Source organism: Medicago truncatula, chromosome 5 (assembly GCF_003473485.1).
Source record: "Medicago truncatula cultivar Jemalong A17 chromosome 5, MtrunA17r5.0-ANR, whole genome shotgun sequence".
Lineage (NCBI taxonomy): Eukaryota > Viridiplantae > Streptophyta > Magnoliopsida > Fabales > Fabaceae > Medicago > Medicago truncatula.
In genome coordinates, this window is record NC_053046.1 from 25,683,081 (window position 1) to 25,755,169 (window position 72,089).

The window sequence follows — 72,089 nt, forward strand, 5'->3', positions numbered from 1 at the left end:
TTGAGTAGATCCACAATACTATGTAAAGTGTTAAATTTTAGAATCATTAACACTGACATATAAGAAGACATATGAGAATTGCATTTTGGTTTAATTGACATGTTTTTTGTAAATTTTTTATATTCCTGCATATTTGTTGTGAACTAGGCTTATGCCCCAAGTTCTAAATAGTTTGAGTTATGCTGGAATGAAAACAACATTCAAAACTTGTTAGAGTTACGATCAGGTTTGGAAATAAGAAGAATTGTGGCTTGATGCCACCCTTAAGTCCTCAAGACTCAATCATCGATAATTTATAGTATTAAAGATCAACTTTGGGTTGCTGGTTAAGAGTTATTAGTTCCATTTTCTTTTGGGAGCCTTGTATTATGAAAGAAACAAAAATGAATGAATTATTCTCATTAAGTGTAAATGAAGCAAGGTTACATCTTATATAGAGAACAAAGGGACTACTGCAACTATCATGTACTGACTGTATTCTAACATTCATTCTAATACAGTCACTGATTAGATAACTTAGAGAGCAAGTTATCTCTATAACTAAGTTGTATCATCACTAATCACTTCACTATGCAATAGCCTCCCACAAGGTGGAGGTTGGTAGATATCTACCAATCCCAACTTGGATAGTAATGTATGAAAAGGCTGAGGTAGGAGAGACTTAGTGAAGAAATCTGCAATTTGATTTTGAGAAGTGATAGGAAGCAGTTTCATCACACGAGCTTGGAGTTTCTCTCTAACCAAATGACAGTCTATCTCAAGGTGCTTTGTTCTCTCATGAAAAGCAGGATTGGCTGCAATATAAAGGGCACTCTAATTATCACAATAGATGACTGGTGGCTTGATGCAAGTAAGTTGTAAGTCTTGAATGAGATAGAGAAGCCACAACAGTTCACAAGTAGCTGCTGCAAGAGCTCTATACTCAGCCTGAGAAGAGGATCTTGAGACAGTCAACTGTTTCTTAGTGCGCCAAGAGATGAGTGATTTTCCCAAGAAGAAGCATTGGCCTCAAATTGATCTTCTAGAATCCAAACATCCTGCCCCATCAGCATCTGAGAACCCAAAAGTTGAATAATGGAATCTCTGGGAATGAATAAACCTTTGCCTAGACAACTTTTGAGATACCTGAGCACTCTCATAGAAGCAGTGTAATGTATTTGTGTAAGTTTAGTTAAAAATTGGCTCAGTTGTTGTGTTATAAAGGTAATATCAGGTCTTGTTGTGCTCAGATAGAGTAGTCTACCAATCAATCTCCTATAAGAAGAGATATCTTCATAAAGAGGACTGGAATCACTATGCAATTTGATAGAAGAATCTGAAGGAGTGGAGGCTGGCTTTGAATTGACAAGACCTGAATCAGCAAGCAAATCCAAACAATACTTTCTTTGGCATAGTGAGATTCCTTGTTTAGAATGAGCTACCTCTAAACCAAGGAAATATTTTAATTGGCCAAGATCTTTGATTTTGAAAGAATTGTGAAGAATGTCTTTGATGTTCTGAAATTCATAAAGTGAGTTTCCTGCAAGAATGATATCATCCACATACACAAGAAGTATTGTGAATGAAGAAGATCATGATTTGGTGAATAATGAATTATTTGAATTAGCTTGCTTGAAGCCTTGAGCCACAAGTAAAAAAGTCAACTTTTCATACCACTTCCTGCTTGCTTGCTTTAATCCATAGAGGGATTTAATCAGTTTGCAGACCTGATTTGGTTTAGAGGATTTGACGCCTGGTGGAAGTTTCATGTACACATTTTCTTGTAACTCACCATGAAGAAATGCATTATTGACATCAATTTGGTGAATGAACCAATGATGAATAGATGCCAAAGCTATAATGAGTCTAACAGTTGTAAGCTTTGCTACAGGTGAATATGTGTCAAAGTAATCTAAACCCTCAATTTGATTGTATCCCTTAGCAACTAAACGTGCATTGAATCTTTCTATGGAGCCATCTGCATGGTGTTTGATCTTATAAACCCATCTGCAACCTATTGGTTTGATGTTAGAAGGTAGTTCAACCAGCTTCCAAGTGCCAGTTTGTTCAAGAACAGTAAGTTCAGTCTCCATGGCCTTGTTCCAACAGTCAAACTTACTAGCCCTAGCATAAGATTTAGGCTCAGTATGAGTGGTGAGAGACAATGCAAAGTGAATGTGATGATTAGAAAATTTATTATAAGACAAATAATGGGAAATGGGATAAGGAACAACATGTATATTATTATTAGAAGATAAGGAGGAGATTCAAGAGGAGGAGAAGGAGAAGAAGGAGGTTCAAGAGAAACAGAAGTTGAATCAGAAGACTGAAGTGAAGAAAATGGAAAATATTCCAAATTATTCTTCTCAGATGAAGAAGGATAAGGAAGAATATTGTTATACCCTGATTTTAGACCTAAAAATACTCGTTCAAATTTCTTTTCTAAGACTGATATTTGTCAATTCTCTGTTATTTTACTCTGAATCTTTACTCTCTTTTCATCTGCATATTTTACTGTATCTGTCTCAAAGTACGTTCAAACTCGATTTTCTTGCGTAAAATTATTCAAAGTGTCTTTCTTGCATTACAAGTCATTTGAAAAACTCTCTGAATCATTGCATTACTTTCCTCGCATTTTATTTCAAAAATCATACAAAAAGAGTATTTTGGTTATTTCCTGCATTGGAACCCATTTTAGTCCCTGTGTTTGTCTCTGAGTCTTTTAAACTTGTCTGTACAAATCATTGTTGAATCTCTATTTAAAATCATTTCAAAAATTGCATTTGAGTCAGTTTGAGTCAGTTTAGTCCCTAGGGGCATTTTGGTCTTTTCCTGTCAAAATTTCGACAGGGAGGTATTTTAAAATACCTCATGTCAGTATTTGGTTCGTTTTAGTCCTTTTGTTGATTTTATTTTTTGTTTCACTTTACGTTTTATCAAATTTACTTTTTAGTCCAATTTTATTTTTAATTACATTTTAGCCCAAAACATTTAAAAATTTCATTTCAGTCCATTTTTTTTATTGCAGTCAAGTCCTTCAAGTTTTTTATTTTGCAGAAAGGTCCCAAGTGCTTTTTAGTCCAAAAATTCGATCCAATCCAGTCCAGAACAGGTGTCATTATCTCATTGGTCCCAAATACACATGGCAGGCTATAAATAACACACAGTGTCAGAAATTCCACACGGATCCATACATTTCAGGCCACATCACAAACAGAATCACGTTTTCTCTCTTTTCTGTTAGATCAAAACCCAGAAAATCACAAAGAACAAAAAGAACATTCATGAACCCTAGAATTCCAGAATCACAATTCATCAACAATTTCCACTAAATTTGTTCAGTTCTCAGTGATTCTTCAAAGAATCATCATCATTGAACTGAAATCTCTACAATTCAAGTGCGAATCCGTCACCGTTTGGCGACAAATCCAAGCACGATCGCAGAGAATCCATGAGAAGAAAAGAGAAAGACGACGAAGAAGATTGAACCGGCGAAGAAGAAGAAGGAACAACACCGATCTATTTTCGGTTTTCACACAAAAGATCAACAAACCACACCAAGATTCAAGTTTCCAAAGATTCCAGTTCGAGATCTCCAATCAAAATCTCAGGTAAACGCGCAAACTTCATCTCTTTCATGCTTAAGAACAATAACAAGAACGAATCAGCGTAGATCTTTAAGGTTCCAAAAAGTTTCATTAAAAAAACTGAAAACCTAAAAGAAAACATTTTCAAAACCGTAAAAGTTTTAGATCTACGTCGATTCAAACTTTATTTGTGAAAACCAGTGCCAAAATCATGCTTAGAATAGAGAGACGAATCGATTGGGGTAAAAATTTTAGGTTTCTGGAGGTTTAGGTCAGAATCTGGGTTTGCTCGCCGGAGAAGATGAAGATTCCGACGAACCTTGAAGGTTCCGGCCGATCTTCATCTTCCTCAGCCGTTTCTTTCAGAAGCCGGCAAAGGCGAGAAGAGAGAAGCAAGAACCTAGTGAGAGAAGTGAGGTTTAGAGAGAGAAAGAAGAAGAGGAAATGAATTGGACCGGTGCCTGAACCTATTTATAAGCACCTGAACCGGTCCGGTTCGTCTTTCCTTCATCCTGAGCGTTGGATCTAGGGTTTCCCTCCCTGGATCAATCCAACGCTCCCTGTGCATCCGGATCCAGTAGTATTGGGTTGGGCCTGTTTCCTTTGGGTTTAGGTGTTTTCTTGCTATGCGCACCCCCTGTTTTTTGCTATGTGAACCCCCTGTTTGTTCTTATTTTCTCATAAAAATTCCTAAAAATTTCTATGTGTTTCTTGATATGTTTCTGATACTTTTGTAATGCTTTTTACATGTTAAAAAAATGATAAAAATATAGGTGTTATTTTCTTGATTAATTTGTTCTTTTTGGCTTAATTTTGTGATATTCTTGCCATATTTTTCTTCATAAATTTTGGCATATATTGTGAGTGATTGATATGCAATCTCATGTTGATTAAGCCTCTGATCATATGTGTATTTTGCTGTTTGTGGATGTGAATTTTCTTTTCTTTTTCTTGTTTGATAAATAATGTGTGTTTTTATCAAGAAATGAAGTGTAAAATATCTCTATGAATGTGTTATAATGCTTTGCTTGTGTGTGTTCTTGTGATCCTCACATTGTAGCTTAAAATCAAACCTCTTTTAAAAATGGCTATGATGAGGGAATTATAGATCATGTGCATGTCCAAGTGTTATACCAAATTCTAAGTATATTTTGTCATTTTTAGTTCATTTCATTGTTCTTTTCTTTTTGCTATCCTATTTCAATATTGCTTTCTTTCTTCTTGCCATTTTATGCCTTATGATACTAATCATTTCATTTCATATTTCAATTTCTCATAGTTTAGGCATTATTTTTCTATTCATTTCTATACCAAATGGGCTTGTAATAATTTTAGGTAGATTAGTTTCCTTTTGATTTCTTGCAAGACCATAGCATGTAAATTAGGGCAAAGTGTAAAGGACAATGGACTCTAATGATGTACACCGACACAAGCACCGACACGCACACACGTTGCATGTTTACCATTTAGATGTATGCTTAGGAAACGCGATCTTTAGACAAATGCCAATTTCCCAAAAAAATAAATAAATTCCATCACTCAAATTTTTCCAAACAAGCCTTGGAGTCAAAACTCCATTGAATTTTTTCCTTTATTTTCTTAATCAAATCCAAATGAATCCTAATTCCTACTTAGACTTTTTTAATAACAATTGAACCAACCATTCACCATTTTCTTCTCTTATGCCTTTAAGGCCTCTTTCTCTTCTTCAAACCTATTTTTCCAAAACTTAAAATCAATCGAAACACACCAAAAACTTTTTTTGAAAGAGAACTACATGGAGTTTGATCCCTTAAATGGGTATGTAGGCATGAGGTCAAAACCTCTCCAAGTCCACTAAAATAAAACCTCAAACACTTTCTCCCCCCATTCTTAACATAAATAAATTTCTTTTTCCATAAATAGCATTAAAAAATAAAGCGTAGACATAAAACTAAGAAAACGGCTCCTATAGAGTACTATAGTCATCGCGGGTGCCTAACACCTTCCCGTAGTGAAAACGACCCCCGAACTTAGAATTTCTAAGGGTTTTCTCAATTTTACCCTTCCCAAGAAAAAATAGAGAATATCAAAGATTGAAAGGTTCAAGCCTAATTAATGACTTGATACCTCAAAATCGTGATAACAGAAATGGCGACTTCACTGGGGACTTTTTTTAAGCGGGTCACGCCTAGTTTTCCATAGTTTATATTTACGCTTTGTTTTATTGCTTACATATGTGAATACTTGTTTATTTTCATTTGACGTGTGGGGTGAGAATATCAGAAGTCCTATACCCGGGCTGAGTAAACTTAGGAATAGGTAGAGATATAATCGACAATTCGATCCGAGGGTTGCCTCGTGTATTGGGTTATGCGATCAATCTCACATAGCTGAGGCATTTTGAAGGTGATATTGTCGGCGTGTGTTGTCATGCTTAGGCACTTTGCTTTCAATTGTTCGACGATGCTATGGACCGTAGTTACCAAACCCATCCCTGGCCCTTTTTAGGACGTAGTGCGGTGGCTAAACCGAGTGTTGTCTCGAGTTTTAGTCGTCACGCGATACTACACTCAAACTAGACCTTCTTGCGAATAAACATGGAACGGACGTTGTCCCGTGCTACCATGATATACGTAAGAGAGGTTGCAGTTTGGGAACTTCATTAGAACCTTGGTTACTATTATCCTAAGCCCTAGTTTACCGGGCACCGTGTCCGCCCGTGGCTCCTCGACTTTAATCTCAACCCTCCATGTTTTCTCTGTAATTGAAAAAACAATCATGCATACATGCATTCATGCATAAATTTTTTTTTCTCATGCATTCATCGAAGGATTGGACAAATTAAAAACTTTGTAAACATTACGGGTATGAAGAAGACTAAATCCTACAAGTTCAAGGAGGTTGATTTGGTTAGTTTGAGAGATTTGGCACTCAAGGTTAAGAATCAAACAGGTTTCCGACTCCGATATGGTGGTTTGCTTACTATTCTCCGGACTAATGTTGAAGAGAAGCTAGTGCACACTCTAGTGCAATTCTATGACCCAAATTTCCGTTGCTTCACTTTCCCGGATTTCCAGTTGGTCCCTACTCTTGAGGCTTATTCCTACTTGCTAGATTCACCTATAGCTGAGAAGACACCCTTCACCGGTCCCGGGACTTCTCTTACTCCTTTGGTTATTGCTAAGGATCTCTATCTCAAGACTTCCGACGTCTCCAATCATCTTATTACCAAGTCTCACATCCGAGGGTTCACTTCGAAGTATCTACTTGAGCAGGCTAATCTCAAAACCACTTGTCAGGACACACTCGAGGCTATTCTTGCATTGCTTATCTATGGGCTCATTCTCTTTCCGAATCTCGACAACTTTGTGGATATGAATGCTATTGAGATCTTCCATTCCAAGAATCCGGTTCCTACCTTGCTAGCTGACACATACCATGCTATCCATGATCGAACCCTCAAAGGTCGTGGGTACATCTTTTGCTGCGTACCTCTCCTATATAGGTGGTTTATTTCTCACCTTCTGAGTTCTTTCCATGACAACTCAGAGAATTGGTCTTACTCACAGCGGATTATGGCCCTCACTCCTAATGAGGTGGTCTGGCTCACTCCCGCCGCTCAGGTTAAGGAAATCATTACCGGTTGTGGGGATTTTCTCAATGTACCTCTTCTTGGTACCCGTGGAGGAATCAACTACAATCCTAAACTTGCTATGAGACAGTTTGGGTTCCCAATGAAGGCAAAGCCCATTAATCTTGCTACATCTCCGGAATTCTTCTACTATTCGAATTCCCCCACCGGACAAAGGGAGGCCTTCATAGAGGCATGGTCCAAAGTCCGTAAGAAGAGTGTGAAGCATTTGGGTATGAGATCCGGTATTGCTCATGAGGCCTACACTCAGTGGGTAATAGATCGAGCTGAAGAGATTGGTATGCTGTACCCTGCTATGAGATATGTGTCTGCATCTGCTCCATCTATACCTTTACCTCTACCTCCCACAACTCAGGAGATGTATCAGGAGCATCTGGCCATGGAGAGTCGTGAGAAGCAGATTTGGAAAGCCCGATACAATGAAGCTGAGAATCTAATCATGACTTTGGATGGTAAGGATGAGCAGAAGACTCATGAGAACCTGATGTTGAAAAAGGAATTGGTCAAGGTCCGAAGGGAACTCGAAGAAAAAGATGAGTTGCTTATGCGGGACTCCAAGAGAGCTAGAGGACGACGCGACTTCTATGCTAGATACTGCGGTTCGGATTCGGAGTCTGAGTCTGAGGATCATCCCACCACTTCCTATGCTTGAGAGTTTTATTGGCTTATATTTCAAAGTCTTCCCTTGGCTTAGTACTTCAAAGGGATTCACCTTGTAAAAACTTTGTTTTGCTTTGCTTGTTTAAATATTGTTTACAAAGTTCCTAATTTGTCTAAAAAACCCTTCGATGACCAAAAAAAAAAAGAAGCTTGTTACATTTGCATTTGTACATATCATGCATCATATGCATCATTCATAAAGTCACAAAAGGTTTCCAAGTGCTCACTGCCTCCTGGTTCTTCTGCCACAGATTGAAAGGTGGCTCGTGCTCGGAAAGTCTACGAACCTGACAGAATACATCGGACTAGACTATACATAAAGAAGAATTTGGTAGCTATGGAAGAGGAAAATGCTCAGCTCCGTACCGAGTTAGCTTCTCTGAGGGAAGAATTGGCTAAGGCCAATGATACCATGACTGCTCTGCTAGCCGCCCAAGAACAATCAGCCACAGCTATCCCTATAACTACAAGTGTGATCCCAACTGCATCTACTGATGCTCGCTTCGTTATGCCAACTGGGTTTCCGTATGGACTTCCACCGTTTTTCACTCCTAGTACTACGGCAGGCACTTCTGGTACCGCTAACAATGGTCCGATTCCTGCAACAAACGCTGTCTCCATCAATACTACTTTGCCTCAGACAACGGCAACTGTCACTGAGCCTCTTGTGCATGCCATATCTCAAGGTGTTAACATCAACGCACATCACGGAAACATCCCCGTGATCAAAACCATGGAAGAAAGGATGGAGGAACTTGCTAAAGAACTCCGTCATGAAATCAAAGCTAACCGAGGGAATGGGGACTCTTTTAGGACTCATGATCTCTGCTTGGTACCAAAGGTGGATGTCCCCAAGAAGTTCAAAATCCCGGATTTCGACCGATACAATGGGCTGACTTGTCCCCAGAACCACATCATCAAGTATGTCCGAAAGATGGGTAACTACAAAGACAATGATTCACTCATTATTCACTGCTTCCAAGATAGCTTAATGGAAGATGCTGCAGAATGGTATACTAGCTTGAGCAAAGATGACGTTCATACCTTTGATGAATTAGCCGCTGCTTTCAAAAGCCACTATGGGTTTAATACCAGATTGAAGCCAAACAGGGAATTTCTCAGATCTCTCTCCCAAAAGAAAGATGAAAGCTTCCGCGAGTATGCACAGAGATGGAGGGGGGCAGCTACCCGCATTACTCCCGCTCTTGATGAAGAAGAGATGACTCAGACATTCCTGAAGACTCTGAAAAAGGATTATGTCGAAAGAAAGATCATTGCTGCTCCAAATAACTTCTATGAGATGGTCACCATGGGGACTCGTCTGGAAGAAGCTGTCAGAGAAGGAATTATTGTATTCGAGAAAGTTGAATCCTCCGTGAATGCATCAAAGAGGTATGGTAACGGACATCATAAGAAGAAAGAAACAGAAGTAGGGATGGTATCTGCCGGAGCCGATCAATCCATGGCTACTGTTGCTCCTATTAATGCTGCCCAAATGCCTCCGTCGTACCCATATGCGCCGTACTCTCAGCATCCTTTCTTTCCAACATTCTATCATCAGTATCCTTTGCCATCGGGTCAACCTCAGGTACCCGTCAATGCCATCGTTCAGCAAATGCAACAACAGCCACCGGTTCAACAACAACAACAACATCAACAAGCTAGACCTACCTTTCCTCCGATACCAATCATGTATGCCGAGTTGCTTCCGACTCTACTTCTCAGAGGGCACTGCACAACCAGACAGGGCAAGCCTCCACCTGATCCGTTGCCTCCCAGGTTCCGGTCCGACCTCAAATGTGATTTCCATCAAGGTGCTCTGGGTCATGATGTCGAAAGATGCTATGCTCTGAAGTACATCGTGAAGAAGCTCATTGATCAAGGAAAGTTAACTTTTGAGAACAATGTCCCTCATGTCCTCGACAATCCTCTTCCGAATCATGCTGCTGTGAACGTGATTGAGGTATATGAGGAAGCTCCCAGACTTGATGTCCGTAATGTTGCAACTCCTCTGGTGCCTCTACACATCAAGCTATGCAAAGCTTCTCTGTTTAACCATGATCATGCCAACTGCCCAGGATGCCTTCGTAATCCTTTGGGGTGCTACTTCGTTCAAAATGACATCCAAAGCTTGATGAATGACAATTATTTAACTGTTAGTGATGTTTGTGTAATTGTGCCAGTCTTCCATGATCCGCCCGTCAAGAGCACGTCTTTGAAAGAAAATGTTGAGCCTCTAGTGATAAGGTTGCCCGGACCAGTACCTTATACTTCAGAAAAGGCTATCCCTTACAAGTACAATGCTACCATGATTGAGAACGGAGTAGAAGTGCCTCTGGCGTCCTTGGCCATGGTGAGCAACATCGCCGAAGGAACTTCAGCAGCCCTGAGAAGCGGAAGGGTTCGTCCACCGTTGTTTCAAAAGAAAGCAAATGCGCCTACCACCCCATCCATTGACAAAGCAACCCCGACCGATGTTTCTCCTGTTACTAGAGATGCGAGCCAACCAAGCCAGTCTATAGATGAGTCCAATCTGGACGAGATTTTGAAGTTAATCAAAAGAAGTGATTACAAGATCGTGGATCAGCTGTTACAAACTCCGTCGAAGATATCCATCTTGTCTCTACTTCTGAGTTCCGCAGCTCACAGAAATACCCTTTTGAAAGTATTGGAGCAAGCCTATGTGGATCACGAGGTCACTGTGGATCACTTTGGTAGCATAGTGGGGAATATTACCGCCTGCAGCAATCTGTGGTTCAGTGAAGATGAATTGCCTGAAGCAGGAAAGCATCATAATCTGGCCTTGCATATCTCCGTGAATTGCAAGTCTGACATGCTATCAAATGTGTTGGTGGACACTGGCTCATCTTTGAACGTGATGCCTAAGTCGACGCTGGATCAGCTGAGTTATCGGGGAACTCCCTTGAGGAGGAGCACTTTTCTGGTTAAAGCCTTCGATGGAACCCGTAAGAGCGTTCTCGGGGAGATAGACTTGCCAATAACTATTGGTCCCGAAACCTTTCTGATCACGTTCCAGGTCATGGACATCAATGCCTCTTATAGCTGTCTCTTAGGAAGACCGTGGATACATGACGCTGGGGCGGTGACCTCTACCCTGCACCAGAAGTTAAAGTTTGCAAAGAGTGGAAAGCTCGTTACAATTCATGGAGAGGAAGCATACCTGGTTAGCCAGCTATCATCTTTCTCTTGCATAGAAGCAGGGTCTGCAGAAGGAACCGCTTTTCAAGGTTTAACTGTCGAAGGTACGGAGCCCAAAAGGGATTGAGCTGCTATGGCTTCTTTGAAGGATGCACATAGGGCCGTCCAAGAAGGTCAAGCCGCCGGCTGGGGCAGATTAATACAACTCCGTGAGAACAAGCATAAGGAAGGTCTTGGCTTTTCCCCAACTTCAGGAGTCTCCACAGGAACCTTCTATAGCGCTAGTTTTGTTAATGCAATCACTGAAGAAGCAACTGGATTTGGCCCTAGGCCTGTATTTGTTATACCAGGAGGCATTGCGAGAGATTGGGATGCCATCGACATTCCCTCAATCATGCATGTTTCTGAGTAATATGTCTTGTTGCTTAAGTGTTTTGTTTTTCAAAATAACAATCCTCTCGCTCTGCCCGAAGCGAGAGTGATATTTTCTGTAAGGGCATGTTTGTTTCGGCATCGCCGTTATTAATAAAAATTGTCGTTTCTTTCACGGCTTTTATTTTTAGTGCCTTTTTCCTTGGAAATAATGGTAATGCCAGAAAAAACCAAAACATCTGTATTTTCTTATTAATTTCAAAAAAAAAAATCTGCATAAAAACCTCTTTCTAAAATCATCCAACCATTTTACGCAGATTGAGCCATAATAAATCCGTTGGGCACAGTAACCCTACATTTCCTCCGAATTTTGAATTCCCGGTGTATGAAGCCGAAGATGAGGAAGGTGATGACATACCGTATGAGATCACTCGACTGCTTGAGCAAGAAAAGAAAGCCATTCAGCCTCACCAGGAAGAGATTGAGCTCATCAACATAGGTACCGAGGAGAACAAGCGAGAAATCAAGATCGGTGCTGCTCTAGAGGAAGGGGTTAAAAGGAAGATCATCCAGCTCCTCCGAGAATACCCGGATATTTTTGCATGGTCGTATGAAGATATGCCAGGTCTAGATCCTAAGATTGTGGAGCATCGGATCCCCACAAAACCTGAATGTCCTCCCGTCAGGCAGAAATTGAGAAGGACCCATCCAGATATGGCTCTCAAGATTAAGAGTGAGGTTCAAAAGCAGATTGATGCGGGTTTTCTCATGACAGTTGAGTATCCTGAATGGGTTGCCAATATTGTACCTGTGCCAAAGAAGGATGGTAAAGTCCGGATGTGTGTTGACTTCAGAGACCTGAACAAAGCCAGTCCAAAAGACAACTTTCCATTACCTCATATTGATGTGCTTGTTGACAATACTGCTCAGTCCAAGGTGTTCTCCTTCATGGATGGCTTCTCCGGTTACAATCAGATCAAAATGTCCCCTGAGGATAGAGAAAATACGTCTTTTATCACTCCATGGGGTACTTTCTGCTACAAAGTGATGCCGTTCGGCCTAATAAATGCTGGTGCTACCTACCAAAGAGGGATGACTACTCTGTTTCATGACATGATTCACAAAGAAGTCGAAGTGTATGTGGACGACATGATTGTAAAGTCAACAGATGAGGAGCAACATGTTGAATACTTGACAAAGATGTTCGAAAGGTTGAGAAAGTACAAGCTTCGATTGAACCCTAACAAATGTACGTTCGGCGTCAGATCCGGAAAGTTACTAGGCTTCATTGTCAGCCAAAAGGGCATTGAAGTTGACCCTGATAAAGTCCGAGCCATCCGAGAAATGCCAGCTCCGCAGACCGAGAAACAAGTCAGAGGTTTCCTCGGACGATTGAATTACATCTCCCGATTCATATCTCACATGACCGCAACCTGCGGGCCGATCTTCAAGCTACTCAGAAAGAATCAGCCTATTGTATGGAACGATGAATGCCAAGAAGCTTATGATAGCATCAAAAATTACCTGCTGGAACCACCTATCCTTGTCCCACCCGTGGAAGGAAGGCCTTTGATTATGTATTTGGCAGTATTTGATGAATCCCGTGGAAGGAAGGCCTCTTGATGATTATCAACCAATTGAGTTCAATTTCCCAGACGAAGAGATCATGTATTTGAAATCAAAAGACTGCTAAGAACCGTTGATTGGTGAAGGTCCAGATCCCAATAGCAAGTGGGGTTTAGTCTTTGATGGTGCTGTCAATGCTGATGGTAAAGGAATCGGGGCAGTCATTGCAGGGGCATCACATTCCTTTTACCGCCCGGATTCTGTTCGAATGTACAAACAATATGGCTGAGTATGAAGCATGTATCTTTGGGATCGAGGAAGCAATTGACATGAGAATCAAACACCTCGACATCTATGGAGATTCTGCACTCGTCATCAACCAGATAAAGGGTGAATGGGAGACCCACCATGCCAAGCTGATTCCTTACCGTGATTACGCGAGACGTTTGCTGACGTATTTTACAAAGGTTGAGTTGCACCATATCCCTCGTGATGAGAACCAAATGGCTGATGCTCTTGCTACTCTATCCTCCATGTTTCGAGTAAACCATTGGAATGATGTGCCAATAATCAAAGTGCAACGCCTTGAAAGACCTTCACATGTGTTCGCTATTGGGGATGTGATCGATCAGGCTGGTGAAAATGTGGTTGACAATGAACCCTGGTACCACGACATCAAACAGTTCTTGCTAAGTCGTGAGTATCCGCCGGATGCTTCCAACAAAGACAAGAAGACCCTGAGAAGATTGGCCAGTAAATTCTTGCTAGATGGAAACATTTTGTACAAGAGAAACTACGACATGGTATTGTTAAGATGTGTTGATGAACGCGAAGCAGAGCAGTTAATGCATGATGTACATAACAGTACCTTCGGGACCCATGCTACAGGGCATACTATGTCAAGGACGTTGTTACGAGCAGGTTACTACTGGATGACCATGGAGCATGATTGCTACCAGCACGCCAGAAAGTGCCACAAATGTCAAATCTATGCTGATAAGATTCATGTGCCTCCGCACGCTCTCAATGTTATTTCATCCCCATGGTCGTTCTCAATGTGGGGCATCGACATGATTGGAAGAATTGAACCGAAGGCTTCAAACGGTCATCGTTTCATCTTAGTGGCAATTGACTACTTCACCAAATGGGTCGAAGCTGCATCTTATACCAATGTGACCAAGCAAGTGGTAGCTAAGTTCATCAAGAACAACATCATCTGTCGATATGGTGTTCCCAGCAAGATCATTACCGACAATGGTACTAACCTGAACAACAATGTGGTGCAAGCTCTTTGTGAAGAATTCAAAATTGAGCATCATAACTCTTCTCCTTATAGACCTCAGATGAATGGTGCAGTTGAGGCCGCCAACAAGAATATCAAGAGGATTGTCCAGAAAATGGTAACCACTTACAAGGACTGGCATGAGATGTTATCCTATGCTCTGCATGGCTACCGTACTACAGTGCGCAGTTCAACCGGGGCAACCCCTTTCTCTCTTGTATATGGTATGGAAGCAGTTCTTCCTTTGGAAGTGGAGATCCCATCTCTCCATGTGATCATGGAAGCAAAGTTATCCGAGGCCGAATGGTGCCAAAGCCGGTATGATCAGTTGAATTTGGTTGAGGAAAAACGTATGGACGCCATGGCTCGTGGACAGTCATATCAAGCAAGAATGAAGACTGCCTTTGACAAGAAAGTCCATCCTCGAAAATTCAAGGAAGGTGATTTTGTATTGAAAAGGAGGATAAGCCAGCAACCCGACCCAAGGGGCAAGTGGACGCCTAACTATGAAGGTCCTTATGTTGTCAAGAAGGCCTTCTCCGGTGGTGCTTTAATTCTTACACGCATGGATGGTGTAGAACTTCCAAATCCTGTGAATGCTGATATAGTCAAGAAATACTTTGCCTAGAAATATGAAAAGAACAGCGTGGTAGGTCGAAAACCCGAAAGGGCGGCCTAGGCAAAAATGCGCTTCCCGGTGGATCGAAAAACCCGAAAGGGCGGTCCAGGCAAAAATAAGGGACAAAAAAAATATATGAAAAAGCTCGCTGAGATTGTACGCAACTCAGGCAAGAATGAGCGTCTCGATGAGCCGAAAACCCGGAAGGGCGGTTCATGCAAAAATGAGATTGAAACAAAAGGCAAGTAACTATATCTGGCCAACCACCGTTCCCTTGGGGCATCTGCAGCTGTTAATGACCATCTTCATCAAAAGCTCCTATGCTTCCGAATTCAAAGTTTCTAGGAAATGTAATGATTGCTGTGTTCAATGTACCACCAACCAATAAAATTACCATTTTCCAAGCTTTGTAAATTCATGGAGTCACGCCTTCGGCTGACCACCACTCTTATACATCAATTTGAGCTTGTGCTTTTGTTTAAAACTCTATTTTCTTTTTACTTTCAAAGCTATGTACAAAAAAAACATTTTCTTTCTATTTTAATAATGACAAATGCTTGAAACAAACATCTTGAAAATTGAAAAAGTTTTGAAAGCAAACCTGAGCAACAGGGTACATTCAAACGAAACATGCATGAGCGAGTGTATGTTGGTGTCTATTTCAATATATGTTGCAAGCAGATTCTTCTCCAGGATAGTCTGTGGTCAATGGCAAGAATGAAAAAACCAAAATGAAAATGCATGAAAATGAATAGGCTCACTAAGTTGAAAACCCGGAAGGGCGGCTTAGGCAAAAATGAGCACCCCGCTGGACCGACAACCCGAAAGGGCAGTTCAGGCAAAAATGGGGCAATGAAAAGAATTTATTTCCCCGGTGGATCGAAAACCCGAAAGGGCGATCCAGGCAAAATGGGATGTAAAAAAAAATGAATGATGAAAAATTGAGAAAATGACATGCAAAAAGCATTGACCACAGATGCGACATCCACGGTACACCCGGCACTGAAATGCCCGGCAATGACGGCATTATCCCCAGTAGAGTCTTCCGAGATTCTATCCCCAAGCAAGTTGCATAGCTACCTGCCCTCAGCCATGGTTCCGATACGTCTCCCAACGACGTTATCTCCAAAGAGGATTTCCAGGAATGTGTAATATAGCACGAGCCATTACGTGCCCAATACTCCAATGTCTTGTCTGTCTCTGCGAAACTGTGTCTACAAACTGCCAACAGTCATACATTACAAGCATTCGTACATACATAATCATGCATATTACGTGCCCATGCATTTGATGAAACTGTTATATCATCCATGCATATTGCATTTTCAATGTCAACATCAGTCTCAATTCAATACTCATGTCAGGTTCTCTGTCAAAACCTTGTGAGCCAATAATATTGGTCAATTTCTACCTTTCAAATCAAATCGACGTCAAGTCAATTTCAACCTATATTTTGTCAAAAAACTAATCCCCTGTGAATTTGTTTCTGTTCGGTCAAGTGGCTAGTTCAAGTCCAAGAACAGCTTGTACCTGTCTATCTGTTTCTGTTCGGTCAAGTGGCTAGCTCAATCCAAGAGCAGCTTGCACCTGTCTGTTTGTTTTTGTCTCCGGTGGAGTAACCAGTTCGCATCCAAGAACAAGCTCGCACCTGTCTATTTGCCTTTGTTTTCGGTCGAGTGACCAGTTCGAATCCAAGAACAACTCGTGCCTATTTACTTTTCCATGACCCCAGTCGAGTAACCAGTTCAAATCCAAGAACAACTCGTACCTGTCTATGTGTTTATGATTTTAGTCGAGTGACCAGTTCGAATCCAAGAACAACTCGCACCTGTCTGTCTGCCTTTATTCCCGGTCAAGTGCCCAGCTCAATCCAAGAGCAGCTTGTACCCGTCAATTTGTTTCTAGTTCCCTACCTATTCTGTTATCTGTTATCTTGCCAATGTCTACCAATCCCGCAATGGATACGACATCTCTTGTTAGTTCCAACTCTCGTTTGTCTCGCATTCATAATCCAAATGTTGCATGGCATTCATGATATTTGAAAATGTGCAAGCGTATTTTTACGTCCAAACACAGTGCAAATGTTAATATTTAAGTATCTTCGTCCCGTCAAGCCAAAGACTCCGTCTCTTGACCCTCCGGACAAAGAAACTTAAATAGGGGCAGCTGTTATACCCTGATTTTAGACCTAAAAATACTCGTTCAAATTTCTTTTCTAAGACTGATATTTGTCAATTCTCTGTTATTTTACTCTGAATCTTTACTCTCTTTTCATCTGCATATTTTACTGTATCTGTCTCAAAGTACGTTCAAACTCGATTTTCTTGCATAAAATTATTCAAAGTGTCTTTCTTGCATTACAAGTCATTTGAAAAACTCTCTGAATCATTGCATTACTTTCCTCGCATTTTATTTCAAAAATCATACAAAAAGAGTATTTTGGTTATTTCCTACATTGGAACCCATTTTAGTCCCTGTGTTTGTCTCTGAGTCTTTTAAACTTGTCTGTACAAATCATTGTTGAATCTCTATTTAAAATCATTTCAAAAATTGCATTTGAGTCATTTTAGTCCCTAGGGGCATTTTGGTCTTTTCCTGTCAAAATTTCGACAGGGAGGTATTTTAAAATACCTCATGTCAGTATTTGGTTCGTTTTAGTCCTTTTGTTGATTTTATTTTTTGTTTCACTTTACGTTTTATCAAATTTACTTTTTAGTCCAATTTTATTTTTAATTACATTTTAGCCCAAAACATTTAAAAATTTCATTTCAGTCCATTTTTTTTATTGCAGTCAAGTCCTTCAAGTTTTTTATTTTGCAGAAAGGTCCCAAGTGCTTTTTAGTCCAAAAATTCGATCCAATCCAGTCCAGAACAGGTGTCATTATCTCAGTGGTCCCAAATACACATGGCAGGCTATAAATAACACACAGTGTCAGAAATTCCACACGGATCCATACATTTCAGGCCACATCACAAACAGAATCACGTTTTCTCTCTCTTTTCTGTTAGATCAAAACCCAGAAAATCACAAAGAACAAAAAGAACATTCATGAACCCTAGAATTCCAGAATCACAATTCATCAACAATTTCCACTAAATTTGTTCAGTTCTCAGTGATTCTTCAAAGAATCATCATCATTGAACTGAAATCTCTACAATTCAAGTGCGAATCCGTCACCGTTTGGCGACAAATCCAAGCACGATCGCAGAGAATCCGTGAGAAGAAAAGAGAAAGAAGACGAAGAAGATTGAACCGGCGAAGAAGAAGAAGGAACAACACCGATCTATTTTCGGTTTTCACACAAAAGATCAACAAACCACACCAAGATTCAAGTTTCCAAAGATTCCAGTTCGAGATCTCCAATCAAAATCTCAGGTAAACGCGCAAACTTCATCTCTTTCATGCTTAAGAACAATAACAAGAACGAATCAGCGTAGATCTTTAAGGTTCCAAAAAGTTTCATTCAAAAAACAGAAAACCTAAAAGAAAACATTTTCAAAACCGTAAAAGTTTTAGATCTACGTCGATTCAAACTTTATTTGTGAAAACCAGTGCCAAAATCATGCTTAGAATAGAGAGACGAATCGATTGGGGTAAAAATTTTAGGTTTCTGGAGGTTTAGGTCAGAATCTGGGTTTGCTCGCCGGAGAAGATGAAGATTCCGACGAACCTTGAAGGTTCCGGCCGATCTTCATCTTCCTCAGCCGTTTCTTTCAGAAGCCGGCAAAGGCGAGAAGAGAGAAGCAAGAACCTAGTGAGAGAAGTGAGGTTTAGAGAGAGAAAGAAGAAGAGGAAATGAATTGGACCGGTGCCTGAACCTATTTATAAGCACCTGAACCGGTCTGGTTCGTCTTTCCTTCATCCTGAGCGTTGGATCTAGGGTTTCCCTCCCTGGATCAATCCAACGCTCCCTGTGCATCCGGATCCAGTAGTATTGGGTTGGGCCTGTTTCCTTTGGGTTTAGGTGTTTTCTTGCTATGCGCACCCCTTGTTTTTTGCTATGTGAACCCCCTGTTTGTTCTTATTTTCTCATAAAAATTCCTAAAAATTTCTATGTGTTTCTTGATATGTTTCTGATACTTTTGTAATGCTTTTTACATGTTAAAAAAATGATAAAAATATAGGTGTTATTTTCTTGATTAATTTGTTCTTTTTGGCTTAATTTTGTGAATTTCTTGCCATATTTTTCTTCATAAATTTTGGCATATATTGTGAGTGATTGATATGCAATCTCATGTTGAATAAGCCTCTGATCATATGTGTATTTTGCTGTTTGTGGATGTGAATTTTCTTTTCTTTTTCTTGTTTGATAAATAATGTGTGTTTTTATCAAGAAATGAAGTGTAAAATATCTCTATGAATGTGTTATAATGCTTTGCTTGTGTGTGTTCTTGTGATCCTCACATTGTAGCTTAAAATCAAACCTCTTTTAAAAATGGCTATGATGAGGGAATTATAGATCATGTGCATGTCCAAGTGTTATACCAAATTCTAAGTATATTTTGTCATTTTTAGTTCATTTCATTGTTCTTTTCTTTTTGCTATCCTATTTCAATATTGCTTTCTTTCTTCTTGCCATTTTATGCCTTATGATACTAATCATTTCATTTCATATTTCAATTTCTCATAGTTTAGGCATTATTTTTCTATTCATTTCTATACCAAATGGGCTTGTAATAATTTTAGGTAGATTAGTTTCCTTTTGATTTCTTGCAAGACCATAGCATGTAAATTAGGGCAAAGTGTAAAGGACAATGGAATTTAATGATGTACACCGACACAAGCACTGACACGCACACACGTTGCATGTTTACCGTTTAGATGTATGCTTAGGAAACGCGATCTTTAGACAAATGCCAATTTTCCAAAAAAATAAATAAATTCCATCACTCAAATTTTTCCAAACAAGCCTTGGAGTAAAAACTCCATTGAATTTTTTCCTTTATTTTCTTAATCAAATCCAAATGAATCCTAATTCCTACTTAGACTTTTTTAATAACAATTGAACCAACCATTCACCATTTTCTTCTCTTATGCCTTTAAGGCCTCTTTCTCTTCTTCAAACCTATTTTTCCAAAACTTAAAATCAATCGAAACACACCAAAAACTTTTTTTGAAAGAGAACTACATGGAGTTTGATCCCTTAAATGGGTATGTAGACATGAGGTCGAAACCTCTCCAAGTCCACTAAAATAAAACCTCAAACACTTTCTCCCCCCATTCTTAACATAAAAAAATTCTTTTTCCATAAATAGCATTAAAAAATAAAGCGTAGACATAAAACTAAGAAAACGGCTCCTATAGAGTACTATAGTCATCGCGGGTGCCTAACACCTTCCCGTAGTGAAAACGACCCCCGAACTTAGAATTTCTAAGGGTTTTCTCAATTTTACCCTTCCCAAGAAAAAATAGAGAATATCAAAGATTGAAAGGTTCAAGCCTAATTAATGACTTGATACCCCAAAATCGTGATAACAAATATGATCATGAAAAATTACATTTCTAGAGATGAAAATTTCTCTAGAATGTAAATCAAAATGGAAAAAACCCTTGAAACCTGACTTGTAGCCTAAGAAACAACACTTTCTGGCTCTAGGGTCAAGTTTAGATCTGTGGGACAATATAGTTGAAGCATAACACAGTGAACCAAAAACTTTAAAAAGTTTAAGGTCGGGTAAAGAGTCATACATGAGTTGATAGGGTGTTTTGTGACCAAGTAAAAGGGTAGAAACTCTGTTAATGAGGAAAACAGCATGACTGACAGCATAACACCAAAATTGTTTTGGACGTTTAGATTGAAACAATAAAGCTCTTGCCACATTAATAATATGTTGGTCTCTTCTTTCAACTCTGGCATTTTGTTGAGGTGTTTCAACACAAGATCTATGATGGATAATACCTTTAGAGGCATACAATTCAGTGAGAAGGAATTCAGGACCATTGTCTGATCTGACAGTTTTGGGGGTGACATTATATTTAGTATGAAGCATATTGATAAAATTTTTAACATGTGTGGAGACTTCAGATTTATTTTTAAGGAGTATGATCCAAACAAATCTACTAAAATCATCTACAATGGTGAGAAAATATTTATGATTGTGAGCAGAAGGAAAAGCTAAAGGACCCCAAATATCAAAATGGAGTAATTCAAATTTAGTAGAAGAAATTGAAAGACTAGAAGTAAAGGGAAGTTTCTTTTGTTTGGCAAAGTGACAAATGTCACAAACATCTTTATTATTGCAGGAAATAGAAGGATACAAGGATTGCATATGAGATAATCTTTGATGGGAAAGATGTCCCATTCTATAATGCCATAAAGCTGAATTAGGAATTGCATTGAAATGTGACTGAGAAACATTATTACAAGAAACAAACAATTTTTTATGGAAACTATGAGAAGGAGACTTTAATGAATCAGCACACACCACAAATCTGTATAAGCACTTCTGATTTTCACCCAAACCAATCATCCTCTTGGTACTCAAATCCTGAATAATACAACTATCAGTTGAAAAATTGACAAAACAAGACAAAGATTTGCACATTTTGGATACTGATATGAGATTAAGGTAGAAAGTTGGACAATATAAAACATTGGTAAGATATAATGATGGGGAAAAAGAGACATTACCAGCATATTGAACTAAAATAGTGGTTTTGTTAGGTAAGTTAACATTTGTAGGTTTGATTTTGTAAAAAGAGGTAAAAACAAAGTAATGAGGAACATATATGATCATTGACACCTGAATCTAGAATCCAATGATGAGGAGCAGAATCAATAGCACAAGAAACAACATTGAATATACATGTTTGATGAGAATTAGGAGCAGGAGGAATAGTTGAAGTATGAACATGATTGGAAACAGGACTAGTTGGTGGGGAAACTGAGGAAAGCAAATTAGCCCGTTGAAGCAAAGCCACAAGATGATCATACTTCTCCTGAGTTAAACTGAACTTGGAATCTGGTGCTACCACATCATTGGGACCAATGGAGTTGTTTGTATCAGAAGCCTCAGAACTAGCTTTTTAGGCAGATGAATTACCCTTGTTGAAGTTCGGGTGACCATGTTTCTAATAACAAAACTCTATAGTATGGTTAAATCTGTTACAAAACGTACAAAACCTATATTTGCCCTTGTTAGCTCAATTACTAGGGGCACCTTTACCATGAGGATGAAACTTCCTTGCATCAGAAGCATTTACAGAAATGCTAGAATCAACAATAATAGGAGGTTTGGAAAACACAACATTCTGACTTTCTTCTTGAACAACCAAAGAGTAAACCTTATTGATAGGGGGTAAAGGATCCATAAGAAGGATTTGAGTTTTCACAACAGAAAATGTATCATTCAAACCAGTGAGAAACTGAAGAATCTGATCTTCAGTTCTATAGTACTTAGCAAGGCATATAGATTCACATCTACAGGGATGAACACAAGTGTAATTTGGAATTGGTCTATGTGAATTCAATTCATCCCATAGAGTACGAAGCTCAATGAAGTAATCAAGTACAAATTTAGTACCTTGCTTGAGATTATTGATGGTGGATCTCAGAGAAAGAATACGAACACAATCAACTTTTGAGAAACGATCCTTCAGATCATCCCAAGCAAATAAAGCAGTGTCATGAAAGACAATAGTTTGAGCAATGGATTCAGTAACAAAATTTACAATCCAAGAGTGAAACAGATGGTTACAACGTTCCCAAGCTTGACGATTAAGATCATCAATGTCAGGAACTGAAATTCAACCATCAATGAAGACAAGCTTGTTCATCGCGCCCAAAGCTCGTTGCATGGAACGATGCCATGCAAGATAATTCGAGCCATTGAGTTTGGGAGTGATAACCAAAGAACTAGGTCCATCACTAGGATGAATATTGTAAGGAGAATCTGAATCAGAGTTAGAAGGTGCAGAAATTCCACGAGCCATGAAAACAGAGTATGAAAAAAAAGGGAGGAAAATGCGAACGAATTGAACGAAAAGTAATCGCAATTCGAAGCAGTAACAAAAAAAGGAGATGAAGATGATGAATCTTCAACAAGAAAAAGAGAGAAGAAAGCTTCAAAACGAAGCTTGAAGAAGAAACAACAATGGCGGAAAACGGTTACAACCGGATCATAACAAACTCCTCAAGGAGAGAGAGTCACTAATACTATATTATGAAAGAAACAAAAATGAATGAATTATTCTCATTAAGTGTAAATGAAGCAAGGTTACATCTTATATAGAGAACAAAGGGACTACTGCAACTATCATGCACTGACTGTATTCTAACATTCATTCCAATACAGTCACTGACTAGATAACTTGGAGAGCAAGTTATCTCTATAACTAAGTTGTATCATCACTAATCACTTCACTATGCAATACCTTCTACTTTTATTGTCGAAATATATCTCAAGGTTTACCTATTTTGGGTGTTTGATTTTGTGAGTAAGTTAGATGTGATGATTTTTTTTATAAAGGTGGATTGTCTCTGATCGTCATTTTTATAAAAGGTTTTAAATAGATAGATTTTAATCATAGGACGATTATGACTATTTTAACTGTAAGTGTTAGTTGTTTTAATAAAAGACATACTCTGATTGTTTAAAATAGAGGGTGTTACACTTTGTTTAAATTTCATTGCCAACATATTATTGTGGAAAGCGATAATTGATAGGTCAATGAAATTATAAAAAGAATATTAAAAAAATACAATTATTTAACGCTAGCACCATAACTAGATAACAACTTTGGAATATTCTAGCAAAGATATATTCCATAGATTTTTTACTAATGTAAAAACTTATTCTTCTCATAATGGCTTAATGGTTCTCTCTTGATTATTTTACTTTTGGTACTTTTGGTATATACGGTATGGTATATCTACATTCTCCGTGAAGGCACTTATATACGCGAGTCTTACTTATTGGACAATCTTCAAATGTTATACATTTTTTCAATGCTGTAACAAAAAATAAAATAAAATAAATTACTTAAACAATATAAAAAAAATTGTATACTAACTATAGATAAAAGAAGAAAATTTGAAAATGATGAAAATAAATCTTACCGTCAACGTTCTTTGCAACAAGAAATAGGGTAATAAATAAAATGATACTATAGACAAATTTGAGAGTTTTAGTCATATTCTTTTTTATCTTTTTGCTTGTAACAAATAGATTAAGATTTGATCAATTTATAGTGTATAAAGTGAGTGTTGTTCCAAATAAAATTAATATTTTTATCGGTGAAAGAGGTCATAAAACCCTCTCTATAGTTAGAATAATTATTGAATGTCTCTTAAGTATAGTAATGTGTTGGTTTTTGTCCCTTTAGCTCACTTAATAGAGGGGTGACGTAAAAGCCTTTGTAATTAATAAATTTACTTTTTTGTTTTTAAAAAATTGAACCTTTAATGATAGAAATGACACATTTTAGAAATATTAATAATGCATGATCCTCGTTCCAACACAATATTTATGCACAAGTTAAACGTATTTTAGAATTTATTATATATAAAATAATTTGATCAAAGAGAATGAGTGTAAAATTTTGTAGTATGATTTCCTCAATATTATAATTTATTCATATAAATTCTTCGATTCACATATACAAAATAGATTAGGATACATGACCTCACAAAACTTTTTCTGATAGATGCTTATTGTAACATCCTAATTCTCAACGTTGATTTAATAAATAATGCGAATAAATTTAAACAATAAGGATATTACACATACTCATCAATCATTCATTCGAATAATAAATAATACGTTATATTTCATAATGCGGAAAATACTTCAAAAATATTTCATAAAATGAAGGAGTCTGATTCTCAATTGTCATTGTGGAAAATATCATAATTAAGATTCCTAAAATTAAACATTCAGCGTTTGACCCCAACCCCATTGTTACAGATCAGAGTGCGTGATTATTCGACTACATAAACAATTAGATAATAGTTACGGAAGTATATCTCCGTCACCACCTTCTAAACATCCCGCAAACTAGAGCTCCTCATCCTGAGTGTCTGTACCCCAAGAGTACAGACACCATAATACACAACAACAACAACAACAAAGGGGTGAGAATATTCATTGTAACATATATTGGGATACATGAATAATATATAAATAGGCATAACATCATTTGATCATCATTTACAACATATTCACAATTCTTCATCAGTTATACAACATCATTAACACATCATCATTATCATAATTTTTCAGTTTTAACACATTAAAAAAAATGCACATATCACGCACAATACATCACATTGACACATATCACATATACCACATATATCACATATACTTCATATACACCTAGCATCTTCATTACCTTAAACCACTTCACCATTCTACTTGTTAATTTTGGCTCTACACCTTACCCTTTTCCCCATGTCTTTTAGGTTCGTTAAGCTTACGATTCTATCTTCGTATATAGTTTCATCATTACTATCTTATATTGTCTTATGTCACTATTACTAGTTCATGTTTTAGACTCACCTTTACTTTGAGGTAATCACTTCTATTTATGCGTAAACACACTTTCTCATTTAGATATATAGTTTAGGGATCCTTACGTTTACATTACACACTAATGGATAATCTTAAACTCATAATTGCTTTTATAGTTGTTGAAGAGTCCACTAGAAGGGTTGTGCTGAAATTTCATGAAAAACGCAACATGACCCACGTGCGACATTTTAATCATAACTCAATTTAGGAATGTCTAAATGAGTTCAAATCAAAGCTAAACGAAAGATAACTCTCATATAAACAAACAAATTTCATGAAGGAACCTAAATCAAATTTGATACGGAGAGGGGTGAAAATGTTAGTTTTCCTAAATCTAGGCAGAGTGCACGACTGTGCTGACCTCTGTGTAGTATTTTGATCATAACTCAAGTTTTTGACGTCCTATTGGAGTCACTCCAAAGACACATGAAATAGAACATTCATCTCTACAACTTCCATGTTTACATAGAAACCTAGTTCAGAACAGAAAAGAGTCGAAAAGTTGGTTTTCCTAAAAAGAGCACAACCCTGCTGACCCAAGTGTAGTAATTTGATCATATCTAGAGTTCAAGAAGTTGTAATGAGGTCAAACCAACTCCTAATTAAATTTAACATTCATATCTACAACTTTCATGAAGACACCAAAACCTAATTAGGAATAGAAAATACCCAGATTTTATTTTTGTTTTTCGGTTACAGAAATCGAAAAGAGCACGATCTTGTTGACCCATGTGTAATATTTTGATCATATCTAGAGCAATAGACGTTTGAATGAGGTCAAAACAACGCCCTGTTAAAGCTAACTTGCATATCTACAACTTTAATGAAGACACCAAAGCCTAATTCTGAACAGAAAAGTCCCAGTTTTTATTTTTGTTTCTGTTACCGAAATATGCGATTTAGCCTTGAAGGGCTTTTCCTAACTCCGTTTTCAACCCTAAACTCGCCAAACCCAATTCTAATCTTTACTCCATGATTACCCTATCATGCAAACACAAATTCTTTGTTAACCTACCGAATTATCCACTTTTTTAAAGACTAAAACTCAATTCAAAAACTTAAACTAGTTTTCCTCAATTCCCATCTTTCAATTCGTTCATCGTTATTCTCTCATCAAAATTCTCATCATAACAACAACAACTTATTAAAATTTAAGACAACCCTCCCATGATATATAGATTTTTTTAATAAAAATGAAATTGCAAAGACATCACCAATCAAACGAATAATATATTGTAGGAACTTAATGAATATATTTATAATAAATATATGACAAGAGACAAAATAAAGAGAGGTCAATCTCGTATGTTGAAAGATGATACCACAAGCAGCAAGACTAAGGGAACCCTTCGTTGCACCATATGTTCTACATTTAATTCATCTACAAGCAAGTTGACTGCTATAACCAAATAAACTTGGAATTTGTAACACCTAAACGTATCGCTGGAAAATTAACAAAAATTATTTTTTCTTAAGATGGAAACCATGATTAACATAGAAATTTCATTCAAAACCTTGGAAGCTTCCATATAACATCAAAGGCATCAACAACATCAACAAATTCCCAAGTACCATGTTTAGAGTGTATGTCTTCCATTTAAATAGAAAGTTTGGAACATGAACGCTTCCCCTATGACATGCTTCCACTATGATAGGAAATTTTTTACAAATGCATGATTACAAAGATTCCTTGGATTCTCAATCTTCTATGCTAAGCAATCACACAAGATTCAATCTTCAAGACCTCTTAAAATTGGACAACCACATGATCTTTGAATCTCAAGCTTGCATGCAATCCCTTGAATTTTTACACAGAGAATTAATCTTTGATATGCCCTTGAACCTTGAATTGATGAGAAACAACCTCTTTAATTTTCTTTGGAGGTGAAAAGAGTCGTCTTTCCCTTTAGGTCCTTGATCCACCACTAAGACCCTTGAAAGAAACCAATCTTACAAGACTTATAGCACCCTAACAATCTAGACCTCACACTCTGCAAAAGTTCATAGAAAAAGGGTTTAATGTGAAGAAGATGTAGAGATAAAGCGTTTTGAGTTTTCATAGTCTATTTGCAAATTAATTCAATGAATGAGAGAATGAGTGGATGGAAGTATATATATATATAGGTGAGTGAGATACGAGTAAGTTTGGCCCACAATAACACTGAAAAAATGGGTTTTAATCGAATAAAAAAAGTCTTGAATCGATTCGATAGTGTAAAATATGAAGGTTTAAATGTGTCATTGGTCCCTGCACTTTCATCAGATTTTGACATTGGTCCCTACACTTTTTTTTGTTTGGCATTGGTCCCTGCACTTTGTAAAAATATTGGTATTGGTCCCTCTGTTAACTCTCTGTTAAAAAAAAAAAACACAAAACCAACGGAGTGCCATGTGGCCCAATCATTTCACGCCACGTGGCACCAATATCAATATTTTTACAAAGTGCAAGGACCAATACCAATATTTTTACAAAGTGCATGGACCAATACCAATAGTTTTGTGTTTTTTTTTTTTAACAAAAAGTTAATAGAGGGACCGATACCAATATTTTTATAAAGTGCAGGGACCAATTCCAAACAAAAAAAAGTGTAGGGACCAATGCCAAAATCTGATGAAAGTGCAAGGACTAAAGGCATATTTAAACCAAATATGAAATATGGGTTATCACGAAGATTAGAGAAACTTTAAATTGATTCAAATGAATAGATTCTTAAAAATCTTGAATTGAATCAATAATTCCATATGAAGATTGAATAGATTAACAAAAATATGAATCGATTCAAAATCAATTTCCATCAGCCAAACACCTGGGAGCGTGAATAATTTGATTAAAAATATACATGAATTTAATCAAAACGTTAAAAAAAAAAACAATTAACAAATTTACATGAGTCAAACACCCAATATCTTGAATAATTAGATTCAACATATGTAATGAAATATATGAATCAAATCAAATCACTAAAAATAGATTTTTGGACATATTGAACATAAAACTTAACTCCAAACTACGTAATCTTTCTAACAACACACTTTTCTGGAGAATATGATCTAAACTGACGACATCACTCAAAACATAAATTACTACTTAATCAAAAGATATAAACAAATTTCATTTTTCTATGTAGAACAGCCACAACATTTTATTTTGACATAGCTTCAAGGGGCAGTTGGAACAAGTTTTGAGGCCTCTTTGGTATATAGTTCATTCTAAATTTTGCTAATAAAATCTAGATTACAGCTATTAGTAACTGTACTAGGCAACACTGTTACCAAATTTAAAGACTAGATTTTCACTAAAGGGAACTTGTAAAACCACTCATACTATTCAAGTAAAGAGGAATCTACCGTATTATCATGTAAACTCACACAACATGCTCTTTAAGGATGCTAAAAGCAACTGCTACCAGAAATGGAAAAGTGTAACAAGCTCCATCCACTCCACGCTAATAACCACTAATATTGCAATAGTTATATCTGTTCTACCTAAAGATCAGAGTAAATGAATCATCAAAGTAGAAAATGCATATTAGAAATTTCCAACATTATAAGCTTTCAAACGACGGTGAACAAAACCAATCCAAGTACATTCCTTAAATAAAAAAAAAAAAAACCAAATGCATGTCCCTAAATACTTTAATAACATCTTCAAGTCAATCCATAAATGAAGATATAAACCCTAGAAGATGGTCACACTAGTGCAAAATTGACAAAATAATTATTTATATTATACCTATTTTATTAAAAAAAATGGTGTGAAATATATAACTAAGGTGGCAATTTTGTAAATATATTGAAAATTTTGTTTTAGTGTGTAAGTTTTTAAACCTGATTTTAAGAATAAGGCTTAAATATGCAAACCGTCCCTTTAATTTGAGCGCATTTTGATTTTTGTTCCTGTAAAAAAATAAATTTAATTACATCCCTGTAAAAAAAAAATTGTTTTAAAAATGTCTCTGCCTCCACTTCATTGGTGATTTGGCAAGGTTTTGGGCCACGTGGTATAAGTTGCACAGTCAGGAACTGCCACATGGCCCAAAACCTAGCCAAATCACCAATGAAGTGGGGTCAGGGACATTTTTAAAACAAAAAAAAAAATTACAGGGATGTAATTAATTTTTTTTTACAGGGACGAAAATAAAAATGCGTTCAAATTACAGGGACGGTTTGCATATTTAAACTTAAGAATAAATTGGTGTCAAATATGAAATGAAAATAAAGTGGTAAACTTGTGAATATTATTCTTTACCTAATTTTTCAAATATGGTGTGAAATAAAGAATAGTGGCAAACTTATAAATATCACTTTTGGGTAATTAAGATGGAATTTTTAATTTTTAACTAGCAACAAACCCGTGATCCGCACGGGTTGGACGTCGAGGTAGTCAGTGGCGGAGCCAGGAAAAAAATTTAGGATGAGCCATAAATAATGATGGAGCTTAATTTTCTTATAAGTACATTTTATCATTGGTTGGTTCGAATAACTATGAACTTGTTATTTGTTGAATATAGTTCAAACCAGTATTTTAAAATCTGAACTGATTATCAACTCAAACAAAGTACAAGATAATTGATTGAACAATTAGGTCATCGATTGAACCTCACAACTGAATTGAATGACTCGACTTCTATAAACAGATGTATAAGTATTAAATCAAATTGAATCAAACGACTGAGTTAAAAAAAAAAAAAAGTTAAAATAAATCTCATGACACATAGTAATGTAAAAAAGATCATTACATAAGAAAATATACTTATAATCAAGTAGAGTAATGAAATATATTTTAATTTAATTAAGAATATAGTATGTTTTTACCTAAAAAATACTGTTTATACAATTAAATATTTTTATGATATCATGTTTTTTAAGGATATTTTAAAGTTTATATTATATGGTATGTGTTTTAAAAGATAGTTGAGGTCCTCTTTTGTATAAAAAAATATGTTACATGTTTTAAAATGGATTTTTTTTTATTTGACAAAAAAAGAGAGTTGAAGCCCCCTTTATTTAAAAAAAGAAAAAGAGTAAATAGACAATTGTACCCAAAAAATAAGAGTAAAGAATGAAAGATTGTTTTAAATTGAATAAAAGATTTATAAAGATTTATGTTTTTATTAAATAAAGATGGATTATTTTAACAATTATGAATTTTAACGTTTAAACTTTTCAACTTGGAAAAAAGAAAACAAAAAAAAATAAAATGGCTTGGGCAAGAGTTAAACCTAGTACATTAGGGTTGGCAAAAGGCATCTTAACCGCTACAACATGCAACCCAATTGATATATACACACAAACACTTATATATATAGTAAGATTATAGGATACAATATATATATATATATATATACACTAAGAATTATTTTTTGGGGGTGGGCCATGGTCCACCTTGGCCCATGAGGGGCTCCGCCCCTGGAAGTAGGGGTCATATGTCAAAGTAAATTGCAATGTTATATGCATTGAGAAAATAGAAAAAAGATCAACGATAAAGATAATGTTAATGATAAAAAGGAAAATTACATTGACCTTCTTTGAGATTTTCATAAACAACACAAGCACGTCGTTTAATTTTATCCAATTTTATTTCAGTAACCTTCGAAATACACAATTCAATTTCAGTCATATTGGTTTGATATATCTTGTTTTTGTTTTCTCTTTTGGCAATAAGTTGAATGAGGTTTTATTCTCACAATGGAGAAACAATAACAATTGTTTTTACCAGCAAATAGAATCAAACATTGACAATTAAAAAAGAGACTAAAAGATAATATGGAGATGGATGAATGTTGTGTTTGACTAATGAAAAGAAAATAATCTTCGATATATCTAAGTTTGGTTGGAGATTAACTCATCTCTAGTTGTTCAGGCTTTTAAATATCTTCTTTGATGTTATGTTCCTTAAAGAATAGATGGGATGATTGCAACATTCTGATTAGACAAATGAACATAATGATCACTCATATGTATAGAAAAAGAAACCATTGTGCTGACATAATGGCTAATGTAAGGATCTCTTTGAACACTTATATAGTTTGGTTAGATTTTTCCTCCTTTATTAGAGAGCCTTTTGTGAGGAATCTTAATTGATCGTTTGGCTAATGATCGTTTTCCTATCTCCATAGTCGTGTCATATGGACTAAGTGTGCTTTTGATTTGGCGGTGGACATAATTGATTTTGATAGAATTGATTTTGAGAGAATTGATTATACTTAAAATTGAGTTGGATATGAATTGATTTACGTTTGGATACACCCATTTAAAAGTGATTCTTATGTATTAACGATGTTAGGCCCTGTCACACATCGGAATCAGAAAGCAAGTTACATAGAAGGCAAGGGTAATATAGGTAGATAAACATGTCACACATCTTTAAAATTTAAAATCGATTCAATCCCACCGCAAAAGCTCCATATTATAGCTTCAACTAGAATCATGTTTTGGAAGTACAATCAATTTTCAATCAAACAATCCGAACATCTTAAAAAACAAAAAATCATGTTTTCAGTGCTTAAACGCACGTTTTCAATGCTCAAACGCGTTATAAACACATACTAAGGTGCCATGTTGTTAATGTTGGTTTCCTTGAAATCCACATTATCTGCTTTGTGAAAGTCCTTGGGAAAATTTGGCATCACATCTCTTGGTGAGGGGTACTATGAATCTCTTTTTCTTCTTTAGAAGATGTAAGGAGGATAATAACCATTAATCATTGGATCTAAACCCGGATTTCTTAAAAATGTACCAATGGACCAAGGATTGTATACTATATACACCCTCCGGTCACTAATATAAGCAAAAATCCACTTTTTAGATACATTCAATTAATGATGTATGTGGTCTTTATTATATGTCACATACATCCTTAAATGAATGTATCTTAAAAGTGAATTTTTGCTTATATTAGTGACCGGAGGGTGTATGTCTTTGAGATAGTAGAGTATCTAAGAAAGATTCATTTGTTTGACTTTGAGTCAAATTTTCTAAAGTTGTCCTTATGATTAAGGATATAGTAGTAAGACCCAAAAAAATAAGAAATATTTGATTTTCTTTCTTTCCAAAGTTCATATGGGTTTTGTTCAAAATCCTTCTAATAAACTTTGTCCAAAATATAGCAAGAAGTGTTGATGGCCTCATCACAAAAGTTTTTTTCAACACCAGCTTCAATCAAAATAGGTATAGCCATTTTTTGCAATGTTTTACTTTTCCTTTCAACAACTCTATTAATTAAGGGAGATGTCATTCTCGTAAAAAAAAAATAACTCTTGAACGATTCATTTTTAAATTCTCCTCCATAATCATATTGAGATATTTGCATCTTTCTCATTCTGAACCTTTGTTTAAAAAAAACTGGTATCTACTAAACTATATAGGACAATCAATGTCCATTTTTTTTACTTTTTTGCCCTTATAAGGGTATTTTCGTCAATTGGTAATTGGAAGTCTTTCCCATATATATGGAGAAGATAGAAGAGAGAAGAGGGAATGGGAGAAAGAAGAGGGAACGAGAGAAGAGGGAACACAGAGCATGTGGGTTGTTTGTTTCTGTTCTTCTTCTTCTCCGATTGCTATCAATTACCCCAACTGATCAATTGCTATCAATTATTATCCTCAGGTAATTTTTCTTCTGAAAACAAACAACTGATCAATTGAGTTTGTTTCTGTTTCTATGTTTCCTTCTCCTATTGGGTTGTTGTATTGAATGTTAGAGGGTTGAATTTTCTTGATTTCATTTTTGATCAACTGAGGTTGCTTTCTCATTTGATGTCTCAACAATTGATGATGTAGATGGGTGCTATTTCATAATTATTAAGAATGGATTGTTGTTTATGCTTGATTTCTCCTTTTGTTCCTTATATATCACAATTGTATTAGTTTGGTCTCTAAATTCTAATCGTGAGAGTTGAGTCCCTGTTTTGATCTCCTGGTAGTGTTATTTTTTCCAATCGGTTGAAATAAACTTCCAAATTCCTCTTTGATTCATGATTCTAATAAAAGTTGTGATACTTTAATTTTCAAGCTCCCTCTAATTGTTCCTTCAAAAAAAAAAAATGCTCCCTCTAATTGTGAATGCGTGTATGGACTTTTTAGACCAAGTAAGCAAGCACCATAGACCTATGTTTATAAACTCATTTATGTTGTCTAAGTGATCAGATATGATTTGAATATATATATATATAATGATAGTGAAAAACTTTTTATGCTGCTTGGTGCAGGCTAGAGAAGTTCTAACAGAGGTGCATTTCCTTCCCTTTAATCCAGTGGACAAGTGTAGCTCCTTAACATACATAGACACTGACGGTAATTGGCACCGAGTAAGCAAGGGAGCACCGGAGGAGGTAAACAAATAGACCTTTCACCGGTCATATTTGGCATCTATTGTTTCACATGACAATAAGTTTTTGAATTTCCTTTTAGATTATTGATTTGTGCAACGTTAGAGAAGATGTGAGAAGGAGAGCTATTTCCATTATTGATAAATTTGCTGAACGCAGTCTCTCTTCCCTTGCTGTTGGTAAACAAATAAGCTTTTCTTACTTCTTATTAATGATGACTTTTGATTGAATGAATCAAAATAAATTTTATGAGGAATTATGCATATTTTTTTTTTGGTATAAGTGATATAAAATAGTGATATAATATTATCTAAATATGCTTTTAGTTTCCCTCTAGAATTTGCTGGTATAAGTTAGAGAGCAGATTTTTGAGTTGTGACCATCATGTTCATTTACGAATCATATTTTTATCCAATAATTAGGAAAGGATAATTTATTTTATAATAAATAACCATCTATCTTATTCAATGGTTTATGCATTCAAAAATTTTATTAACGATTAAAACAAAATATATTTATAGGACCATCTCATGGCTCAGGATTGACTTGGCATATGAGAATTAAGATTTCTCTTGACACAACAAGGTGAACTTAAGAGAATTTCTCTTCAACATCTCAAACCTCTCTCGCACTTTTGTACTTTCATGCAATGTAGTTAAGGCTATTTCAATTACAACTTTAACCAAGTTTGCAAAGTTCAAAATTACATGTGACATACCAAAAACTATGTTCCTGTTGTTTGTTGCCATGCTTTAAAATTGTTTATTTTTTTATTGCGGACAATGGTTTTTTTGGGATGTATGCCATTGTGATTTCACTCTTGATTTCAAAGATAAGAAGTGAACATGATTTCATTCAAATGTTAAATTGTTGTAACAGTTTCTTTTGACAGATTGGTGTGTCTTTTTTATCAATGCTTCATTAGCTATCACTTGTGACAGATTTGTAACTTTTGCTTGCTCTCTTTGCAACTTGTTTTACAATATAGTGTGGATAGAACTTATAGTCTTCATCTGAGTTACCAATATCCAAAGATATTTTCACTTGCTATGTGTATTGCAAGTTTTGATATGAGGCTATTGAATTAATGGTAAAGCAACGTGGTAGTTTCTTTTGGTTCCTATGGATTATTACTAAATTTCTTCTAATTGTAGCATAAATAATGCAAATTAATTTGTTTTTTCTTGCAGTCTCGGACTGTTGTGGCAGAGAATTTACCTGACGATCATTCCCATCAAAATCTTCAGAAAATATTTGCCATAGTCGAGAGGTGGATTTACTCTCTACACTTTCTGTTTAATTATATGAATTTCACATTCTTGCAGTTTCTTACATTTTGAAAATGTTTTATGTATTGATGGATGATCTTTGAACAGCGTCAAAACAATCAGAATATGCCATCCCCAAGAACCAAATTCTTCTCGGCCGAAAGGTGATTTTCTCATCAGTAACAAGGTACAAAAAATATGTCATATACCATATTACTATGTTGTCTTGGCAGTCAAGGGTGATGCATCTCTTGAGTGATAAATGAAAGCACCCGTAGCACCTAGAGAATGTGTCCTGGTAGGTTTGCATAAAGACCTTGAACCCTGATATCTTCTCACTCTAACTTGCAATGAATAATTCCAATACCATTCGTATTAATTCATTTTTCTTTTTATTTTGTGAATTGGATCCCTGTCTTCTAATCTTTGTTCTCTCCAATCGAATACAAACTATAGGAATGTGTGGATGCAGCAGATGGAAAACCAACAGATGAAAATGTGGACTTTACCTGTCTATTGAAAATGCTGATGCTGATCTTAGAACTTTGCCTTTCAGCAATCTGAAACGAATTTCAGGAACAAAGAGTAGAAATCAGAATAAAGGTAAAATATTCATGGATGTATGCAATCTGTACAGTGTGCTTCTAACTAATTTGTGCTTCTAACTAATTGGTTGGAATTTCATATTGATTTTTAGAGATACTGTGCATAAAATGCGTAAGGTCCGTGGTTCAAACCCCGGCCACCGCCAAAATCAAGATCTTGAATTCATGCATCATGAAAGAAAACTAAATAATATGGGTTCAGATCTGGTCCAAGGACACTGGCACTAGAGCAAGGGCTTTAGGCACCCCAAAATTTGTAGGCCTCTGAATCTTTTTTCGTTTTAAATATATTTTCATAAGTCGAATTTTTTAAACATTTTTGCGTCAGAGATAGACTCTCACAAACTGATGAATCAATATTTTTTTTAATGATGATGAATCAATATTTGATTACTAAATATGGGCAATGAATATTTCCTTAAATAAAGTTACACATTTACGGTTCTTAATTTTTATATTTCTTTGTCAACAAACTTAAAAGGCTCGAATTTCAAATTCGCTTTAAGCCATCAAATTTCCCTTCATTTACACAAGATTCATAGAGAGTTAGACGATGAGATTTCGCAATTTTTTACTTGCAAAATTGCACTGAGTTGGGGAAAAGTGCATTTTTCAGGTTATTGATCACTTGGCTGCTCAATCCTATATATTATCAGGCAAATCCCCCAAGAAGGTGAGTTGCAAAAATCTCTAAACCTTTTCTAAATTGACTAATGACGCAAAGTCACCTGAGAGATTAGGTGTGTCTTCGTGTCCAACACTTCACACGCGTTGGTGTTCGACACCAACACTACACCGACACCGACACATATATTTGTTAGCATTATCAACAACTCCTCTAACTTTTCTTATGTCAATGCTATATTCTGAACTAATAGACATCATTTGCTTATCAATCAAATTGGCCACAATTTCTGCATCAAATTCTGAAAATGCAGCTCTGCACATAAATTTAAAGTTAGTTACTTACCTAGAGCAACAAAAATAATTTATGTGCATATGCAATTAGGTATATGAATGAATTTTCTCATAATCAAACCTGAAATCTAGGTGTTGCTTTCTTAGTAGTGTTATCAAATATCAGCCACAACGACACTATGGCGGGTTGTGGTGGCAGATTTTAAATTTTCTGTTATGGTAAATGGCGGCCGATATCCTGCCATTTCCGCTATAATTACGTCATACAGAACTGTAATTGCGCCATATAATGAGGTATGAATTAAAGTCTTTATGCTTGAAAAATATTGGTTATTGCATATTTGACATGAGTGCTATTCGGAAATAACTTTCCAACAAACATAAAAAAAAATGAAAACTTAAGCAACTTGGTTTTATGTTTCTTTTGAAACTGATTTGTGATTTGTGATATTTCAGCACTAAAGACCCTTTCTCATTAGTAGCAATGTTGGGCATATTGAGTTCTTGATCTTGGATAAATAGGTAATTAACCAAGCCTTAAATGATTCTGATTAGTCGATGTTCAATTTTAGTCTTCATACTTAATCTAATATGCAAAGACGTATGAATAGGGAGATGAGATACAAGTGTCCATGAACTGGCATTTGCAAGACCGGCTGGTTGGTTCCAATTTGTTAGGGACAATCACCTACAAGAGGACGACAAGCTGCTATTCGATTTAGGTGTTCCTCCTACAGTGTTGTTTGTGGAGTTGGTCCGTAAAAATGATCTTGCTTGAAGAAAAGTTCTAAACTTTTGGAAATTGTACGCTGGCATGTATATTTTGTATAATATTTCGATGACAATGTTTTGAATGTGGTTTGGATTTAGTAATCCAACCCTTTTTTGGTAACCAACCTTAAATTGGTTATACACTACATGACAACATCTATATTTCTGCTGGAGTACATTATGTACGCAATGACAATAATTGTTATGCTATCTTTAATGCCATGTCTTAGACCATGCATCACAAATATTCGGATTATGTGACCTTCGTTCACAAATATCTGTAATTTGAACATATCTCCTTTAGAGTTAATTTTTTAAAAAACATGTAATTCAACCCGTGCGAAGCACGGGTTTGTAACTAGTGAATTTGAAATAGTCATCTAAAATGAGAAGACCGTATTTCTTTCCTCCAGACTAGAAATTTTGATAGGTTGAAAGAAATCAATGGGAAGCAGTTCTAAGGGTCTGTTTGGTAACACCTAAAAAAAAGCTTAAGCTTATAGCGGATAGCTTATAAGTTCGTATGACAAAAATAGCTCTGTTTGGTAACTATCTTTCACCAGGAGCTTATAGTTTATTTCACGAGCTTATAAGCTATTTTTCAGACGCTATTCCAAGTAGTGTTTGAACTTAGAGTTTATAGCTTATTATTTTAATCAAATTCCACTTTTATCCTTTTGTTGTTTATTTTATTGCCTTTGTGTTTGGTCCTGTTGCGCAAATCTTTTTAACTGCGTATATGCCTCCCGTTGTTTTTTTCATAGAACATATTACATTTTTTTTTTTCCTCACGACAACTTTAAATAAGATTTTTCATTCCAATCAAAGAAAAATAAGTTTTTCATTCTAGTATACCTTCCGTTGTTAATAATATAGTACATATAACATTCAGTATTTTTTTTAAGAGATATTATTCATTATAAGTATCTATTATTTTTTTTACAAGAGTTGTAAGTATATTTATTATTGTTAATAAAACATTTAATAGTAATCTTCTAAACAAATTCATATAATAATATCTTCTGATAACGATATATTGTTACGTATAATTATAAAGTACAAAGACCTAATTAAAATGAATTTTAGCCAATAATTTTTTTTAATAAATTTAACTTCTTAAAAAAAATTAATAAATTTAAATTACTTTTAAAAAATAGTAAATTACTAAATACATAAATATTTTTTTTTGACCAAAAAGGAGGTGCAGCAAAGGACTGCTACCTCAAAATATTATAGATAGAGAGAAAAACACAAAGGAGGGGGACATAAAACCAAAACCTCCTAAAAATTAACAAACCTAAAATTGGGTAACCCAAGTCTATCTTGACCATAAAAGCTTTGAATGCAGGCAGGGACCTCCATCCAAATAGTAATACCCTGGATATTAAGACCCATTGAAGCGAGCTTATCACCACATCTGTTCCCTTCCCTATAGATATGAGTAATGATATAGTTCATGTGCTGGAGGATTAAGAGACAATTTTTCCATCTGTTTCTAAGGTCACAAGGAATCGAAGTGATATTTTTAGCGGCAAGCACCACTAAGGAGGAATCAGTTTCAATCCATAGGTTGTTCCAGCCTCTATGATGAGCTATCTCTATTGCCCTCATAGCAGCAGATAGCTCTGCAACGAACGCATTACCCACTCCCAAGTTCTCTGCAAAACAAGACAAGAAGACCGAGTTTGATATATATATATATATATTATGAATTAAAGATGACCTTTTATGTCATTTTACATTTATCACCTAGTTGAACGCTAATTTTACCAAACACTTCAACTAGCTTATCAGCTATCAGTCATCAGCTATAAGCTATCAGCTATCCGCTATTTTTACCAAACAGAACCTAAATGTATTTTTTTACTTTACTTGTTTGGATGTGGGCTAAATGTTATTACTTTACTTCTTCTTTTTGATGCTTTATAATTGAACTCTATTTTTTATTTTATTTTTAAAATATCTTGTGTTGAGAGAAACATCTTTTGTCGTTTAATTATAAGTTTCATTTTGGCTTATTCAAAAAAATATATGTGAATAAAATTATCACACAAAAGAAAGATCTTAGATCCGCACTTTAAAGTGTGAATGAAACTTTTTTAAGGATAAAATTTTAAAATATTTATAAAAACAAAAATATATTACTGTAAAAAAAAAATAAATAAAAAAAAAAAAAAAACTTAAATGTGTACGTACGTAGGGATGCAGAAGTCTCTTCATGATCTGATTCTAAATGGATACTTCCGAGAATCACGGTTTCTTTGCTTTTCCCAAGCCAACGAAACATCATGTATTAGTTTACGTTAACGACATCACATTGAAGACGAAATTGAATCCCATCATGGCATATCAGTTCAAATGGTTTAAATAAGAGTCGTGCTAACAAAAGCATAATGTTAAATACAGTCTCTATTCTTTGTTGTAAAATATTTATTTATAATCAAAGTTATTATATATATATATATATATATATATATATATAATAATTTTGATGCCCCTAAACAAATGGTGTTCTGGGTTGTTACCTCTCAAGCCCGCCCTCAGGGCCACCCCTGCTCAAAGAAACAAATTATCTGTCAAGAAATACAAACCAAGCAGTTAGCCGATACCCAAACAAGTCAAAGGGTTCGACCACCACTACCGACAACCATGAACAAAAATGGCATTATTAGCCCTTAACCACCGGTAGGAATGAAATTTAACCTTCTCCATAAGTTCCATAGTGGAGCTATGTGAATTATTAAACAGTCAGTTATTACGGTCATTCTACACTAGCCAAATACAAAGAAGTCAAAGTAACTGTAAAAAAGATCGACGCTCCCTTAAACCACCTAAGTTACTCGAAAATTGGACAAAATGAGTCTGAATACTTTGATGATCAACACGTGAAACGCCAATCCAATTTCGAACCTACTGCCAAAGAGAACTCGACAAATCACAATGAAGAAACAAATGATGCACAGTTTCCACCTGATCGCAACATGCCAAGCAAAAGGAGTTTGTGCTTGAAATGATTTCGCGACTGAGGAGGGCACAGAATGCCCCCCCCCCCCCCCCCCCCCCAAACATCAGGGAGCCACTGCCAATGATCAGAAACATTAACCTGCAAAATAACGTTAGAAAGTAACAACCTACACTCCGCTAACATCTCCTCCTCCCACACCCACAACCTCCTCCTCCACTGCCAAGCCTCACCCCCTCCCCCCAACCTAGAGGGAACATAGTAGCAACTGAAGACAACTTGTTCTCCGCTAAGTCAAACACTGCCTAAAACATTGACAGACAACTTGTTCTCCGCTAAGTCAAACACTGCCTAAAACATTGACAGAAAGGCACATCTCCTAACCACCTATCAAACCAAAAGAAAGTGTCAGCCTCATCTCCTACCTTACGGGACACCATCTCCGAAAACCACCCAACACCCTCATCGCCCACTCCATCCCTGATCTTAGTCACCTCCCGCCACCAAAAAGAACCACTCAGACCCCCAACCTCTCTGCCTCCTCACCATACCTAGCAGCCAACACCTATACCAAAACCCACCTCTGTCAACTAACATCCTCCATCACCATTTCCCTAAAAAAGATAAATTAAACTCCCTCAGTTGCTTAACCCCCAGACCTTCAGACTCTTTATTGAGATAAACAATATTCCAATATATCCAAGGAATTGGAAAATATTGTATGATGATAATTGTTAAATAGCTAAAGATCAGGCAAACAAGTACCCTTATGACATGGTAGGATTTGAAAATGGAAAGAATTTTTTTTTTATTAATTCTAATGTATCAAATGTATTTATCTACTTGTATTTCTAGGATAAAATTTCTTCAATGAACACAATTAATGATAGCCACCGCTACTAAAAAAAATCAGAATGGTATGGTCCAAGAAATAGAAAAGAAAGAAACAAATGTGAGTCACGAGGATCGAAATTGGAAAGGCCCACTGTACATGAAAAATTGTCTTTGTCCTCCACATTAGCACATGCATCTGATAACTCAGACCCTCTCCCACGTTTTGGTTCCCCAAAGATTGTGATTTAGAGACAACTTTTGTTTAAGAATCGTGATGATTATTTTGTTTTTTAAATCGAAAGCTTACTTTCAGATCTTATCGTAAACTGCCATATCAAAGATTTCTATCACTAGTTTTATGTTTGAAATATGATTTTTGGACGTCAAAATTTTGATGATGTATGTTAGCTTTAATAATATATCTATTAACTGAGTTAAATTTACGGAGATTCTTACAAGTAGTTTTTCTGGGTATGTTTGTTAATACTTTGATTACTTAGATATAGAATTAGTTTTGACATGTTTTTCATGTGTGAAAATGTGCTCAATTGCAAAAGTTTTTTTTTGAAAAAAACAAAATGAAATATAACTCAACAAGAGTGGCTCTTTCCGCACAAGTTGTGCTGAAAAGAACCACCCAAAAGAATTACAAAGTTATGAGTCTGTTGCTATAAAACACAACAAAAAAACCTGAGAAGAAACTACTCCCTAAGACCCATACATAATAAAGGGTTCCTCCACCAGTCATTATAACTGAAAACAGAAGTGAGTAACTTAGCTTTTAACCATAAAAATGACATAAATTTAACATGCTCTAATAACTAGGCCAAATCTTGAGTTATGTTCTTAAAAATCTTGTTATTTCTCTCCTTCCAAAGGACCCAAACAGTAGCATGTCAAATCACCTTAAGGTAGGCATAAGTAATCCTTGGTAAACCGGCATAGTGACCGAAATGATGAAAATGAGAAGCAACCAACACAGGGGAAATAAAAGAGATACCAACCCACTGATAAATGAGATACCACAAGCTACCAAAGATGTTGCATCGGAAAATAAAGTGATCCACCAACTCCGGGCAACCGCATCCACCAACACAAGCATTGTCATCTAAATGAAGAACGCTCATTCGAATCAAATTGTCTTTTGTTGGCAATCTGTTACGAAGAATTAGCCACACAAAAACCGAGACCATAAACGGTACTTGCTTCAGCCAAACCATATCAAAAAGACCCTGCTCCGTAGGTGTATTAGATGATGTGAGATACTACTAGGTGCCTCGAACAGTGTAACCATTGATGGATCGGGAATCCATCGCCACCTGTCGACAACATTTTCCTACAAAACAATGTCAGATAGCAAGGCTGCTCAATTGCAAAATTAATTCCTAGAGCTAACAATGAACGATAAAACTTTCTCTTAATGATTTCGACATGTTTGGTTTCTGCAAAGTTAATTGAGTTTGTCTTCAGAATTAATGTTTTTAATCAAACTTATTTTTCAAACTTATTTTTTAAGGAAAATTTATTTGTCAACTTATTTTTACATTATATCTAACCATAAATCACTTTATTTTTAATTCAAATTTAGTTAAAAACAAAATCACTGCTACAGGATCAATTTATCCAAAACAAAGTAAATTTCTGGCATCAGAATCAGTCGTGCATAGGGTTGAGTATGCACAAATTCAAAAAATGTTGTTTTTAGTCATTAACATCGTTTTAATAAGTCATTAATCTTTGTAAATAAATCATTATTTTAAGTAAAAAATAGATAGATTCTATCTCGTGAGCATAACTCAGTTGATAGGACAATGCATTATTATATGCAGGGGTCTGGGTTCGAATCCCGGATACCCCACTTATTCATCTTATAAGGTGAATTCTAGCCACTAGACTACTTGACAAAAAAAAGGATAGATTCTAAGATGAATGCTCTATGAAGTCTTGATCACCATAAACAATACAATAATTAAGAGTCATTAGATTAATTAAAAACACAAATTTTATTATACATTGTATACACTAAATTATACCTCTCTTCTTTTTCTTCTCCTTCTCCTCTCTTCTTCCCCTTGGCTGCCCTACTCCCTAGGGATCCAAATGTGTTAAAAAAAGAGAAACACCGACTCCTCCCTCCACCCCATTCATGACCCTACATCTTCACCATATGATTCGTTTCTTTTTTATTTTACTCTTGCTTATTTTGATTTTAGTTAAAGATCTTATTCTACCAAATTAGTAGATTGCAACATCTAATGATAAGTGGTTCACACTTTAGACTTGACGTTAGTTATGGGAAGATGATATAGGTCTTCGGAATTTCAAGAGAATTCATCTTTTATGTTTTCTAATAATCATCATTGAATTTGTTCAAAAAAGTAATAATCATCATTGAATATGAGTCTAATATGTGTTTGACATTTTATGGAATAATTGTCCATGACTATTTTGTTGTACTCCTCTATACCAAATTGTAAGAGAAAAAAATCTTTATTGAATTAAATGGATAATTCTTGATTGAACAACGGTGTCTCCTTTAAAAAAAGAGAAATGTTAACGAGTGTTCTCGAAATATTTTTTAAGGGTTTTAAATAGTAACTTTTTATTCGTACAAGGGAGTTTAATGCACAAAACAAATTGTTTGTTGAAAAAAATAGGTTTTGTTCAATATTTTCTAGTAGTTTATAATTAAATATTTAAGTATTTCATGTAAATAATTAAGAAGAAGGTAGATATTTCATTCTCTAACGGAAATTCTAACTCAACTTTAGTATGAAACAACACAAACTAAAATTGTTAATTTTATTTAAAAAAAGAAAAGAAAAGAGATGACATGAAATTCCTATGATACTTGCAAAATGTTTTTAGTTTTATTTGGAAGGGACTCAGTTGTACATATCTTTGGAGGTGACTTCATTTGTATTTGTATTGGATAGAGACATAGAGTGTCTGATTTTTTTTTTCAATGCAACATTTGTTTTGGTCACTACAGTTATAACAATAAAAGAACTTTTTATAAGAGTGACATATTATTATTTTTTTTAAAAATTGTAAAAAAAAAAAGGGTTTTGAAAAAGAATTTGTTAGACTGGCTGCTCCGTAACCCGCCCGTCTTCCTCTAAACGGTATGGAGTGTATGTTTGAGCCTACCGCTTAAAGTTGGACCGCCCCGTCCACCAATTTTTTGGTAAGTGTTCTGGACCGTTCAAAGACCTGGGCTTAATCGCTTAGGCCCAATTAACAAACTAAGCTCAAATGCTGCATTTGATAATTTACTCGCAACACACCCCTTCCCCCATGAGGGGGTACTCGGAGCAACTGAGACTTGTTCAAACGAACAGTAACGTCTCTTTTTCCATATTCCCGCGAATATCTTTCCAGCAGTTACACTTCTTACGATTTTGTAACCGCCGGACACACGTGTGCCATTACAACGGCTCTGCATTCACCCACCTTTATAAATAGGAGGCTCCCTGCAGCCTCCAAGGTAGAATATCTTTCACTCTCAAACCCTTCATTACGAACCTCTACTGACTTGAGCGTCGGAGTGTCTGCAGGTACAAACCCCAATTCGGTCCAACGCTCACTGAAGTATTCTCACCTCCGTGAACCACAACGATAAAGAAAGCACCGGCAGCCAGCTTCTGATCAGATACGATCAATAAGCTAATAGTGGGTTGGATATAAAGGGGCAGGTCAGCAGCATTGCTACCCTGCTAGTAAGGGATTTAGTTAATCCATCACTTTAGAATCCAACTTTCAAATACATCATTTTCTATTTTTGATCGTCTGATATTGTTTAGTTTTATAAGTCTTTTATTCAGAAGGACTAATATTAAATATTTTACATATTACAGTGATCACTTCAAATATAAATAAAATTTACAAGGATTATAGCAAAATATTAGGCACCAAAAGCAAACATGATAATGTTTTTTAGGATTAAAAACAAAACAAAAACATTTTTACATTGACTAAAACCAAGGATTTTAATATTTGTACGTGCCATTCATATATTTAATTCATAAAACTAATATATAAAAAAGAAATCTTATACAAGAGGATAGGGGTGTACATGGGTTGGGTAAATCCAAAAAACCCGTCAAACCCACCCAAAAAAGTCCAAAAAAGTGGGTTGGGTTGGGTGATTGGGTGGATATGGTTTTAAAAAATGAAAAACCCATAAAAAATAATGATTTTGGGTAAAACCGAACCCATACCCAATAAACCAACTTACCCAATAATTTCCAAATTTTAATTTCATTTTCACAGGGAGGAAGAAGAATAACAAATGTTTTGATCATAAATTTAGTTTAATTTCTAAAATTGACACACCACATCCTCTATATTGAAAATAAAAAAGATATTAGAGTTACAAATTATGATGTTGCAATTTATAGTTACTTTGATGCTAAATCAATTTTACGTCATCCAACTTTAATTTATTTCAAGTATTCGATGATCAAATTTTTTTATTTAATATTAAAATTTATTATTTTATGATGCTAAAATATAGTGAAAATATGTTACATAATTATTTTAAGAAAATAAAAAGTTGAAATTTTTTTATGAAAAAAATACAAGGACTCGTCGTTTAGTCATTTCATATTAACAAATAAAAATTTGGGTAACCCACTACCCAACCCAAACCAAACCGAAAATTAGTGGGTTTGCCCAAACCCACCCATTAATTTAACGGGTGGATATTTTACCTAACCCAAACCGGAATACCCTATATGGTTCGGGTCTTGGGTTTGACCAAACCCAACCCAAATCAACCCACTTACACCCCTACAAGAGGACTCTCTTCCAAAAATAAGTATCCTCTTATACAAGATCTCTTTTTCATATTTCAAGATGCATTAATTTGTTTTTCATAAATATAATCCGAATTAAATTGAGAGACTTAAGAGATCAATTTTTTTCTCTGTTCCAATTAAAGGATAAATTTAAAAATAGAACCTAGATTATTAACAAATTTTAAACGTAAAAACAAATTCTTGTGAAGCAACCAAGAGGGTCCTATGTAAAAAAACTCAAGAGGTATAAGTACCTTAGTGCTTTGAGAAATGGTAGATTCTTCATTAAAATGGTAGGAAAATGACCATTTTGGTTTTAAAATGTGTGAGATTTTAATCCATTTAAAGTTGACCTAATGATTGGCTTGAGATCTTGAAGATTTTATCGATATAATCTTAAATGTATTAAAATTGCAAACAAAGAGAAATAGTATTAAAATACTATTTTATCGATCTATTTTATTGAAGATTTTATAACTAAATAATTGATCAATAAAACACATTCAAAGATTAATTTGACGATCTAATTTAACGCCAAACAAAAAAGATTGATTTGACTATTTAAAAACAGATCAAAAAATAACAATTATTAATCATATTTTACTTACTTCTAAACCACTATATAGTTTTTTCTCGTAAAAATCGGATGATAACAAAAACAAATTAAAAATTAAGAGCACTGACGTACAGCAGAGGAAACCTCACATTTAATTCCGAGGATTGCGTATCTAAACAACACAGAAGACAAGGGTCTTCAACACTCAAAAATCACAGACTAATGTTGATTAACTTTGACTAATGTTGATTAACTTCAATATTTCTGACATTTTCTCAACATATCATTTAATATTTTGTTTCGAGGAAATCTAGTTTAAGAATTATTTATTTCTTTGAATTAAATAAATTGATAAACCTGTACTTTATTATTAAAAAAGAGAAATAGTATTTTTACAAGAAATAGTATTTTTAATAATTTTTGTGACAACTTTTTCTTTTATGTTCACATTATATTTTTACTTTAATCTTTCTATTGTTTTGGTTTTTTTTGTTAATACTTCATTTTCTTTTTTGTAAAATTTTGATTGTTTTAAAAATTGTCATGAAATGATTGTTCGAATAACACAGCTAAAAAAAAATTAACCTGTACAAAAAAGTATTAATATTTTGTCATAATAAAAATATTAAATTAATAAATCATATCAAACAAACACACATGATGGTAAGATAGTAATTTGCTTAGATTGGATCTGGTTTGCTATTTATACTCCATATCTACCCTGACACTACCCTGCTCACTCACTCCTCACTCTCACTTCACTCCATTTTTGTGAGCTATGGTTTATCCTCACAGTTTAGCATTTCTATGCTTCTCATCTCTTCTTCTAACCCTTCTATTTTCATCTGAGGTTAGTTCTTCCTCAAAAGGTGCAACAAAAATTGGTCAAGGCTATCGTCTTGTATCCATTGAAGAGACCCCTGATGGTGCCCTTGTTGGTCTCCTTCAACTTAACCAGAAAACCAAAATCTATGGCCCTGATATTCCCCTTCTTAGGTTCTATGCTAAGTAAGTCCTAAAAAACACATTTAGTTCTTTTTTTGAGATATGTATGGTTCATTGTTTTATGATGCACCGACACTGATACCAGATACCAGATACAACACTGACACGTTCATATTGATAATAATGCAAAAAAGTAATCTTTTGAGATGTGTGTAGCTCATTTTTCAATAAGAAAAACATATCTTTAATGTTATTGTCTTGTAGTTTTATGATTCACCTACACTAATGTCGGATACAACACTGACACGTCAATACTAATAATAATGCGAAAAAAGTAGTCTAATGTGTTATGGTCATATCATGTCGGTGTTGGACACTGGACAGACTTTCGATCAGAAGTGTTGGTTCTAATGGATTTTGTTTCTCTAATGTTGTTAATTGTACCTGTTTGTTTTTTGCAGGCATGAAACAGAGAACCGTTTAAGAGTACACATAACAGATGCAAACAAGCAAAGATGGGAAGTACCATACAACCTTATCCCAAGAGAACAACCACCACCATTACCACAAACCTTAGGAAAGTTCCAAAAAAACCCTATTGAAGTCTCAGAGTATTCAGGCTCAGAGCTTCTATTCAGCTACATTTCAAATCCCTTTAGTTTCTCAGTCAAAAGAAAATCAAATGGTGAAACCCTTTTCAACTCAACTTCAACTTCTTCAGACCCATTTAGTTCACTTGTTTTCAAAGACCAATATCTTGAGATTTCAACAAAATTACCTAAAGATGCATCTTTATATGGTTTGGGAGAGAATACACAACCACATGGGATTAAATTATATCCAAGTGACCCTTATACTTTATATACAACAGATATTTCAGCTATTAATCTTAATGCTGATTTATATGGATCTCATCCTATGTATATGGATCTGAGAAATAATGGTGGAAAAGCTTCTGCACATGCTGTTTTGTTGTTGAATAGTAATGGAATGGATGTGTTTTATAAAGGAACTTCTTTGACTTATAAGGTTATTGGTGGTGTTTTTGATTTTTACTTCTTCTCTGGACCAACTCCTTTGAATGTGGTTGATCAGTATACTACTTTGATTGGAAGACCAGCTGCTATGCCTTACTGGGCTTTTGGTATGATTTTTCACTTTTCACTTTACTCATTTTTTTTAGATTTGATTGTTTTTTCTTTTGCCTAGTGGCCGAAGCTCACACATCCCTACCAACTGAGTTAAGCTCACGGGGACTGATTGTTTTTTCTATATGCAAGATATTAGTGACTTTGATTTTTGTCACATTGCCCTTTTTGTTAATTGTTAGATTAAAAAAAGGAAAAAAGAAACACTTTTCCGAAAATTGGGGCTTAAATTATGTGAATGGTTAAATGATAAACTTTGGCTGCAATTGTGATAAACTATTGCTGCATTTTATCTTGAATTTAATCTTGATTTTTTTTTTTTTTAATGAATGAATTTAATCTTGATGCATTGTGAAATTTTAACTATTGATAATTATATGTTAGACTTCAAAAATTGTTACTATTAAGATTGATTAACAATATAAAAAATGTTTACAGCTACAATATAGATATATTAAATCCTTGTTCTTTCTCACTGATATATGATAGTACAATCACCGGTCATGTAAGAACTAGTTGCTGCAGGTTTGATCCTCGGTATCCCCAGTTCAAACCAAGTAATATATGATAGTAAATTTTAGTGTAACCACTTTTTTATTTTAAATTTGTCCTTTAATTTAATACAAATTAATTTACCACTACACTTTCAACTACGTCCAAAGATAATTAAACAGTTTGGTAGATGGGTCTATTAGTGTCCACCTCCCAGCTGGCACTAATAATAAAAACAAAATATCAATCATGGCATCTTGCTAAGTTTGTTCTGTATTTTTTAAGATTCATGTAAGGAACCGTGATAGCATTTTTAACATTTTGTGCTACATTTTTTAAAATATTAAACATACCAAAAATATAAAGATTTTTTTCAAAACCAAAGATACAAACCTTTTCAGATCTATGATTGTGTAATTTAGTGACTTTCTTGATTTTTTAATATGAGAGCATTTTCATAGTATGCAAAACACATTTAAAATCCAATGACTCAGTTATTTTTTGGTATCTGTATATTAATGTATGATGGGGGTGCTTTGATTCTTTTATAAAAGGGTTAACAGGCTTTTACCCCTGCAATATAGGTTACTTTTGATTTTTCCCTTGTAAACAATAAAAAAATAATACAGTCAGCGCGCCACGTCATCAGAAAACGGTGACTCAGCATGCCACATCAGCGAAAATGCACAGTCAGCTTGCTTAAGGGGGTTTTTCAAAACAAAATTTTTTTATAAGGACGGAATCTGACAAAAAAATTTTATAGGGGAAAAACCAAAAGTGACCTATATTGCAGGGGATAAAGACCTATTAACACTTTATAAAATTTGGTATCTTCCATACATTATTTTTTAATGTATGACTCACTGTTTGTTTGATTTGGATACTATCAAAATCTTTTCTGGTCCAGCTTTTGTTGTTGAGTGTTAGGTAATTGAATACTTTTTTGGTCCACATGGAATGATATCATAACACACACAAAATATGGAAACTTAACTTTACAATATAAAAAATAATTCAATCTTTTTGCTAAAGTTTTGGGTCAAGAATTCTATCTTTTTGAAATGCTGCAACTATAAAGCAATACATGTGGGTCGTTGTCAAAGTTATTAATATTATTACCTACACGTTTTTCATTGTTACTCTTTCTATTTTGCTACCTAAGGAGAGAGGTTATATTTAAGTTTGTTACAAATTGTGTTGTTTTATAGCACAAACCATGTGGAAGATTTTTAATGTCTTTTATAGATAAGCTACCTTTGTTGGTGACATTAACTGATCAATCAATCACTAAGATGTGGTCCATTGTGTTTTAAGGGTAAAATTCAATTTTGAAAATTTTATAATTGAAAATATTGATGGAAAAAGAATATATAATTAAAAAATAACAAAATAAATTAAGATTAAAGCCTTATATTCTTATTAGCAATACAAAATGTGCTTATTTTTTAAATAAATTTACTTAATTTTATTTATTTTGGAACCCACCGTAATCAGTGTATTTGGCACTCCAATGAGTCCACCAAGGTATCCCACAACCTTGATCATTTGGACCGGCTGTGGGATTAACCCCGGTTGGACTGATTGAGCAGGGTTTACCTAATTTAATGGGGAGAAAGGTGGCATACAAACAAGTAAACATGAGGTTACAAAGTTAGATTCATTGTGCAAAAATGATGAAAGATTTTGTCTACACTTGAGTTTGCTCTTGAAATCTAAATATTTTCACAGCACTTGGGTAGCCTTAGATTTTCTGTAACTTTATTTACATGTTAATGTTGCTACTTCACTTGTCAATTATATGAAAAATGTTGATAGCCTTAGATTCTTATGCATCATGCTATAATTGCAAAAGGGTACACGAAGCATTGATATAAGTGCTTAATGTTTTAACTGATATTCTCACTATTGGTATATTACAGGATTCCACCAATGCAGATGGGGATATCACAATCTATCAGTTGTTGAAGATGTTGTGGATAGTTACAAGAAGGCTCAAATCCCACTTGATGTGATCTGGAACGACGATGATCATATGGACGGACACAAAGACTTCACACTCAATCCAAAGAACTACCCTCGTCCGAAGCTTCTAAACTTCTTGAACAAGATACACAGCATTGGCATGAAATACATTGTCATTATTGACCCTGGAATTGGGGTTAACTCCAGTTACGGTGTATACCAAAGGGGTTTAGCCAACGATGTTTTCATCAAGTACGAAGGCGAACCTTTCTTGGCTCAAGTGTGGCCAGGGGCGGTAAACTTTCCTGATTTTCTCAATCCAAAGACTGTAAATTGGTGGGTCGACGAGATCCGCCGCTTCCATGAACTCGTACCTGTTGACGGCCTATGGATTGACATGAACGAAGCTTCAAATTTCTGTTCTGGTAAATGCAAAATTCCCAAGAACACGATATGTCCGAATGGAACAGGACCAGGATGGATATGTTGCTTGGACTGCAAGAACATCACCAAAACAAGATGGGACGATCCTCCTTACAAAATCAACGCTTCGGGAATTCAAGCTCCAATCGGATACAAAACAATAGCCACCAGTGCAACCCACTATAACGGTGTCTTGGAGTATGATGCTCATAGTATCTATGGTTTCTCGCAATCCGTCGCAACTCACAAGGGTCTTCTTGGACTTGAAGGCAAAAGGCCTTTTATTTTGTCGCGGTCCACTTATGTTGGTTCGGGCAAATATGCTGCACATTGGACCGGTGACAATCAAGGAACATGGGAGAATTTAAGGTATTCAATATCCACAATGTTGAATTTCGGTATATTTGGTGTTCCAATGGTTGGTTCTGACATATGTGGATTTTACCCACAACCAACTGAAGAACTATGCAATAGATGGATTGAAGTTGGTGCTTTCTACCCATTTTCAAGAGATCATGCAAACTACTACTCCCCGAGACAAGAGCTTTACCAATGGGATTCAGTAGCTCAATCAGCAAGAAATGCTTTAGGTATAAGGTACAAGATTCTACCGTATCTTTACACCTTAAACTATGAAGCTCATGTTAGTGGATCACCAATTGCAAGACCACTTTTCTTCACTTTCCCATCTTACACCAAATGTTACGACGTCAGCACTCAGTTTTTACTCGGAAGCAGTCTCATGATATCTCCAGTGCTCGAACAAGGAAAAACACAAGTGAAAGCGTTGTTTCCTCCCGGTAGTTGGTACAGTTTACTCGATTGGACTCACACCATCACATCAACAGGCGGAACTTATGTTACACTTGATGCACCTCTTCATGTGGTGAATGTTCATTTATATCAGAACACAATTCTACCAATGCAGCAAGGTGGATTGATCTCAAAGGATGCTAGAAAGACTCCGTTCACGCTCATTGTTACATTCCCGGCTGGCGCATCAGAAGGAGATGCTAAAGGAACACTTTTCATTGACGACGATGAACTTCCAGAAATCAAGCTTGGAAATGGCTATTCAAGTTTTATCGATCTATATGCTAGTGTCAAACAAGGAGGTGTGAAAGTTTGGTCAGAAGTTCAAGAGGGTAAATTTGCATTAGACAAAGGGTTGATTATTGATTCTATTTCTGTGTTGGGATTGGATGGAAATGTTGGAGCAGTGGCTTCACTTGAGTTAGATGGAAAACCACTAATTGGCATGTCAAGTTTGAATGTTACTACTTCTGAACATGTGCATTTGGAAGGTGAAGGAAATGGTGAAAGTAAGACTGTGATGGTAACTTTGAGAGGGTTGAGCATTCCTGTTGGTAAAAACTTTGCAATGACATGGAAAATGGGATGATTTAGATTGTCTCATCTTAGTTTGTTTCTTTTCAATTTTAACATGCCAAGACAACAACAAAAGGGTTTTTTTATGAGTTGAAATATGAATGTTGTTTTCTAGTTTTTAGCTAGGTAACTATGAGTTGAAACTAAGTGTTGTCATTCAAGTGATTTATGGTCCTATATCTGCCAATTTTCACATAATAAAAGCAGTCAAATCTAGTATTTATAATGTAATGTATCCAAAATATCAAGGATGTCATTATTACTATGAATATATATCTCAAAGTAGTTATAATTTTTTTTCTTCTTTTTTACTTGTTGGTCTTTTCAGTTGACCAATACAAAACTTTGACAAGTTTTTATCCGAACATAATTATTTTCTTATCACAGTAGCAATTGTTCCTAGCATGGAAACTTTGATTTTATTTCACTCAACTTAACTGTAACATCTTTTATGGCCATTTGTTGAGCAAGGGGCACTTAAAATGCAACTTCAATTCTAGCAAACATCACCAAAAACCTCCTAATCTTGTTTTCCACAATCCATGTTTGATGATCTTCAGCCAATGGCATAAGCATTCGTGAACACAAAAAAAAGAAAAAAATTATAATAATCAATTCCTGTGCGCCTGTGACCTCACTGTCGAACTTCAAACTATCAAGGCTCTTGTATCCCGAGAACTTCAACAAATACAAGTCACTTACATAAACAATGATTGAGGAAATGGGTTTGGTGACTAGTTTAACTTCTTAAAAAAACTGCAAGAAAAGCATGTAAAGTATTTGCTCAAACTATAGATCAAAATTAGATACTCGTAATTAAAAAATTAATTTTAAATTTAATCTAAAATTGAGAATTTCATTTTTAATATAGAAATTTTAGTGTTACAAACTTTAATTAAAAAAATATTGAAACATAATTAATATATCATCAATTTTAAATTAAAAATCAATTTTTAATATAAATCACACACAATTGTTTTTCGTCATTCTTATGAGTTAAACATGACTCTTGTAGTCATGCATTTCAACCACAAATTATATCTCCAACTACATGCACACACCACCACGTATGTATGTTGCAAAAATAAAATAAAAATCATATCTCCCTTTTCTTTATTCTTCACATATTAAATACGACTCTTAAATCATGCATATCATGTGAGAATAAATATTATATATGTTAGAAATACAAAGTCATCGTAAATTTTAGCCCCTATTACATTCACATATTATATATTTTTCTTTTAAGTATCACATGTTATATATCTATTATCTATTAAATAGCTCATTTGTTATAAACTATAATTTTTTTTTTCTTTTCTAAGGATAAACAATACTAGTTATCACTTCAAACATAAATAGGGAATATCACTAACATTAATTATTTGTTTGATCTATCATTTATTTTCATCTATTTTTCTCACTTTCTACTTTCTTTTCTTTCTACATTTTACAGACATTGTGTAAAAATATGATTTCATCAATAATTATTATTTTTTCTTTCCCTTACTTCTACTTTTTATCAAATAATAATATATTTTGAGTTGGAGAGAGTGGGAATGGCAAAGATGGTGGTTGTGCTGGTTGATTTTTTTGGTCTAGTATCATGCAATATCATTGTTTTTCAAGAATAGTGTAATGACTGTTATTTAAAAAGTTTAAAATAAATTAATTTAAAAATTTCAAGAATATAAATATAACTGTTATTTTTATCATGTAATTAAATGAAATTGAATAAATAGGTTAAAGGAAATGTAAATACATTCATCTAAAATGAACATATAAATTAATTACACAAAAATAGTCACATTATATTTTTTTCTTTTGACAAGTATAGTCACATTTGATGATAGCTATGAAATACGTATATTTATATTAAAGTTATTATAAAAATAAATAGAAATACATTAAATAAAATTTATGGTAAAATAATCAAATATCCATTCAACTATTTTATTATTTTAAGCAAACGGGATGGATATATGGATGTCATGTGTATCAATGGGTACAAATATTAATATTATGATTTTTTTTTTTTTGAAAAAATATATTATGATATTCGTTTCTTATTATGCACAAGCCAGTAAGCATTTGCGAGTATCTCTTCTTGGTTTCTTGATTGTTGAATTGCTTGCCAATTTTCCTTTTGCCTCAACTAGATTCTCAAAAACTTGAGATAAAATAATTCTGTTGGGAAATAGCAATATCTATATCAGCTTCTTCTTTCGAAAGAAGCGCTTAGATACCAAAGTTGCAATCCAGAAACTAAACCAAGCGACTCTAGCATTTTTTCTCTCTCACTCAATTCCCTCATCGTTGCTTCCCTGTAGCAATGGACAGGAAAAATTAAAATTTGAAATGCAGCAATCAAGTATAACACTTACTAGCAATGTTTTTTTTTTTTGGTCAGGTAGCCTAGTGGCTGTAGCTCACACATTTTAAATGTGGAGGAGTGGGGTGTCCGGGGTTCGAACCCCGGCCCCTGCATATAAAATGCATTTGTCCCTACCAACTGAGCAAAGCTCACGGGGACTACTAGCAATGTTTTTATACAATATAAACATTTTTTGTTTCCAAGAGGATGCATAACAAGTTTTTTTTTTTTTTTTTGTGAATTTGTTGAAAAAAAAGGTCTTTTTCTTGAAACGAAGATGGAACTTCACTTCTACAGAGAGTTTTTTTTAGAAACAAGATCAACTATGATTTAGTGAAATACATAAATATAAGACCATTACTGAAATTAGGATTGCAAATCGAGTAACATATGATATATAAAAATATATGTTTACCACATACATGACTTCTTGACAGATTACAACATACATGTTACCAATAGTGGATTGGTCCAAGTGGTAAGGGACTGGTCCCCTTACGTAAGTGATCAGAGGTTCAATTACTGCCTCTTGTGCATGAAAAATATTCAGTTGGGAAATGAAAACTCACCTTGGTATCTCAAAGGTTCCTCGACAAAGATTTCATGGTAACCCAAACATAAAAGAAATAAAATTACAGCACACAAAATTAAATTGTAACCAAACACTTAATCGTTCTTTGGAAATAAGAAACACACAAATATCAAACAGGTTTCAGGCTTTTCTGAATGTGAAGAAATGATTGATGGATGATGTTTTCTTCCATCATATAAAGTAAAATAAGGCCACGAGACTTGATGTATCCTAATGAAAAGCTCAATATACTTTCAATGTTGTTGTCCCCTACGTTAAAAACCTTAATTAAACAGTACTTATGTACAAATTTATTAAATAAACTAGCTTGTTGTTTACCAAAGTAAGTAATCTATTACAACATATGTTGATGTATGGTATATCTTATATGTGCACATTTGTATAGATTTATCAAATTATGAAAGGAAAAGGAAAAGCCATTTTATGGGATAAGAAAACAAGCACTGGATATAAATTATTGATAGAAATTTTATTGGTATCATATATTACTTTATACTAATAGACTTATCGACAAACTTATATTTAAAAATGAAGCTTAAGAGGAGATAGTGAATTGATACTAGAATAGTAGATTACTTAGAAAAAAATGTCTACCCTGTTAAGAGGGGACAAACAGAATCAACATCACTTATATGATTCTTTTTCTTAGAGAATTAATTAATACTGCCTGGCATATTCTGAGTCCAGTTTCCACCAAATTATAAAGCTTATCTGATAATATTGGTTCCACATTGTATTTGTTAGCCATTTCTCCATACCTGAGATAAATGTGCAGAATATATCAAATGAAAAGACAGAATATATGTATTGTCTAACCAGAAATGACCTTGTATAGTTAAATACCGCTTGTTATTCTTGCGATTGAAGTGAAACGATACTCGATCAAAACCTCAGTTGCCTACGAAAATTTTAGTAGTAAACCATCAAGCATAACTTGAATGTTAAAATAATGTAGAGCTTTTGAACCATAGAAATACACACATAATAGAAGAACTAGTGCGAGTTATTGAACGTTTTTTTAACCACTTACATCTGCACACAAGGCAGGAAACGGATAAACCACAACATCATTCTCTGTTACAATGCTTTTTGGTGTTGGAAGAAGACATCTCATTATTGTGAGCCTCAATCTCAATTTCTAATTTCTTGTCACCATGATGAGTACTTAGATTTTGGTTTAAAATTTTGGCAAAAACAAGAGCCATGTCTATACCCCGTGACCAAGTATTTTATTCTGTTGATGATGATCATCAGTATCATCAAGAAAACAATTCACGGAAAGGCGGTCAGTATGGGAGTAGCAATAACGTTCAAAAACAACAGAAAGTTAAGCAAAACCACAACCAAACTAGAAACACCAAAAGAAGGAATCACATTGAAATCTTCAAGATACAATTATAACAGAATGAAAGGAGGTGATCCAAAATGGACGCTTAATAGCAAATCTCAAAACCGCACGAGAAACAACATTTGAAATAGTGAATCGAAACAAGCAAATAGGGAGAGAGAGACTGAAACAAAAATTCATAAAATTAAATGTTCATCAGAAAATTTCCCAAAATCATGTTAAACATAAACTAATGAAAACACTTATATCTAGAAACTACATCAATGCAAATGAAAGTTTGCATTCAGGAGACATCCTTGGACAGGAGGATAATTCTTCTATAATTTGAAGCTTTTGCATTTCATTTGAAGATTGAACAGTACCATCGATTGTCATGACCTTTAAAAGCCTTGCATTCCGCAAAATACATGCTGCGAAAGCAAGATAATTTGCTGAGCCATCAAAATTGAAAATACTACATGATCTGAGGCAAGATGAAAGACATTCAGGAACTGAAATCAGGCATTTCCATTCATTCGATAAGCTGGAGCAACACTGTTAAAGTGATCAAAAGTAAAATTTATCAAAAATATATGTAAATAAGAACAAGCAAACAAACATACTACTCTCAACAAACCTTACTAATAAAAAGAATTTGAAGCTTGGGACAATTCTTGAGCAAATCTACCACACCATCCCAGCCATGAAAGAAGTGATTAAACCATAGTCCAATATGAATTAAGTTTTGAAACACAGGAATGCCTTTGAAAGGACTATCCACTATGCATAGATACTCGACATTGGAAATTAAATTAAATGGAATATCTGTTGAATAAATGTGGGCTCTAACCAATTTGGACAAGAAAAATGATTTAACCTCATCCCCTTCATTATGTGTATCATGTCTTGTATATGTAGATAAAGAAGTTACCAAATCTAGTAGAATTGGACAAGCATTAAGAAGTTTCATGAAATCATTCCGATTGTGAAAACTAACATGACCCAAATGTAGAGTTTTGAGAGATGGAAGATCAACACACAAATTATCAGTTTCAACTTTTAATCTCTCAAGTTTGAGATCAACTAGGGTTTTGGAGATAAAAATTGTGGTACTCAATGTTACGTCATTGAGGGTGAGATGAAACTTCTCGACCTGGCGATGTTTGGCAGCTTCTACCCATGCATCGAAGCTTTGACGATCAACTTCATAACCTCGAGAGAGGATGAAGTGAAACGTTTTGATGGGTTGGTTGGTCGCAGAAGGAGAGAGCATGAGCTTATCTACAAAACGACAGAAGCGATTGAAGCTGTCAGCATCTTTCACTGTATCACCGTTGAAGCGAAGAGCTGTGAGTGAGTAGCAGAGTGGGGCCCACCTTTTGGAGAGAAGGGTGGTGCAGAAAGCAAGCTTGGTTGGAAGAAAAGAGAGAATGTGACAAAGTAACTCATCAGGTAAGTTGCAGATCATATCAATGGGCGTTGAATTCTCCATTGACGGGGAGAAAGAAGACGGCACAATTTTTTAATTAGGTTATTGGAAACAAATTAAAATAGTTTAAGAATTCTGCTCTTCACTAAACGATATTGCTCAATTCCAAAGTAAATGTCAGAAATGCCCCTACGCATATTAACTTACGCTAGTGTAAATGGCAACGTGAGTTAACTCACGCTGCGTGACTTAAGTCACTATTGGTATATTACAGGATTCGATCAAAATAAACTAAATAACTTGAACATTCAAACTAATAATACACTGAGACGATAAGTTATTGAGAAATGAGCTCTGAGTTTGTCTTCTCCGCCCAAAGTGATCCTAACCTTCTTCACTCAAAGAAACCTCCCAACCCGTTAGATTCTCCAACCCCTAAGCTTTCATTCCGTGACAAACTCTTGGGATCATCCCAAGAGATTCCTATCCGTGAAAAACATGACATGATTCAAAAGAAACTTGTCCGCATCGAGCATGAAAATGGAAACCGGCTTCTTCCCAAAGTCTACGTGGATCCTTCAACCTTTCAAGAACTGTGCACACCTTGGAAAGATGCGCTAGTCGTGAAACTCTTAGGGAAAAATCTTGGTTACAATACCATGAAGGACCGTCTCCATAAAGTTTGGAAAACTCAAGGTAGTTTCGAAATTATGGATAACGACAATGGCTTTTACATGGTTAAATTTGACCAAGCTGCTGATAAAGAGAAAGTCATCACTGGGGGGCCATGGATGATATTCGATCACTGCTTGGCTGTAACACATTGGTCCCCTGGATTCGCCTCCCCAGATGCTAAAGTGGAAAGCACCGTGGTATGGGTTCGCTTCCCTGGTTTGAACCTAGTTTATTATGACGAGAGCTTTCTCCTAGCTATGGCTTCAGCTATTGGTAGACCAATAAAAGTGGACACAAACACCTTGAAAGTCGAAAGAGGAAAATTTGTGAGAGTCTGCGTAGAAGTCGATCTTACAGCACCGGTGGTCGGAAAAATTTGGGTTAATGGTCATTGGTACAAGGTCCAGTATGAAGGTCTCCATTTGATTTGCACAAGTTATGGATGTTATGGTCACCTGGGAAGAAATTGCCCCCGAGCAACAGCCGACACCGGAAAAGTGCACCTGAACCATCAGGAAACCGCCAATCAGCAGCCCACAACCACCATGCCCCCTCAATTAGTTCTGGCGGCCAATAACAACAACGGTAACGTCTCAATTCCCAATCATAATGATTTGTCAACAATTAATGATAAATTAATTAGCAATGATGAAGGAATTAATGAATTACATGGTGACTGGCTTCTTGTTACTAGAAGAAAGAAAACAGCCACTAACCCCCCATTCAATGCCCATAAAAACGTGACACATAGAGCTAACAAATTCCTTGCATTGTCTAACCTGGCCCCACAAAACAGACCTAATCCCACCACTCAAAAATTTCCACAAAGGCCTACACCAATTGATGCATCACATGGACCTTCTGCTCCCATCCAAAAACGGCGAAGACAAGAGGAATCCACACAATCGCCTATCATCAAACAATCATTAACCAATCGAAAAGTCAAACCTCCTGTGATACCATCAATCGATCAGCAGGACCCCACTGCAATCATTGTCACGCCTTCCAATGCCAATCACATAAACTCCCACGTGAAAGATTCTTTTGATAGCAAATTTAACCATGCAACCCAAATTATGGCCCCACACACTCATGAAGTCCAAATCAACCATAACCCCAATCATGAAAACAATTTTGAAAATGCCATTAACCTATCAAACTCTACCTCCAGCCTCACGAAAGATTCTGAAACTGAAGCCAATATCAGTCGAATTGAGGAAGAATCCATGATATCTCATGATATGAATGGAGATACTGAAATTAACACCACTTCCAGTAATGAAAATCATGAACCACCCTCTCAGTCCGATGAAGACATGGTTACTTGAAGTGTCCTTCCCGAGACACTTAATTTCTATTAGTTTTGTTATGGAAGCTTTCAAAGATACTTCAATTCTCTCCTGGAATATCAGAGGAGCCCATAATAGCAATTCTAAAAGACACTTGAAGGACTTAATCTGGAAGTTCAACCCAACTTTCCTATCCATCCTTGAGGCTCACACTCCTTTTGCTAGCCTTTCGGATTTTTGGACTAACAATGGTTATGCTCCTGTTCATATTGTAGAAGCCTCAGGCCATTCAGGAGGTTTATGGCTCTTACATCATTCAGCTTCTAACATTCACGCCTCTGTCATTCATACTAACCAATACTCTATAACATTCTCTCTTCATCGTGGAAATGCCACCACTACCTGCACTTGTGTCTATGCTAGCCCAAACGCCACCATGCGCCCTAACCTTTGGACCTACCTCACAAACATCAGCAACACTATCAATAACTCTTGGTTGCTAATTGGTGACTTCAATGAAACTCTTCTTCCTAGTGACCAAAGAGGTGAAATTTTTAATCACAATCGAGCTTCCATCTTCTCCAACTTCATGAACAATTGCAATCTCCTTGACCTCACAACCACAGGTGGTCGCTTTACTTGGCATCGTAATCAGAATGGTATCCAAATTCTTTCTAAGAAGCTTGACAGAGGGCTAGCTAATGTAGATTGGCGCTTATCCTTCCCAGAAGCTTTTGTTGAAGTTCTTTGTAGATTACACTCGGATCATAATCCTCTCCTTCTCCGTTTTGGTGGCCTCCCTCTTGCTAGAGGGCCTAGGCCTTTCCGATTTGAAGCAGCCTGGATAGACCATAAAGATTATGTTGATTTGGTAAGTCATTCATGGAAAACTCTATTATTTTCAATCAAGAGGTTTTCGGAAACATTTTTAAAAGAAAGAAATGGGTGGAAAAAAGGCTTAAGGGGATCCAACATTACCTTGAAAGAGTTGATTTAGTTAGACATTCTATTCTTGAAAAGGAATTGCAAAATGAGTACAATCATATCCTTTTCCAAGAAGAAATGCTTTGCTACCAAAAATCTAGAGAAAAATGGATTAAATATGGTGACAAGAACAGTTCTTTCTTCCATGCTCAAACAATCATTAGAAGAAAGAATAATAGAATTCATAGGCTTCAACTCCCTAATGGTATTTGGACAACTGACAACACCGTTCTCCAAGAAGAAGCTCAAAAGTATTTCAAGAACCTCTTTGCCAACACCCAACCTCATCATAACCGAACTTTCATTACCAACCACCAACCAACCATTGATGACACCGACAAGCTTTCCCTCACAAAACCTATTACTAAGAGTGAAGTATTCGCTGCCCTTAACACCATGAAACCCTTCAAAGCCCCTGGCCCAGATGGTTTTCAATGTATCTTCTTCAAGCAATACTGACACATTGTTGGAGATGATATTTTCCGTTTGGTTCACTCAGCCTTCCATACAGGTCACTTTGATCCGGAGATTTGAAACACGCTCATTTCTCTTATTCCTAAGGTGGATCCACCAAATACTTACAAAGACTTCAGGCCCATCAGTTTATGCAATATCATCTACAAAATCATTACTAAAGTTTTGGTCCAGCGTCTCAGACCTATTCTTAATAATATTATAGGCCCTTACCAAAGCAGCTTTCTGCCTGGTAGGGGAACTTCTGATAATTCCATTGTTTTGCAGGAAATTATTCATTACATGAGAAGATCTAAGAAGAAAACAAGATTTGTGGCGTTTAAGCTTGACCTTGAGAAATCCTTTGATAACGTTAATTGGGATTTTCTTAATTTTTGCTTGCAGGATTTTGGTTTCCCATCATGCATTGTGTTTCCTCATCTACATACTCTATACTGTGGAATGGAAACAAAATTCCTCCTTTCAAGCCTTCACACGGTCTCAGACAGGGTGATCCTCTATCACCATATCTCTTTATTCTTTGTATGGAGAAACTCTCTCTCGCTATCAACAACGCTGTTTTTCAAGGAGATTGGGAACCAATCCAAATCACAGGCACAGGGCCCCAAGTATCTTGGTTTCCCCATCTTGAAAGGGCGACCTAAGCGGAGCGATTTTCATTTCATCATAGAAAAAATGCAAAACAGGTTGGCTTCATGGAAAAACAGACTTCTCAATAAAACAGGCAGATTGGCTCTCGCTAACTCTGTGTTATCATCCATTCCTACATATTTCATGCAAATTTATTGGCTGCCTCAGAGCATATGTGATAGCATAGACCAAACTGCAAGAAACTTCATCTGGCGTGGCAATACTAATAAGGGAATCCACTTAGTAAATTGGCAGAAAATTTCGCAACCCAAGTATCTTGGTGGATTGGGCATTCGAGCAGCTAGAGAAGCAAATACTAGTCCTCTTGGTAAACTGGTATGGGACATGGTTCAGTCTACAAATAAATTATGGGTGTCCCTCCTTTGAAACAAATACACAAGCGGCCACAACACCCTTCACGCTAGCTCCACCAGCAATAGCTCCCCAACTTGGTCTTCAATTATTCGCGCAAAAAATATTCTCAAGGATGGGTACACTTGGTGTATTGGTTCGGGTTCCTCTTCATTTTGGTTCAGCAATTGGAGCTCTCTCGACCCTATTGGTAACTATGTACCAGTTATTGATATTCATGACCTTCATCTATCTGTTAAAGATGTTCTTTCCGCTTCTGGTAGCCCTACTCAGGTTCTCTACACCAACCTCCCATTAGCTGTAGAGAATCACATCAACAATTTTCACATCCACTTTAATGACAACATTGAGGATGCGTTAATTTGGTCTCAAAACAAAAATGGTACTTATTCTACAAAAAGAGGCTTCCATTGGCTTCTCACCTTCAGAGTCCCGGCAGCTGATATCATCCCTCACCCCTCTTGGTCTTGGATTTGGAATTTGCAGGTTCCGGAAAAGTACAAGTTTCTCATCTGGCTCGCTTGTCAAAATGCTGTACCAACTCTTTCCTTGCTCCACCGTAGAAACATAGCACCATCTCCCATCTGTGCTCGATGCGGAGAAGAAGATGAAACCTTCCTGCACTGTGTCAGGGACTGTCATTTTTCTAGAAGCATATGGCAGAAAATTGGGTTTACAGGTAATGATTTCTTCACAGCTACATCAGCTCACGATTGGTTCAAGATCGGTATGTCCAGCTCCCTCCCAGATATCTTTTTCGGTGGTCTTTGGTGGGCTTGGAGACACCGTAACTTAATGTGCCTTAATAATGAAACAATGTCTCTTTTTCGGTTGTGCAACAATATCGTTTCAGCAGCTACAAATATCAAGTCTGCCTTTGATAGCGAGGAAAATGTGAACCATTCTGACCGTTTCGTGAAATGGAACAACAGAAATCACCATGACCATATTCTTAATGTGGATGGCAGCTGCTTAGGTACTCCCTCACGCACCAGTTACGGTGGTATTCTCCGTAATAGTGCAGGCTTGTTCATCTCAGGTTTTTCCGGTTTCATCCCGAATTCGACGAACATATTGCAAGCCGAACTAACCGCAATTCACCAAGGTCTGCATATGGTTATTGATTCGAATATGAATGACGTCATGTGCTACTCAGATTCACTTCTTGCAGTCAATCTTATTATGAATGACACTCCGAGATATCACACATACGCCTTCCTCATTCAGAACATAAAGGATTTGCTTAGTGTTCGAAATATAACTCTCCATCACACTTTAAGAGAGGGGAACCAATGTGCGGATTTCTTTGCCAAGTTGGGTGCTAATTCAGATGTTCATCTTGTCGTCCACCAATCACCACCAGCTGACCTCCTCCCTCTGCTTAGAGCTGATGCTATAGGCACTATCTTTATTAGGAGATAGCTGCTTGTTTTGGTTTTTTCTTTTGTTTCTGTTTTCTGTTTCTCTACTTATGTTAGCCTCTCTGTAACCAAAAAAAAACTAATAATACACTAACATGATCCATAATTAAGGTAATCCTAAATTTGGGAATCAAACATGAACCATAATCTCCCAAAAAGCTATTATAGATTCAATTTCGAACCACCATTAACAAGGAGCATAACTAACTATCAAAGAGATGAACAATGGATAAAACCGACCATCAACCTACAATCCCCCTTATTATTTCATATAACTCTTCTTTCATTATTTGGAGTGTTTTTATTTAAACTATATGATATAAGTTAACTTAAAATTTTGACTTTGTTTCCATTCTTGTAGCACAAGCCTCAATCGCTTGACCAAAAAATCAGTGATAAGCTCCAAACTGGTAAACCACCAAGACATCCATGAGTATTGTTGTAAATCTTTTGAAATAAAAAGCTTATCCATCCAATTCTCAAAGAAAGGGATATTTCACAATATGAAATTTAGGGCCCGTTTGTTTTAGATTTAAATTTTTTTTGATTTTCCTTTGTATTTTAAAAAATAGTAAAATTTATTTTAAACCCCACCAAGTACACCCCACCTATGTATACAATTAAATATAACTTTTATAGTCATGCATTTCAACCACAAATTATACCACCAACTACGTGCACACACCACCTATGTATGTTGCAAAAAAAAAAAAATCATATCTCCTTTTTCCTTATTCTACATATTAAATATGACTCTTGAGTCATGCATGTCATATGAAAATAAATATTATATATATGTTAAAAATACAAAGTGATCATAAATTTTAGCTAGGTTACATTCATATATTATATTTTTGTTATAAGTATCACATATTATATATCTATTTTCTATTATGTATTAAATAACTTATTTGTTATAAATTACACTAGCTATGACTTTAAACTTAAACAGGAAATATCACTAATATTAAAATATTTTTGTTTGATCTATCATTTATTTTCATCTATTTTTCTCACTTTCTACTTTCCTTTCTTTCTCTTGCAGACATGTGTAAAAATATGATTTCATCAATAATTATTATTTTTTCTTTTCCTTACTTCTACTTTTTATCAAATGATAATATACTTGGAGTTGGAGAGAGTGGGAATGGCAAAGATGGTGGTTGTGCTGGGTTGATTTTTTGGTCTAGCATGCAATATCATTGTTTTTCCGGTCTTTTAAATTAAACTAGTGTAATCCGTTAAGTATATAGTAGCTCGTCAGATTTCAAAGTTGTTTAAAATAAATTAATTTAAAAATTTCAAGAATATAAATATAATTGTTATTTATGTAATGTAATTAAATGAAATTGAATAAATAGGTTAAAGGAAATGTAAATACATTCATATAAATGGAACCATGTAAATTAATTACACAAAAATAGTCAAATTATATTTTTTTTCTTTTGACAGGTATATTTTTTCGCGGTTGTATTGTTTGTTTCGTTTTGTTTCGCTTCGGGGTGTAAGAAACAATTATGTTGGGCTACCGGTTAATGGGCTGGGATTTGCACGGTGCATAAGGATTTTCTTATGCACCATAACCACTCCCGCTATGAAATACGTATATTTATATTAAAGTTATCATAAAAATAAATAGTAATGCATTAAGTAAAATTTATGGTGAAATAATCAAATATCTATTCAGCTATTTTATATTTTTAAGCAAGCTGGTTGGATATATGGATGTCATGTGTATCAATGAGTACGTATACTAAGATATTTATCCCTGCCACGTTCGATAAATATGGTATCCGTGTCTGTTTTCATATCCATATATGTGTGGGTATCGCAATTACGAGTAATCCACAAATATTTAGATACACACGAATATTCGCAAATATTCATGGACTTTTGAAAAAATATTTTTTTTTAGTTATCTAAAAACATCCATTTTAATTTCATTTTTTTTCCTAAATTAAGAGCACAATGATATTGAAGAGAATAGAAGGTGTCCCAACTAGACTTTGATCATCTGTGCTCGTATATATTATTACAAAAGGGAAAAATAAATAAGAAAAAAATTTGGGAACACAAAACCTAACCCAATCCACACAAAAGTGTAGGTCGGTCTCAAACGGGTAATACAAAAATATAAATCAATAGAAGTGGATAAGCATCTAATTAATCCCAAAACTAATCAAAGTATTCGATGCAATGATTGGATCGTCTGATAACACGAAGCAGATCATGTACCATCAACAAATACAAGTCACTTATGTAAACAATGATCGAGGAAATGGGTTTGGTGACACACACCAAATATTTAATAAACTTTGTGATTTTGAAAGCTATGGTTAGAGTGTGCCTGCATAAACATCCTAGCTCGTGAACTAGAAAGAAAAAAAAAAAAACTATTGAATTGGAGATGGGACTAGGATGTTTACCTCTTTCTAAGAATAAGAACTAAGGTAACAGACAACATAACAGCAACATAAACCATTGAACAAAACAACATAAACCATATTTAAGAGGTAACACATCAAGTGCCTCAAGAGTGACTAGGAGGCGATTCTTATTTTCCAAAATTGTGAGTAAAGCTTGTAACATCCCGATTTTTTATTTTTAACTCATTTCATGAAGTTGGATAAGTGATGTTTTGGTTAATATTATTATTGATATCACTGCTTTAGTGTTATTTTGTTGAGGAAATAGAATATTGATGATGACCGAGATAGTATGAGAAATTTAAATAAAATGAAGATATAACATAAAAATAATAGAGTAGAGAGGTGTAGAATATAAGTTTTAAACAAGTAGGGGAGTGATTGAGTAAAAGAATAGTGGGTTGAGGAGAGAAGGGATGATCACAACAAGTGACCCTTCACAATATAAATAGAAAAACATAGAGGTTAGGGAGTCAGCTGAACTTGAAGAAGAAAGGAGTAGAGGAAGAGGAAAACCCTAGTTACAACAACAACAAGTCAAACATGAGATTTTCGACTAATTCGAGGTAAGGGGGAGAATCTTTTCATCTCTAGGGTTTAATTTTCTGTTTGGGGCTGTAGAAATGGTGGAGAAGGGTGGCTACCGAAAATGCTGATGAGGGTTCACTACTAGAAAAATTCAATACAGAGATGGGCTAAATCTGTCTCTAAAAAGCTAAATATCCGTCTCTAACCACTTTGGTGACGGAATTAGAGACGGAAATAGGTCCGTGGCTATTTTACTCGTCTCTAAAGCAATTAGAGACGGATTTAGTGATTCCGTCTCTATTAGAGACGGAAACATTCCGTCACAGCATTATTAATTCCGTCTCTAAAGTTGGATTATGAGAAACAAAATTCCGTCTCTGTGGCTTGGATTATTCCGTGACAATAGAGACAGATTATAAATTTCGTCTCTAATTTAATTATTTTAAAAAAAAAAAAAACTGAATTTAGTATTTTATGCTATTCACTATTTGAAAAGACACAAATTTTGATCTACATATTAATGTTAGTCAACAGTCATGAGAAAAGGTGTTAATTGTTATTATCTAAGGTTTCTAAAAAACAGTATTGAGTTGCATAAATATAGCTCAACTAAAACTTCAAATTTAAAATCTAAATTTAGTATATTGAATTGTAGGTCGGCCAACTATCATTAGGGATTCAATCGTAAGTCTCAACTCCATAAAATAGATCAATTTTTCAAGTTGGGATTCTAACCGACACACTGACACACAACAACACTAAAACCAAGCCATTTTGGTTCACCTGTCACCTACGTATGAATGTTACTTGTCTTCATAAAGTATTCAATACTCATAGGTCCCAAAAATCTAACTACAAAGCTATCAAGAAAACCAACAAAACAAAAATTCTTATGAATGAGCAGCGAAAAACCAAAATTATCACTTACCCTGTTGTTGTCTAAACACTTATAAACGGAATTTTATGAAGTAAAATCACTTACCCTGCTTCTGCAACTAAACACACAGAGACAAGTTAGTTAATAATTTAAAGTAACTTGTTGAGTTTCAAATCACTTGTAAGTTGTAATGTATATATATAATAACTAGGTATGTGTATAAAATAAGTAGGTAAATTTCAACTAATTTCACATAATCCCCATCTTGAAACCATTTACTCAAACCAAGCTAGTTTTATCAAAGCCACTGCTAATTATGTTTCAAGCCTCAATGAGATGAGACAATATGAACATAACATCACGAATCAACAATAAGCAGTATCAACAAGAAATTTTGAAAGACAATACCATTGTAATGGATCAAGTGTTCATGCTTTCATAGTCAAAAAAGCCTTATTTTTTGTGGTCTAAAGAATTACATTTAAAATAATGGGAACTACATATATAATTATCAAACTAAGTCCAAAAGATAATCAATGTGTGGTATAGAGCCCTAATTTGTACCTGAGACATTTGTAGCTAAGAAATTTGTCAAAATATTTTTGTCGAACACATGGTGAGAAAAATATATTCACTTAATATTAACTTGTGATAAAAAAATATAAACCAAAAAAAAAAAAAGACACTGCAGTAAAGAGGAACGCAAACCTTATTAGTCTTGGTGAGTGTTAAAAAAGAATGGTGAAATCATGTGTCGTGAGACGAAACAGAATATGAGATCTAGTTGATTTAGAGAGATAGACTTTGACAATCAATCAATAACAAACCAGATCCATTTGTTCTTAGTCACCAATCTAGTTAACAATCAGTCAACAATCTAGTTAAGCTTAGGGTATCTTTTCCTCAAAACCCACAAAAGGGACTCCTCAAGCTTGATTGCTGAAATGATTATCTAGGTTATATGAATGAAAAGCATATAAATAAAGGGATAATCGATGAAAAGAAATTGACTGAATTTTTTTAAGAAACTAACCTCAACCACAAGAACTTCAGAACGATATAAAGGGATTGAAATGAGCAGAACTGAGATGAACACAAATCGGGATTTGAACTTAGATGTGCGGATCTATTGCAGGGCATGTAATTGGAGATGAAGGGATTCAAAATTGCCATTTTAGAGCTTTTGTGAAATTGGTGATGAAGTGACTCTAATTTTGAGTTTGATTATTGTAAGGCTTTGCAGAAATTTGAAGTTAAGGGATGAAAAAATTGGGGTTTTGGGTTGGAGCCAAGTAAAATTCGACTTTGGAGCCTTTGAAAATGAGATATGGCTCCAACGAATGGATAAAAAGTTATTTTTAATTAATTAAAAAAAGAAATTTGACCTGTTTGAGACGGAATTGGAGACAGAATAATTTTGTGACGGTACAATCCGTCTCTAAAGTCCGTCTCTGATGTTAAAAATAAAATTCCGTCTCTCTTCCTTATATTCGGTCTCAACTTCCGTCTCTATCAGAGACGGAATAAAATCTGTCTCTAAATTCCGTCGGTATATAAAACTTTTCTAGTAGTGGTTATTTTTGTGGTTGAATGATTAAAATTCAAAAACCAAATTAGGGATATTGATTTAGAGCCTTTAATCATGTGAAATCTGTGTTCAAATTTATGTTCTGTTTATATGTTTGATTGTCAATGTCATCTTGCATAAGTGTCCTGTTTAGCATCTGTTCGGTTGTGTTTTGGTGTTCATCGTTCATGACAAAATTGCTGCAAAACATGTAAATTGTGCAAACGACGTATTACATGAGTTATCATGAAGGTCTTTTAATTTTGGAAGTACGATAGTAGTTACCTTGTAATATGTTCTTGTTAATGTTGAGAGAATGAGATAAATGAAAGGACTTTTCATTCTATAATAAAGTATAAAACTGATTGATTCACTTACAAGAGCAATGGCTCATATATATATACTCCTATGAACAGAGGGAATACTAAAAATATAAGGGAATACTAAAAGTATGTCAGTTACTATATAATTATGTACATTAATATCTCCCCTCAAGTTGGACTATGGATTGAACATAGATTCAACTTGGACAGAAAATCAATAAACACCGGAAAGTGTAAAGGCTTGGTGAACATGTCAGCTATTTGAGAACTGCTTGGTACAGGGAGTAAGTGTATGAGCTGAGATTGAATCTTCTCTCTAATAACATGACAATCTAGCTCAATGTGCTTACTTCTTTCATGAAAAGTGGGATTGTGAGCCAAATAAATGGCAGACCTACTGTCACAGAAAACAGATGCAGGATTTGAGATTTTTATTTTGAAATCTTGGAGTAAGTAATGCAACCATTGAATTTCACAAGTGAGGGAAGCTAGTGCCCTATATTCAGCTTCAGTGGAAGATCTTGAAACAGTAATTTGCTTCTTTGATTTCCAAGAAATTAGTGAGGAACCAATAAACACACAATAACCAGTAACTGATTTTCTAGTTTCATGACATCTTGCCCAATTGGAATCTGTATATCCAAACAGTTTTAAAGAAGTTGATGCAGGGAAAAATAAACCTTTTGCAGGAGCAGATTTAAGATACTTCAAAATTCTAGTAGCAGCTGTATAATGAGGAACTAGAGGTTTAGAAACAAATTGGCTCAAGTGTTGTACATAAAAGGAAATATCAGGTCTGGTATTTGTCAAATAAAGAAGCCTTCCTATGAGTCTTCTGTAAGATGAAGGGTCCTCTAAAGGAGCACCATCAGTACTAGAAAGTTTGGTTGTTGGATTGAAAGGAATGTCAGATGGTTTTGTTGCCAAAAGACCAGCATCTTGCAGTAATTCAAGTGTATACTTTCTTTGATTAACAAAAATACCCTTGGGAGATCTTGCAATCTCAAGCCCCAAAAAGTACCTAAGTTTTCCTAGATCCTTGATTTGAATTTCTGATGTAGAAAGTGTTTAACATTTTGAATTTCTTGAGAAGAATTTCCCGCTAACACTATATCATCCACATATACTAATAATGCAGTAAACTCACTATCAGTAGACTTGATGTATAAAGAGTGATCAGAATCAGATTGTTCAAACCCCAAAGAAATAAGTGCAGAAGATAATTTGGAGTACCATTGCCTACTTGCTTGCTTTAATCCATAAAGGGATTTATGCAATTTACAAACCTTATTAGAATCGATGATAGAAGGATAACCAGAAGGTGACATGTAGACTTCTTCATTTAAATCACCATGAAGGAAAGCATTGTTAACATCTAATTGCTCAAGATCCCAGCCTTTAGTTGATGCTAATGCTAACAAAAGTCTAATAGTAGTTATTTTAGCTACTGGAGAGAAAGTATCAAAATAGTTGATTCCTTCCATTTGAGTATACCCTTTTGCAACTAATCTAGCCTTGTATCTCTCAATGGAACCATTTGCATGATACTTTATTTTGTACACCCATTTACATCCAATTGGAGTTTTGCCATGAGGAAGATCAACAATTGACCAAGTTTTGTTTTCATCAAGTGCTAATAACTCAGCATCCATGGCTTTTCTCCAACAATCAAGTTTAGAAGCTTGGTTAAAAGTCTAAGGTTCAATAAGAGCATAGTTCTTTACAAAAGAGAATTGTGTTTTTGGAAGTTATATTTAATATAGTTGTAGTTATATGCCTCTTAATTAATTAAAGGGAGCTTCTATGGTGCAGTCAGGAAACTGACTTTTTTGAAAAAGTTAATTATGATCTTAATGTTTAATTCATTTTTAAATTGTTGATTAATGATCAATAGTAATTCATCAAGTAATGTTCATCTTGCACTTACAAATATTATTTTATCGTTGGCATTTTAACATGCAAACAGAGTTGATGATATTATGTGATAGTCTTAAGTGTTACATTTTGTGAGGTGTTACACTTAAAACAA

At 35.2% G+C, this 72,089-nt stretch overlaps 4 protein-coding genes and 1 long non-coding RNA gene across 35 annotated transcripts; 2 read left to right on the plus strand and 3 right to left on the minus strand.

The window, feature by feature from the left end:
- Positions 1–22,002: 22,002 nt before the first annotated feature.
- On the minus strand, positions 22,003–22,791 carry LOC112422116 (uncharacterized). The gene is made up of 2 exons (XM_024784868.1): positions 22,686–22,791; positions 22,003–22,598 (listed from the first exon to the last, which is right to left on the minus strand). Exons 1-2 carry the CDS (start codon positions 22,789–22,791, stop codon positions 22,003–22,005), a joined length of 702 nt encoding a protein of 233 aa, XP_024640636.1.
- Positions 22,792–23,029: 238 nt separating this feature from the next.
- Positions 23,030–24,017, minus strand: LOC120580482 (uncharacterized). Its single transcript, XR_005646183.1, has 2 exons — positions 23,918–24,017; positions 23,030–23,809 (listed from the first exon to the last, which is right to left on the minus strand). It is a non-coding gene; the product is annotated as an uncharacterized lncRNA (long non-coding RNA).
- Positions 24,018–32,689: 8,672 nt separating this feature from the next.
- On the plus strand, positions 32,690–37,537 carry LOC11411210 (la-related protein 6C). Of its 31 annotated transcripts, none has more exons than XR_005646362.1 (12): positions 32,694–32,979; positions 33,581–33,703; positions 33,783–33,879; positions 34,222–34,285; positions 34,642–34,790; positions 34,891–34,970; positions 35,077–35,266; positions 35,425–35,571; positions 35,666–36,246; positions 36,452–36,785; positions 36,948–37,013; positions 37,103–37,537. XR_005646362.1 is itself a non-coding variant. In XM_039834568.1 (7 exons), exons 1-5 carry the CDS (start codon positions 32,850–32,852, stop codon positions 35,530–35,532), a joined length of 474 nt encoding a protein of 157 aa, XP_039690502.1. In that variant the 5' UTR covers positions 32,690–32,849; the 3' UTR covers positions 35,533–35,571; positions 36,948–37,013; positions 37,091–37,537. The 31 variants fall into 31 exon arrangements, 2 of the variants coding, with proteins under 2 accessions (XP_039690502.1, XP_039690501.1); XR_005646357.1 differs by lacking the exon at positions 34,642–34,790 and having other exon boundaries at positions 32,701–32,979; positions 36,452–36,530; positions 36,624–36,785; XR_005646359.1 differs by lacking the exon at positions 34,642–34,790 and having other exon boundaries at positions 32,701–32,979; positions 36,452–36,530; positions 36,639–36,785.
- Positions 37,538–47,128: 9,591 nt separating this feature from the next.
- LOC11429935 (alpha-xylosidase 1) lies at positions 47,129–53,045 on the plus strand. Its single transcript, XM_003614657.4, has 3 exons — positions 47,129–47,421; positions 47,820–48,502; positions 50,918–53,045. The coding sequence occupies exons 1-3, from the start codon at positions 47,192–47,194 to the stop codon at positions 52,783–52,785; spliced, it is 2,781 nt and encodes a 926-aa protein (XP_003614705.1). The 5' UTR covers positions 47,129–47,191; the 3' UTR covers positions 52,786–53,045.
- A 3,246-nt stretch (positions 53,046–56,291) lies between these two features.
- Positions 56,292–58,583, minus strand: LOC11433505 (FBD-associated F-box protein At4g10400). The gene is made up of 4 exons (XM_039834188.1): positions 57,703–58,583; positions 56,769–57,620; positions 56,582–56,636; positions 56,292–56,496 (listed from the first exon to the last, which is right to left on the minus strand). Exons 1-2 carry the CDS (start codon positions 58,555–58,557, stop codon positions 57,342–57,344), a joined length of 1,134 nt encoding a protein of 377 aa, XP_039690122.1. The 5' UTR covers positions 58,558–58,583; the 3' UTR covers positions 56,292–56,496; positions 56,582–56,636; positions 56,769–57,341.
- Positions 58,584–72,089: the final 13,506 nt, after the last annotated feature.

Bases quoted from the DNA above. Each gene is read 5' to 3' on its own strand.
- LOC112422116 (XM_024784868.1), bottom strand. From the start codon at position 22,791: ATGGCTCGTGGAATTTCTGCACCTTCTAACTCTGATTCAGATTCTCCT. The intron at 22,599-22,685 runs GCTCGAATTATC...GTTGAATTTCAG, and splicing joins TATCACTCCCAAACTCAATG to TTCCTGACATTGATGATCTT.
- LOC11429935 (XM_003614657.4), top strand. From the start codon at position 47,192: ATGGTTTATCCTCACAGTTTAGCATTTCTATGCTTCTCATCTCTTCTT. The intron at 47,422-47,819 runs GTAAGTCCTAAA...TGTTTTTTGCAG, and splicing joins CTTCTTAGGTTCTATGCTAA to GCATGAAACAGAGAACCGTT. The intron at 48,503-50,917 runs GTATGATTTTTC...GGTATATTACAG, and splicing joins TATGCCTTACTGGGCTTTTG to GATTCCACCAATGCAGATGG.
- LOC11411210 (XM_039834568.1), top strand. From the start codon at position 32,850: ATGGGAGAAAGAAGAGGGAACGAGAGAAGAGGGAACACAGAGCATGTG. The intron at 32,980-33,626 runs GTAATTTTTCTT...CCTTTAATCCAG, and splicing joins CTATCAATTATTATCCTCAG to TGGACAAGTGTAGCTCCTTA. The intron at 35,156-35,424 runs GTACAAAAAATA...TACAAACTATAG, and splicing joins ATTTTCTCATCAGTAACAAG to GAATGTGTGGATGCAGCAGA.
- LOC11433505 (XM_039834188.1), bottom strand. From the start codon at position 58,557: ATGGAGAATTCAACGCCCATTGATATGATCTGCAACTTACCTGATGAG. The intron at 57,621-57,702 runs GTTTGTTGAGAG...TCACTTTAACAG, and splicing joins AAATTCTTTTTATTAGTAAG to TGTTGCTCCAGCTTATCGAA.